This window comes from Diadema setosum, chromosome 13 (assembly GCF_964275005.1).
Source record: "Diadema setosum chromosome 13, eeDiaSeto1, whole genome shotgun sequence".
Lineage (NCBI taxonomy): Eukaryota > Metazoa > Echinodermata > Echinoidea > Diadematoida > Diadematidae > Diadema > Diadema setosum.
Window position 1 is genome coordinate 21,350,602 of NC_092697.1, and position 69,926 is coordinate 21,420,527.

General features: G+C 37.7%; 2 protein-coding genes across 2 annotated transcripts in view; both read right to left on the bottom strand.

Moving 5' to 3' along the window:
- The window catches only part of LOC140236401 (uncharacterized), a 22,168-nt gene extending 10,539 nt beyond the window's left edge, over positions 1–11,629 (bottom strand). The window contains exon 1 of the mRNA XM_072316332.1: positions 11,491–11,629. The gene's annotated coding sequence lies outside the window, so the exon portion shown is untranslated. The remainder of the gene's footprint in view (positions 1–11,490) is intronic.
- A 15,783-nt stretch (positions 11,630–27,412) lies between these two features.
- LOC140237263 (kinesin-like protein KIF2A) lies at positions 27,413–60,586 on the bottom strand. The gene is made up of 17 exons (XM_072317207.1): positions 60,496–60,586; positions 47,724–47,818; positions 46,584–46,764; positions 40,258–40,368; positions 39,065–39,165; positions 38,479–38,574; positions 36,457–36,511; positions 35,705–35,867; positions 35,023–35,113; positions 33,173–33,328; positions 32,203–32,467; positions 31,221–31,420; positions 30,606–30,673; positions 29,717–29,849; positions 29,196–29,297; positions 28,485–28,557; positions 27,413–27,859 (listed from the first exon to the last, which is right to left on the bottom strand). Exons 1-17 carry the CDS (start codon positions 60,572–60,574, stop codon positions 27,729–27,731), a joined length of 2,100 nt encoding a protein of 699 aa, XP_072173308.1. The 5' UTR covers positions 60,575–60,586; the 3' UTR covers positions 27,413–27,728.
- Between the last annotated feature and the right edge of the window lie 9,340 nt (positions 60,587–69,926).

A 69,926-nucleotide genomic window follows, 5' to 3' on the forward strand; every position in this document is an offset into this window, starting at 1 on the left:
AAGACATGTGCCTTATCTGTTTTATAGAACAGGGGACAATTTTCTTCCCAGAAATCAATTCTTTTTTATCATGTAACCTGATGGGCAAATTCACTGGAGGCAGTTCTTTTGGGCTTGCCATAAACAAAAATTGTGCATCCAGTAATTACTGGATGCACTCTTTACAAGCCAATTATTGAATAGGCGTCTCTTACTGAGTGTGCAAACTTGCTTAGTGTGTGATAACATGTTTACAGTGGCTGTCCATGTGAGGCAGAGTGCGGCCAGTAAAAACCAACACACAGCTCTTGACCAATGAGATCACAACGTTTTCGTTACCCATTCTATAATACAATTTTAGACTCTAGATCACTGTAATACCGTACATGTATCAGGGAATCATTTTTTAACTCAAATTTGATTAGCAATTTCAGCTAATGAACAATATTTCACATGGTATCCTGTACACTTCTATGGAAGAAAACTGCTATACAAAAGTTAGTTCGAGTAGCAGTGGTGTAAAAATGCATAGCAAATTGCGAGCGATACCAGGAAAATTATTCCCTGTGTACTGTGTTTGTTTGAACCATACAAACATATTTAATGACTTTTAATTCACTGATACATCACGGAATATGAGTGACAAAACTTGAGTCTTATGAATTGCTCCTATGAAGGGTAATCCATGATACAACTTAATATTTCCCTAACTTTATTGTACAAGTAGCTTTTGTGCAAATCACTTGAAAAGTATCAAAATTCTGTTCCATCGCACAAAAAGGGAACTTTTCCTGTTTTACTTGTATTTTATGGAAAAGTCTGATGTGGAATACATATTAAAGACATACATGTACTTTTCTAAAAACTGCAGATTCTCAGCTTTCATATACAGTTAAACTCGCATAAGTCGATCTTCTCGGGACTGAGCAAAACACATCGACTTAGGCGAGTTTCGACTTGTGCGTAAGTCGAAAAAATCAACTTAACAACAGTCACACGTACATTATGTATAATGTACATGTATGTTGTCTACTCTGGAGCCGAGAGCTGGAGAGGTGTGCCGCAGCACGGGTCGCCCCCGGCAGGACCGCGGCTAACTTTGCATGGACAGTGCATTAGCATTGGCACAGGTCGGATTACTTTACACCCTCGTTAAACCTTGGGGAAGTGAATAACGATATTTGAGCAGTGATTGATTCCAGTTTACCATACCGTGGCTTGAAATGCGTGTAGAGGTGTACTTCTGATTTACCTGTGCCCGTAACTTTTCCCCTACTTTCCGCTTTGAAAACTCAGTGCTAGCTTCATCCATCCACTGCACAGAGCAGACTGCAAAGCCCAGTCGCGCTGTACGTACGTACGTAGCGCTAGCGCGACAGGGCTGTACCAGCGGACCTCCAAACACGAAGAGAGTTCAACAATCGCATGCGATCGCTTTGAATTTTGATACTTTAGATCATTTTTTTGTCACCTGTCTGGTCGGGCTAGTTCTTATGTAAACAAAAACTGGCGTCTCGTGATTTTGACAGTGATTTATTGCACAATAAAATCTTATTCGACTTAGGCACAGTGAATTTAATGGTTTTTCCGTGAAAGTGTTCTTGGAATTTCATCGACTTAGGCGAGTATTCGACTTACAAAATTCGACTTGTGAGTGAATTATTACACGTAAGTCAATGGGGAAAAATCGGGACTTTTTAAAATCATCGACTTGCGCGATTATTCGACATATGCGATGTCGACTTAGGCGAGTTTAACTGTAACATGAAATACAAGTGTCAATTTGAAAATTTGGCCCAAGTGCACAAGTGCTATTTTTTGGATCAGCCCCATATGTACCCCCACTATAAAAACCTTAGACTTTGGGGTCCACGTCACCCTAGGACACTGACCCTAACCCAAACCCTAACCTATGGTACAGTTTCAGTTCAGATGGGGCTTCATGTTTTCAACATTTTTTGATGATAATTTTTTTGAGATAATGAGAAACCTCTCATGAAATACATTGTATGAGAGAGCATATGATTCTAAGAGAAATTCGAAGTTTATATGATGAAAATTGGTTTTGAAATGGCCGAGATATATCCAAAATTAAACTATCCTAATAAAAGGTGAGACCAAACTTTTGTTATGATCGCTTTGTTTTTGATATCTCAGCCATTTCAAAATAGTTGGGGGCCTAAGGGCTCAAAATGGGTCGTTTGGTTCAGATTCTTCCAAAAGCACCAAATTTGGCTCATAGGTCCCTTGTACCATACTCTTTCGATTTTTGATGGGCGCCAAGACTAAAAACCCTTGGGGCCGCCATATTGGTGAAATCCAATATGGCCGCCATCCGGGTTAAAGGTCAACTGCAGAACAATTGAAAAGGTTGATTAATGTTATGAATCCCATTTGGAAGATTTTACGGGGTTAGAGAATGTGATTCTAGATATCATTTCTGCAATTCAAGGTCACTATTACCTCTCAAGGTCACTTTCAGGGTCAAGGGTCAAATCAGGCATTTTATGCATTTTTCGAAATGGCGTCTGTGAGCATTGAACTGCAATTCACTGGTACCCCTATTTTGTCCCACTTGTCATCTCTTCCATACTGCTTCAATGGTCAATTAGGGCCAAGAGCGGTTCCACCCCCCCCCCTTACACATCAATAATGATTATGACAAATGAAAAAAAATATATATCTAAGATAAATATATATATATACATACATAAATTGAAATCTTTGAGCACAGAAAACGGGCTTTCATCGGTTTCGTTGTTTTTTTTTTTCTCATTTTCTTTGCTCAACGTTTTCACTATTTATCAATTGTTTCTGGTCAGTTTTTCCTTTCTTTGTTTCAATATATATAGATTATATATGCTTAAATACGGCCGCCATCCTATTCCAAGGTGCCGAGTCAGGGTGCAATGGCAAAGAGGGTAATAAACACGCCTAATCTTATTTTGTCTTCGTTTTTCCTTTTGACGAGATAGCTGGATAGCCCGTATGCAACTAGCTGGTCAGTTTTGTCTCACCTCCCTGGTTGTATGTACTTGGGGTGGACCACTTTACCGGTTTATGCACCTTGAGTTTTCCGATAACGGAATGCCGATTCGGGATCTTTTCATGTGTCTGGGTTTGTGATTTTTTCACAAAAGGGACTTCCACTTTTTATATCCAAGTGATGAGGTTCAAAGCGTTGTGCCTCTATACTAGAGGGGACGGTATGACAACACACACCATTGCTCAGCTAGACTTGAGATAAGTGGGATTCGAACCCGCGCCGGAACACAAGTCTTTAGACCGCAAGCCATACGCTACCGACTGAGCCTCCTCGTCACCTTTCATGGTCAATTATATAACTTTCCAGCTGGCAAGCGATATGATTCTCCTCCTGCTGATATTGGTGTATGCCTGCTCTCCCTTGACAAGGCAGCGTCTGCTTCTTCAGTGAAGGAAGCAATGGCCGAAGCTTTCAGGGAATCGAGCTCCTCAATCCAGGCCAGACCAGTATTCTAGGGCAGTTAACTAAATTCGATCATTAAAGTCCTTTAATGGCAGTATCTTACCAGAGTAGGTGAAGACAATTCAGCTGAAGGATTTTTCTTATCTTTTTTATTCTCTTTTTATCAAACGAAACCGTTTCTTTACTGAAAGCGCAAATGACTAGGGAAACTGAACACCTATTGATGTTGTATGGGATACTGATCCTGAAGAAAATAATCTTAACATTTTTGCGCAGCAACACTACCAGTCCTCTGACAAGAGATGGTGATGGCAAGTACCACTCAAATCTCAAATTATGATTGGAAGAGAGTAGCGGCTTCCTGAAAATTAAGATTGAAAAATAAAGAACTGCCCTCATTTATCAGCGCACAGATATGCAAGAATAAATGGGACGGACAACTCATCCTGAGCACCTGATTCGAGACGGAAATATCCAACAGGAATTGTGATCTCACAACCCTTCAGCTTTCCAACAACTTAGATGCGATCTACGCAAAGATATCCTTACAAAGAATGGCATAATGTTTCCTGAAAGTATTTTCTGAAAACAGTATACAATTGCACGGATGAGCACAACATCACATTTTCGGTATAAATAGTGTGCTTTTTTTTAATCCCTTCGATCTGAGGGAGTTACGGGTGGGTCGTGGTATTGAAAACATAAAGGCCTTTTCAGCTCTTTCCTGTACAGCATACCTCTCTTCCAGAGCCCAAAATCAGGCACTGACAGGGTGCGACATTACTTGAGACTTGCTTTGATGTGGCATACAAAATGCGTAAGTAGTATGGGTCAGCAAACCAGAGCTCACTGACACATTAACTACTTTAATAATCGTGCTCATGTCCAGCAAGGACTGATGAGCAACTAGGTTTATGGGGTAGCCAGCGTCAACAAGGGTAGGCATCATCTCGTCATAACGTGGGAGCAGATCATCAGAAACCACCCTATCTGCTCAAGCGGCGCTGTATCAACATTTCGAATATGTGTGCTGCTGCAAGTGAGTTTCTACTGGAATCATGACAGCATGGGTCATGATGAATTGTGATCCCTGACTTCAGGGAGTGGAGTTGGAGGAAAGATGGCACAGGTACATGGCAATTGCTAGTACTATCAGCCACTCTCCGCAATGCTTCAGTACCAAATTTCATTCTTCTGCACCACAGCTGTTTCAAGGCATGCATTGGGAGGTGGAAAACATGGAAATGGAAAAAAAGAATTAATGAAATGAATGAATGAATGTGAAAATGCACAATGTAGAGCAGGTCAGTAGTTCGATATTGCTGCAAACTTAAAGTGGGGGGGGGGGGGAGGATTGAGGGCCCATCTGACGGGATGAGACATTGTCGCAATGTCAGCTTCTCGAAGAAATTATTTTCGCTGTCACAACTAACGCGATTTCCAGGGCGACGTCCAAGACGTCTTCAAACAAAGAGACAACTTATTTGCGTGGAAGTCACGGGGATGTTGGCACGGCTTTTGCAGTCACAGGGACTTATCAGAGACGTCTGTCTTTTCTCAGCGACTTCTCCCTTTCGTCGCCATTACGTTATTACGGTCTCCACAAGATGCGGGGACATCGCGAAGACGTTGCAGACAAATTTAGTCCCCACGAGATGGCCACAGTGATGGAGACTTCGCAGAGACGTCTCGGAGACAATCTGGAAGACGGAAATAGTCTCTGCAAAAATCGAAATGTTCGATTCTCCTGCGAATCCTGGAGATTGGGCTCGTCTCCAGGAGACGTGCGTCGTAGAGATGTTGCAGAGAGTAGAGTTGCAACCTATAGTCTTCAGACCAACGAGATACCAACTTATAAAGTCTTGTAATATCATACAAATTTGCGTCCAAGCACTTTGGATAGAATCTTAATAGACCCTAGAAGGTGCCATGAAAGTTGTACTATAGCATATCTAATCTGTACCCTGTTAATGGTGTCACTGTGGCACCTGTGAAATATGCTTGTTCCCTACATGGCGTCACCAGGACCGTCATATTCTCCGAACGGCATATTTAGTTGTGGAGGCACATAAAATTTCCTATAGGGACTTTAGAATCGAACTTTCTTACACAAGTTCGAAAATAGCAAATTGATGCCAACCTGATGTACTAAAAACTCTCTTAAACACGACAGATTTTTTTTTCTTTTCATCCAGATTAGGAGTGATCTTAATAATTATTATTGCATTGAATTTAAATCTGAATTATGAATATCTATTTTGATTGAGGATCCCTGAACTGCAACAGAGAAATAAAAACACTTCTCTTTTTAGTGGCAACGTCAAGGACTCTGGTAATATGGAGAGTAGCCCCCCCCCCCCCCCCCCTTATTGCTAAACTATCAATATATTAGATAGCAATAGGATTCTATTTCTCATATATGTATGTTTTTATTGCATTCCTTGTAGATGAAGACGAAAATAATAATCCAATAATCAAATCTTGAAAACTCTTTGAAAGGGCATTACCCATAATTCTAACTAGCTCTTTTGGCTGTCATTAAAGCAAATGCAAATATATTGAATTCCACAAATATGACCAGTCGGTGAGGACATTTCCTCTTAGGGCCTGTAATGTAAAAATAATTAATGGAATGATTGTGACATGAACTATGATATTCCATAGCTTTGGACAGAACCTCACTTAAAAGCTTGTGTAGCCATATTATAACAGACCATAATTGAAATGATGCAGAAAAAATACCGTAAGTAATCATGAAAAATGAAAGTGAAGGGTTACCAAGTCTTCAAATTTAATTGTGAAATAAGGATCTGAGTAAAATCCCTTTAACCTCATTACTCTCAGAAAGGGGTTCATAATTCATGAGTGTATACCTAGTGTTTGAAATCTTAACACGAAAGCAGATTTTATTGATGTTACTCGTGAGAAAGCCCACTTCTCCCTCTCCCACAGCCCTCAACAACTGCAATTATATTAGCAGGGCTGGCATTCCTCCTATATTGACTACTAGTATAGGCAAGCCAAATTACCTATTGTGAATATAATGGTTTGACCCCAAATGACCCTTAGGGAGACTTTATAAGGAAAAGTTGACATCAGACCATAAAAACAACTTCAGAATCGAATTCCTTGACCCATAAAACCTCTAAAGCTGACTTTTCAAATTATTGTAACATTTTAAAGGTTTTTAATTGTTATACTGGCCTTTAAACGTAGGTGGCAGCCATATCGGATTTTGCAAATATGCCGCCCCGGAGGGCGCCATTCACAAGAAATACGCTTTTTTTTTTCAGCCGTCGACACCTGCAATTCTATTACTAAGGCTGGCATTCCTGGAATATTGACCATGGGCAAGCCATTTTTTTTTTCAATAAACTGTTATGAATACAATGGCTTGACCCCTAAATGACCTTAAGGTGACCTTATAAGGAAAAATTGACTTCAGACCATAAAAACAACTTCAGATTCGAATTCCTTGACCCAGAAAACCTCTTGACCTGACGTTTTAAATGATTGTAACCCTTTTATGTTCTCAAATGCAAGTGACCTTTAAACCTATATGGCGGCCATATTGGATTTTACCAATATGGCCGCCCCAGAGGGCGCCCTTCTTGGCGCCCATCAAAAATCGAAATAGTATGGTTTGGGCTACATTTGTGCCGAATTTTGGTGCTTTTGGAAAAATTTGAACCAAAAATCCCTTGCGCCCCCCACTAAAACTGATTTTCATCGAATAAACTTTGATATCCTCAGAGAATTATCTGCTGTTTAACATTAGATAAAGTAGTTTCTAAGTATCTCACAAAAAGGTTAAAAGCTGAACCCTCACCTAAACCAATACAATACCATCCCTTTAACCCTAAAGCCACCTAAATGTACATCATAGGCATATCATATTACTATTGAATACTAACCGTAATTCAAAATCATTTTTCTTTTCTAATCTTACTGTGGGGTACATGTAGGTAATTCTTGCCCAGCCTTACCCTGTGGCAGTAGTACTCAACTAATAGCACGATGTACAATTTCTATGCGATACGTGTGTGCTCTGCAATCTTCTGCTGAATGCTTCCGTATGGCTCATGAATTGCAAAAGCACATGAAAATAGCTGGTGCATATGCACCGACCACGAACAGGAATTGCAGTCCTGACAGTGTTATTGTCATCTTTCTCATGTTTCGTCTTTTTTTTTTTTCCGATCGTAACATCCACTTCCGGTAAAAAATGGCAGCCCACATTGGCTTGCAAAAGTTCTATTCTATGTGAGGACATATTTTCAAAATCCTTGAACATCAGGAAAACAACCAAAAAATCCAGTTTCTTCGACCATTGTTCCTTAACTGTGATGTTAAGAAGTACCAAAACTGAAATTTTGGATGCGAGATGTCTTCATTTAGGAGAGAAAATTTCACTTTTGTTGGAGAATGTAGTCCCCTCAAATTCCATCAGAAAAGCTTTCATCTTCCAACCAAAATGCAATTTGTAGAGGAATTCATACTCAATATCTACAGCTATTCAGTTTTTTGCCAAACTGCGTCATTTATCTTTAATTTATTTTTTTCTTCATTTATTTTGGTATCTTTGGTACGAATTTGTGAAGGGGTCTGGGACATTCCATTGTATTTACGGGTGTGAGCCCTGTATATTAATCATGAATTACCTCTGCCTCGCAACTCATCTTGCAGCACGATTGTGAGCATACTGGGCTCAGATACTCATGATAGTGAGGTCGAATCCCAGACCCGTCAGTAAATTTCGACAAAATGTTCTCTCCATTTAAAGTGAATACATACATGTAGTTCCGGTAAGGGTCAGAGAACCCGTCTTGCACCATTTCATACTTGCTTGCAGTATATCGATAGAGTGTACCAAGAAACTTACTTAGCTGACGCGATTTGCTGGGATGATGAGTTGTTTCGTAGTATTTTGAGATAAAAAATAAAAGTTGGTATACCGACTTTTATTCTGGAAGGATCCAGGTTAAAGGACAAGTTCACCTTCATAGACATGTGGGTTGAGTGAATGCAATAATTTTAGTAGAACACATCAGTGAGAGTTTGAGGAAAATTGGACAATCCGTTCAAAATTTATGAATTTTTGAAGTTTTAATAAATGATGTCAGACTTCACTGTCTGCAGCTTCATGGGCCTGATTCCTGCGTGGACAGGTGAGAGCCACAGAAAAAAAGCACCAAAAAATTTTGAGTCGGATCAGGCCGACAGGTGCGGCAGCCCTACTACACTGAGCGAACCCACTGGTGCCTGTGTTTCGATTGGGTCGCTGCACATCACCCATAGGTTGATTAAAACCAGATTTCTGTCAAAACGCATCTGTGACATCATCACGGAGAGTGGACATGTGATGTGTGTGTAACAAAAAAATCAAAGTGCGAAGTTGCGACAATTTATGAGATGGATGAGAAGTGACACGGCCCGGGGGCCACATGAGCATGGCTGCAGTGCTCATGTGCAGTGCTCATGATGAGGCGAGGCGGGAGGACCCTGGAGCGCTGAGCAGGAGCAACCCCTCATCATGAGCGGGTGTCCCAGACTGACATAAATTTACTTCCACATCGTAGCAATGTTAGACCTCCTAGTCTGACTAGACCCTTTCTAACCTGTTTTTAGTGTTAGCCTGTAAACATAATACAGGACCAAAACAAACTGTAACGTCAATTACGGTATGGTCGCCACTGCGGTAAGGTCGCCAGACATTCACATCGCATGTAACGCGCGCCGCGATCGGAGACCAGGTTGGGCGACGGATTTTCATCACTCTCAAAATACATTCGTAATTCACCTTTTTCCTCCGTAAAAACACAAATAATTTTAATAAAAATATATTTTACCATATGTAACAGGTGATAAAACTATTTTTAATGCGAGGATGTTTTTGATTTAGAATGGATTTCAGGTGGCAGATTAAGGGAGATTTTCAAACGCGGTGACCGACAATGCCTCCTTCATTGAAGCATATGTATAACACACACGCCAGTATGTGGCCGGCTAGGGGCGGCGAACTAATTCAGTGCCGATATTAGTTCGCCAGCCCGGACGTGCACAAGAATTACACACAAGTGGCGACCATACGGTAATTGACGTTAGTCTGTAGAATCTAACGTTAACTGAAGTTTGCTCCAGTGTTCGCTGCACTGCTGGTTAGGCAGGGCCTAGGACTACTTAGGAGATTATCATTCAACATAACAACCTTACAATGTCGTAGAGTCGTGCACTGCTCCCTGGTTAGGGCCTACAACTAGTATACAATTAACTATACACAGCCCAGTCGCCGCTGTACATACGTAGCGCGACAGGGCTGTACCAACGAAGCTCCAAACACGAAGAGGGTCCAACGATCGCATGCGATCGGATTGAATTTTGATACTTTAGATCATTTTTTTGTCACTTCAAACTCATCTGACGAACAAAATGATAATGAGACTTCATATCTATGCTATGAATATTGAAATTTAGATCTAATGACTTACCTAAAATGATGGTTATATGCAGCATGTGTGAACGGTACACGAACGGTACATCGTCTTTCACGCCAAGCCATTTCCAATATCCGGGAGGTCACATGATCTGAATGCCCTTTCAAAAGGTCGCGCTGTCGACCGTGCTGCTACACCAACACTCAAGCAGCGCATCGCACGCACGCAAAAGATTTCCGCAGAGATCAAGGCGCCATTTTGAATTCTGCAACGATGAACCCTGACGGTGTTAGGGAATCCGCCAGAAAGTATCATTTTTTGGTTCCACGGACTTATCACGAGGGCTATCAATGGACTTACGAACCTTCTGTAATACAAGCATGCACTTAAGGTGAGTAACGTTTGGTAACGTGTAGGCTCCTACATTGTTTATAAAGAACGTATGAATTTTCATAAGTTTTGTAGTTGTGTTGTGGTTCCCCACTTTGTAGGTGCCCGCTCGTTGGTCAGACGCTGTATTCGCATAGCGTATTAACAGCGTCTGGTCGGGCTAGTATACAATGTACAATGTAGGTAGGAGTAGGACAGTGTTGTAGTATGTAGTAGGCCCTACTAGGAGATCATCATTCAACATAACGTGTCACACGTACAAACTCAACTCTAGGCCTACCTATCCTGCGAAGAGCGAGAGCTGAGGCCCGAGGGTCAGTATACTATCAGTAAAATTTATCACCAGTAAAGGCGGTATCAGTTACTTACAAGTTACTGTAAAAGTGGATATTTTCGCGCAACTAATTTTTCGCGCTCAGCGGGGTAAGAAGAGTTTCGCATGTTTTTAATTCCATGGAATCAAGACATCGACTACGTGTACTAGACCTCTAACTGGTTGTTAGTAATTTACTGGAACATAGAACCATGACATGATACTGTAAGCAAAAATATTCGCCTGCTTTTATTTTCACGCTAGAATGTAACAGTTAGTTTCGGGTTGCGCGAAATGCGCGAAAATTTCAACACCGCGAAAATTTCCACTCTTGTCTTAGTGTCTTACAGTAGAATCGTTTACACTAGATCTATACTGCCCTACTTTGGCAAAAGGAAGCAAGTGACACAATTAAAAGTGCTATTTCTCGTAAAAGAGCAAAATGTGTCTGTCATTTACACTGTCGTCAATGTGACAGTCAACATGGTCAATGGACTATCATCATCCATCATTCCATGATCATGATGATGTCTTAATTATCTAACGTTAATGGGTTACACATCGATCTCTAAATGTTAGTGTTTCTGCATTAAATTTAAATTTGGCCTGGAAGAAGAGCTCATTATGTGAATTATGAAAACATCAAGAACTCAAATTCGGATGGTATGTCACTTGCTTCCTTTCGCCAAAGTAGGGCAGTATCTATTACAGTAAACACGCGGTAAACACTCACACTCCACAGTTGACTACTAGGCCTAACGTTAGATAGGGTTCTACTTATCTAAACTACCGAGTACCATGATTGAAAGTCAGTTAGAAGTACAAGCATAGACAGTCATACCATCATGACCATAGTCTAGTGCACAATCAGACAATTGCCAAACATTGTTGTGAATCAAAAAATGAAACGGGGGACTCTACATTACCTCCTACGCTCTTTCCTCAAAGGGTACGTAACCATGAAAGAGAAATGGGTCCCAAATCTGTGCAATATACTTCTACCAGCAGGTGAAATTTGTAGCGCATTATGTTTCACGCATGTTCCATTTCCTCAGCAGTGCAGGCGCAGCAGACAGGGCCGAGGCATGGGGTGTACTGCGCTAATAAAGTGTAGAAAGAAATGAAGGGCCTACCTTCACGGTGCACGGTACGGTGCTAGCATGCTATCTACGGGAGGATCACAGTCACCGTACCACACAGCATTTCAGTGCGATTCACATGACCCCCGCCGAGCGCCGCCACTGACCTTTGCTCAGGTCCAGCGCAGCCATGGTAAATGCTGTGACAGGTACTGAACGATAGAATGTGTGTAATGTGGCGTGTGTGTGTTTTAGTGTGTACGCGCGGAGACGAAGTGAACAAAGAGGTCATGTCAACTGATGAACGACTAAAATCACAAAACAAAACAACAACACGACGCAAAAATGATTAATTTCAGGTTCTGTCACATTTCTAAGGCATAGTGAAAAATCAAATCTTCGGATCTCGGGATCCTGTTTCCATCAAGTTTGATATTGGTACTAGCATTCACCATTTGAATGTTTCTAATGTTTGTTCCACATAATTTTGAGAGAGCTACTTCAAATCTACACACTATCTCAAGAGAGGGACCCTGATCGGTCAAAAAGCAAGACTTTAATACATGTGTATTCCGAAGTTTTTGGAGGTAATACTTATGAACACGTAAGAATATATTGTGTTAATATATAGGTAGTTCAATTCCTGCACATGCACTGTGTTTATAGGCCTAAGCACTGTTAATTATTATCACTGTTATGCTGTATAAAGTGAATTATTAGCCTCCGGCTGCAGTTCAAGTTATGAACAATGATTGTACGTAAAACAACATACAGATTTATACAAAAAGGCATTAGAAAACCACGGAGGCAATATAACAACATTTACAGGCTTGATTGTGCATCGCCGGCTATAATTCAGCCAAAGAAAGGGAAACACTCTGAGACTAATCTGATTAGGAGGTAATCAAGTACCATATTCCATTAGATAGTGTGGCGGATCGGGGGGGGGGGGGGCTTATTTTTTGTTAAAACGAAAGAAGTGAAAAGAAAACTTAATTTTTGGAGCTCAGCAAGCCTTTTTACCCCCTTGTCAGCCGATGAAACCCGGAAGTGGCACGAGAAAAGGAAAAATTCCGCGCTTAAGCGTTTGTTTTTTGGTTTATTTTTTTATTTTTTTGTTTTTATCACTCAATATCAGCCAATGAAACCCGGAAGTGGCCCCTCGCGCCCCGCCTCCCCCTCCTTCATACGGAATTTCTGAATCCGCCTCTGCATTCAGTGTCTAAATACTGGCGGAAGACATGCCTCAAATGGATAAAAGAATCAAAGAAAGTCAGAATGAAGGAGGGGGACACAGATTTAATGACATTATGTGCAACTTAAGAGCAGGCAACGAGGAAAAAGGAGTGAGGAGAAAAAGAAACAGCCTAAAGATGAAATATACAGGAGAGGCCCGGAAACAGACATAGGGAGGCCTATATAAAATTCAGCGGAAGAAGAAAAAGACAGAATGGGTGAGGGGATCGAATGGATGAGAAAAGGGAATAGATGATAAATGAAGAATAAAGAATGAAACTATAAAATGGAAGTGATATTGACATATACGGAGACTAATTTGAGTGTATGATAAACTATATAGTACTATATCAAGAGCGCGAAAGACTTTTTAATTCACAAGTGTATTATTTGACAGGATTTGTCTGATTTTTCAGACATTATCTCCCATATGTAAAGGTATACGCTATACACTTTAACCCGTGCAGGTTCACGCTGCATGTATACCAATGTTAAACATAGCTTTATTTGATAGACAAACACTGAGCAAAGGTTTAATCAAAACTATATTATAGCCCTAGAATGCAAAGTGCCGCATCTTTGTTCAAAACGGAGTAGCAACAAAAATATTATTTATATGAGGTGATTGTGCCCATGATGCTGATCACTATGATTATTTCACTGGTTTTCTTTTTACCATCCAAAATTCTCAAATCGACTGATTTTCGCAAAATCAACAAATCATGGAAGAGAAATGTGCCAGGTTTCAGCTCCTGAAAAGATAAATCTTTTGATTCACCATTCTGTCAGATGTGGTTCTCGATTGCAAAAACAACCCCTCTCAAAATTGCTCTTCAAGTCCCCTATTCGCGAAATATATGTGCCTATCCTCGTGAAATCTTGGCGTCTAACAATTTTTTTGATGTATAACTCCTATTCTGCTCGTCTGATTTTACTCAAAATGAGTTTTGAAATAGCGGACACGTGAATCTGGAAAAGGAAAAGAGGGTTTTTCTATTTTTTTTTATTGGTAGAAAATAAAACGAAAAATTAATGTCGTCTATACATACATGAATGTTCTAACAAACTGTTGAAAAACCTCGTTCATTAGCTGACAATATAAAAACAAATGAAAAGTTGTGCATGAAATCTGACTGTAAAATTTCCTCTGATTGTGATGGTGGGTAATATGCCTTGTATACAAGGCATATTACATACAATATCCCGACTCCTTAGGCAAGCAAATTGTTGCTTCCTGAGAAGAGGCAAAATCTATTGTGTAGCATCAACGAACTATATACACTCAGCAAAAAAACACTTTTAAACACTTTTTTCGAGGTCATATTTTTCATAGAAGACTTTTATAAAAAATCAATGTATTATATACCATATTAAAGGTAATTTAATTGGCTATTAAGCTCATAGATTAATTAGAAAGAAAAATTTACGCATGAGTGAGCACATTTGTTTTTGTCCTCCTAGGCACAAAATTGAAAATTGCAAAAATTGACAAGTTCTTTTTCAATTACAAATGAACCTCACGATAACATTGACAACAAAAGACCAGTTCAACACAATGAGAGACATGAATGAAATAGTAAAAATACGTTTTTGTTCTCTTTATCTCTTTATTACCTCTAAGAAAAACAAAATGGAAAACTAAAAGGGAAAAATAAGAATTTTCTGTGAACTCAAACTTCAAATGAAATAGGGAATAAAAAGCATAAAGACGGTTAAATGAGCAGAATTTCTTTATCTATTTCTTTTAAACTAGTGATTTAAACTCCTTGTGACAATTTCAAGGACCAAACATTATTTACAATTTCCTAATTTGAAAAAAAAACAACACTCAAATTTGTATCATTTTTGTTGATTATTACTTCTTCTGTTATTTCACTTGAATTTAAATTTTACATAAGATGCTTTATTTTCCTCAGTTATTTTTAGCCTTCATTGGTCTTTTAGGCTTTAAAGATAGAGATCAAAGGTTTTGTTTTTGCAACTTAATTCATGTTTCTTTTTGTGTGAAATTTGATCTTTGTTCTTAATAATCAATGGAAGAGCACATACGCATGAATGACAACTTGTTCAGTTTTGCCATTTTTACTTTTGTGCCCTTGAAGAGAAAAACAATAGTGTTCACTCATGCGTTAAGTTTCCCTTTTTGTTGACCTACCAGGTTGATAGCAAATTAAGTTACCTTCAATATGATGTATGATACATTGCCTCTCAGCCAAATATTCTATGAGAAATCTAAACTTGAAAAAGCGTTTACTCTCTTTTTTTTTTTTTTTTTTGCTGAGTGTAGAAACTTTCTCTCTTCTTTTTTTTTTTTTTTTTTTTTTGGGGGGGGGGGGTTAATGTTATAAATTGATCAATGCACCCGTTTTGAATAACTCTGTTCTTTGACTTTGACTCATACGCAATAAATAATATGAATCGCTTGACAATGATAGGGCAAACTTATTTGTAGTATCGTTGTACAGGACTATGTAAACGGAAAACGAAGTTATTACACGTGTATTGATGCAAGTAGCCACTATACATTTGAACACGATAAGAAGGGATATAATCATGAACATTACACAAAGTATACAGTGCGCATCAACGACAAAAAAGTAATCCAACTTTGGAGGACTATTATTGTCAGGTGTGGAGAGCACAATGTTGCTTGTGATCCGAGGAAAGAAGAACTCTTCCTCTTTCCATTGATACCTGATTATGTCGACAATAATGTCATGCATGACTGTGCATATTATGAACTTTAAAAACAGCAATGACAAAGTGCACTTTTCCAAGTTTGCATGTTATTGTGAAGGAACAATGCATGTCTCACTGCATGGACACTGTCAATGAAAGTGGTCAAATAGGCCAGCTAGTACGAATGCAGGTTTGTAAATAGGGTTTGTGGCCAGGGTTTCTCCTAACGTTTTATGTTCATAATCTTTAACATGGCTACATGTCCGATAACCTGGTCATTCCCACAGAGATCTACCCACGCAGTCCATTTTTCTCTGTTCATATGTAACACATAGCTTGCAGTGACAAAGAATTGCCTTGAATATGAAGAGAGAAAAATGGATAATGGTTTAGCTGTTATGGGAAGGACCAAGTTATCAACAACATGACCATGTTGAAGGTTATGAACCATAAATGGTTAGAAGAATTAACCCTAAACACGAACTTGCAGTCGTGTAGGCTAGCGTGATGATTCGACCACTTTCATTGACAGATCTCATCCATGCAGTGAGACATGATGCATTGTTCCCTCACAATAACAAGCAGACTTGGAAAACGTGCACTTTGTCGTTGCTGTCTTTAAAGTTCATGTGCTCAGTCATGCATGACGTTTGTTTTGATTGAATCATTTCTTTATTCAAGAAAATGTTTATACATAACCAGGTCAATTATCCCTTTAGATAATTGCAGGTATACATCGAAAGTTACAAATCACAATTTAAGAACATAATATTACAACATCCGTGAGATTAATGCGCCAGTACACTACTAGTATATAGCAATCATTATAACATTTATATCAATTCTATAATATATATATATATATATATATATATATATATATATATATATATATATACATATATCCTCGCCAGGATAAAGCGTTTTAGTCTAATGCCATTTTAGGTTTTTATCACATATATAATATATATATAATATACACACACAAATATACATATCGGACATTTATGGAAACTTCATACTCCGGACGGACCAATAATCGGTCGATGTTCAACATTTTTTTTTTTCTGATTTCGTTTTATACAAAATCAAAAACATCACTAACTTTCCCATTGAGAGAATATTTGTGGTCCTAAAAACTGTAGTGGGCCTTCTTTCAGTGTAATCTATTATATACCAATATAAAATATCACATTTATACACTACTAATTAACAAACTTTAACTTTTTGCATGCTGTAGGGAAAGACCCATGAACTGAGAGTGAGAGTTGAATTCTGATAGATGTGTTTCTATATATACTTTTTTTTTGGTTTTATTTTGGTGATGACGTTTAATCGTTTGCATAAAGGGTATTGATGACATTGTGTCCGTTGAGGTCATAACCATGCTTACATTAAAAAAAATCAAATATTCCAGGAGAGGGTTAAAACAAGGAAGAAATATAACTGGGGATGGAGGGTCGCCTTGAAAGGTACGTTCCCACAAAGGGCCTGAAACATAATCTCTGAAGCCTGCTGTACAATCAATTGATGTAATCTACCAGGAGGGTGCCCTGAATCTACTAAACAACTGGGTACATTGTGACGAGAATGGACAATGAGATCAAGCTATCTACCGCCAAATACATAAATAGAATTTTAAAAAGATATATATTATATAAACCGTTTTCATTTTTTTTTTATTTTTACATTTCACATACAGAATGATTACATCTGCCAAAATGAAATATCTCACTGATACAGAATGTGAGGGAAATCATTCGGAAATTTTCAGACAAATTCGGGTCACCATATTTGTGTATCAACACGACTTTTGAATTTGACCATGTGTTGGACAGATTTTGACTTTCCAAGATCATTCGTTTAGGTGGTGTGTGCAAATACATTGTACTAGTAATATTGCTAAAAGTGATATTAATTATCACACAGTCGGAAGACGTTTCAATATACCATACATACAATTCAATTTCAAATGATTTACCTGTATATACAATATATTATCACATAACATTTTCAACAAGTAAATAACTTAATATCTACAATATGTTGATCTTTGATAACATATTGAATTGGAATTTGGTACCATATACAAAAGCTGATTATACCGACACGGTGCATCAGACCATGTTTGTTCGTGTCTGCTCTAAAATATGACAAAAGGAGCTAGAAGTGCAGCCTTGCTGAGGTCATTGTACAGCTCCTTTAGTTTCTTGTTACAATTACACTTGGCGAGGATATGCTTTATTCGAGTTTTGTTTTCAGCATCAGTGAATCCCGTTTGTCCGACCTCAATCGCTTCAAATGAGGTGTCGTAGTCGGTTTCATTCAGATCTCGAACCAAAGCTTTGTACCTCTCTATCTTCCTTTTGTGAGCGTATTTTATGTTGCTCTCAAAAGGAACTGTTAACTCAACTAACATAATCTGTTTTAATAAGATCGTGCCATACGACAACAAGATCTGGGCGTTGGTCTGAATAACCTTAAGAACATTATTGTGTCGCCAAGTGGCCTTTCCAACATCGATGTACAGTGTGACAGGATGTAGTGTAGGGTCCCTGTTGTATTTGGACAGAAGGGGCACTTATTGCTTTATAGTCTCTTTCCCCGACGGGATAGATTTGAATAAGAAGGAAGGGAATCAATACACGCGTTAACTGCAAACATTTTGAGGGAGAGTAAACATAATGGATCTCCATGTGAGGTTTTCTCTCTCGAGCAGTAATAATTCTGCAAATGTTCCTTGGCAAAGTAGTGGATCTATCTTTTTCTTCCAATATTTTGCAACATCGTCCTCTAGTATTTTATGTTGTCTTCTTCACTGTAGTCCATGAGCTACTGATCTGTACTCAGAACTCACTTCCGGCTTTCTCATGGACACTGTGACAGACGGTTACAGTGGACTGCTTTATTGTCCACTTCGACTCACGTTCCAACGTGGAGTCAAGGGCGTGGTTATAACTAAGTCGTCACCAGCTAGTCTTGATCTGGTATAAGCTGAGCAATTGGCTTTCCAATAAATATCGGAAAACGCGGGATGGCCATCCATTGCGGGAGATGTACGGTTGCAATGTTTGCCCCTCGACTTGGGATTCCTAATCACTGTTTTTAGGTAGCCGTCTGTCATAGTGTCTAATACATCGAGATGTAATTTATTCAGTGTATGGGCACTCATCATGAATCTCAAGGCATTTAACAGATACCGGACATTATGGAAACTTTGTACTCCGGACGGACCAGTAATCGGTCGATGTTCTGCATTTATCTCTAACTTTGTTTTATACATAATCAAAAACTTCATTAGATTTTCCACTGAAAAAATATCCGTGATCCTAAAAACTGATGTGGGCTTTCTTTCAGTGAGTCTATTTCTGTATTACCAATACGGAATGAGATATCACCACTACAAATTGACAGACTTCGGCATTTTGAGGGCTTTAGGGAAAGACCCATGGACTGGCAGTGGGAGTTGAGTTCTGATATGATATCTTTTTTTTTTAATATGATTAGGTATCAGTGGAAAGAGGGAGAGTTCTCCTTTCCTGAGAACCAACATTGCGCTCTCCATAGCCGACAATTATAGAATACTAGCCCTCCGAACTTTGGATTACTTTTTTTTTTTTTGTACGCACTGTATAGTCAATATGCTACGTTTTGTGTCCATATGAGCAGGTGATAAAAATGGGAGAATATCGGTTCCATTGCTAAGGGAGAACATGCACTTGAAGAGTGTTATCGCAAAACGAATTTCTTGTCATAATTTTCTTTATCTTTGGCTGTGAACATACTTTGAAATGTTTAATAATATAGCGCAATCAAACTCTTCACATTTTGATTCACATCATCTTTTTATATCATCTGTGGAATACAGAGTTCATAATATAGTGAAATTATTTGCAAGATGCCATTCCCTATATTAAATTGAATGGGGAATGAAATTGCCCCAATTATCAACGATAGTACACGTACTTTTATATCGTTGATATTAATATGGGGTAATTTCATTCCCCACCCTTGGTTTAACAATGGAAGGGTCCATAATCCTTTTTTTTTTTTTTTTTTTTTTTTTTTTTTTTTTTAATGAGCTACAGACTTCAGGCTACATTACTGAGTATTATGTCAATAGTAAAATGTCAGAGGTATTACTGTCAGTGCACTATACTATGATAAATATGACAGATGAGGATTACCAATGCTGTGGAGTAAATATCGTTGTAGGACCAATATCAATATTGAATGTGACTTTTGACCAGCATGTATGTTACCTTTGCCACGGTCGAGAACAAACTATTTTGTGCCTTATTAATCTTATGCAGGGACAACTGGAAATGCGTGCCCAGATGTAAGTCAAATATAGGTGAAAAACAAAAACCACCAAACAAACAAAAGAAGGAGAAGTCGAAGAAGAAGAAGAAGAAGAAGAAGAAGAATATGAAGAAACAAAAACAAACAACGACCGACATAGGATATTGCGGTCAACTGAGTTCATCAATGGCGTCCAGTGATTCATGACAAGTCACCAAACGGGATGAAACTTCAAAATAAAATGGCTGCATATAGCCATAAAAACCCCTGAATTTTTGAGTGCATTATTATCATAAATACACTCAGCAAAAAAAAAAAAGAAGAAAAAAAAAAGAAAACACTTTTACAAGTTTATCTTTCTCATAGACTATCTGGCTAAAAATGGTGTTTTATATATCATGTTAAAGGTAATTTAATCGGCTATCAACCTAGTAGGTGAATGAAAATGTTAACTTTACGCATGAGTAAACACATTCCGTTTTTCTCTTCCAAGGCACAAAAGTAAAAAAATTGCAAAATGGACAAGTTGTTATTCAAGCGTATTTGCTCTACCATATAATAATGAGAACAAAAGACAAATTCAACACAATGGAAATGCAAACTGATTTGCAAAAATCAACAAATGATCTCAATAATGTCTCTGTAAACCTCCAAAGATAAAGAAAGGCAAAAAATAATGGAGGAAAATGAAGAATCTTCTGTCAAATCCGCAGTCAAAAGACATAAGAGAAAAATTATGGTAACAAAGAAAGTTAAATTAAAACGTTATTCCAAATTAAGAAAATTTGAAAAAAATATTTGGTTCTTGAATTTGTCTCGTGCATTCTTAAATTCCTTAATTTAAGGGTAGATTGAAGAAATTCTGTCGATTTTATCACCTTTACGGCTTACTCCCTATGTCATTTCAAGTTTGAATTGATGGAAAATGCTTATGTTCCACCTTCGGTTTCCCCACTATGTTTTTGTTTTGAATATAAAGGGAAACAAGGGAACGGAAACTTATTTCTGCTGTTTCATTCATGTCTCTCACTGCGTTAAATTGGTCTTTGGTTATCATTTGCTATCTTGGAGGTCATTTGCAAATGAATTTCAAAATGTCCAATTCTGCAATTTTTACTTTTGTGCCTTGGAGGACAAAAACGAATGTGTTCACTCATGCGTAAAATATTTCCCTTTGTATAAACCTACCAGGTTGATAGCCACTTAAATGATCTTTGATATGGTATATGACACATTGATATTTATCAAAATCTTCAATGAAAAATATTAACTGGAAAAAGTGTTTACTTTTTTTTTTTTTTTTTTTTGGCTGAGTGTAGATGTCAGGCAGACCATAACTGTGAAAGCCTTCATCAAACAAAATAAAACAATCCGACTTGGAACAAGCAACCAAGCTCGGGCGGGATAAGAGTGGGCGTCTTCAGGCCCGTCCCACTGTAAAGAGCTTAAGCATTTTAAAGCTGTTAGTCGTGTGATGTTTATGGGTCCCATTTCGTAAAAGATGTTAGGATAGCAACTCTTGCTGGAATGACAACTTCCAGTAGCAACAGCCAATCAAGAAGCTGGATTCTTGTCGTTGCCATGACAATTGCCATACCAGCAAGAGTTGCTATCGTATCAAATTTTTAAAATAAATCATGTCTTATTCTGATAACAAAACATTATCAAAATATGGCTTTTTGGTCTTTGGAAATTCATGTTGATGTTTTTTTTTTTCTCAGATAGCTCTGCCATTTCTGTGAGAATAAATAAAAGCTTATCAGGTGTGTGAGAATGAGAAAGACACGTGAGGCTTGAGTCTCACGCCTTAGGCATAAAACTCAGTAGATCTGTAAGAGTCACCATAAAAGTGGTAGATGTACTGAGATTGTTAACCAATATGATCTGATTTATTTATTTTTTTTTCATCTTCAATGCATGTAACAGATAAGTATTGACAGATTTGCCACAAATACATTGGCCATGCTTTGAGAGCAATCATTGGTTAGGAATATGAATTAAAGTTACCTATTTATAATTACAATGTACCACATTGTGACACTTAATCCTATCAGATAACCAATGATCCTACAATCATTCATACACAGGACTACATACCCCACTAGAGAAGGAAATAAATGCCCAAATCCCAATAACCAAGAATGACTGCAATCTTGTAAAGCTTCAATATGATACATAAAAATATCACAACAAAATCATATTTTTGCTTGATCTTAGTATGAAGTATGTACACATTAATCCCCCCCCCCCCCCACACACACACACACCATTATCAAAGTGAGTATGTTTGATGTAAAGCATTGTTAGGTTAATAACAGTTATTTAATGCAAAAGATATACAATGTATGCATGTCCATTTGTTTTACATTTTAAGAGGGAAAAAGAAAGATTTATTGTATGCACAGGTAAAAAGGACAGATTAGTGTCTTCACAAGATCATGCATTCATCTAATTTACGAATGTGGCTGTGACTAATATTACTGTTTTATGACAAGATGTGAAGCATAAGTCTTTCTGTTTGATTTCTCTCTGTTCATTAGGCCAACTTGAATATGGGGCGGAATTGTGTAGCCTCACATACACCATACATAATTATACACATACAGGTGTACATTATCCACATACTTTTACACCCTACACACCCACATACGTATATATGAGCACATACCACAGTGAGTACATGTAATAGAGGGTACATGCCACCTGGCCACCAAACACTGCAGCAAGAACCAAGCTGTAATATCATTTCATTGCTTTTTGCACTTGGGATCTAAATGACCCATGTTTTTTTAATCACATCATTGACAGCAAATAGATGAAATAACAGGTACAGTAAATATGACCTTTTTTTTTTTCCTTTCATAGAATAGCTATTTATAAAGACAGGGAGAAATTTCTTTTCATTGTTGCACACGCTCTACATGTATAAGCTTTACAATGTACACTTAAAGTGACACTATTTACAGGGGCAATGTCTGGTTATGATGTACAAACACAATGCATATCGGCCAACATTTCCAAAGCTACGGCAGTCCAAGCAAGCACATGGCCTGACATATGTAAACTGTGTACCTAGATGACTCTGGGTGCTGGGTCTCCTTCATGAACCTTACAATTATATACTACATGTATTTACAGCTTAAGAATCATGTATTATACATTCACAGGACCGTGAAATATAGAGGAAAATGGAAACATTCATCCTACACCACATGAAGGGTGTTGCCGATAATAAGGCTGTGTCATCATTACGTGCATTAGTATTACAGTTGTCGGGGAACTGGGGTTGTTTCTAATTTAAATACTACAAATATGGAAAGATATTTATTACATTTTCTGATCATGCAACTTTTACTTTGATACTAGACATACACTGTACTTACCTACAGGACAAAAATGATACAAAAGTACGACTCCACCAAGTATCTTTATAGTGGATTCTTACATATCAAATCATCATATTGAGCACATTGTTCTTCCTTTTTTTTTCCAGCTCACACTTGACTTTATTAATGTCAGCATTACTTCTTGTGTTGTAATTTTGAGTCATATGCAAAAAAGAAGCAGCAGAATATGTTATTGAATAACAAGATTATCACATCAAAGCATTTACATAAGCAAAGCTGGCTAAGTTGTGATGCTGTTTGCTTATATCACTGTGATTTCTTTCCCCGCTTTATGAGCATAGGATGATATACCTTTATCAGTTCACAAAATTCACTTATTGGCATAGGTATAAGCATTTATACAAGAATACAGTCAGGTGTTCTATTTCTTTCCACATATCTTGTAACAAATAATCCCTTAAGTAAAAGCATATCTCTTGCAGCTTAATATTCAAACACTCATTCTAGAGTCATAACAATTGTTCTATGTGTTCACTGCAAGAATAATGATGATAATAATAATAATAATAATAATAACAATAATAAAAAAATAATAACAATAACAATATCATGATAATGATAACAACAAAATCACTTTGAGAATGAAGAGACAGCCAGCGGGCTATGATTCATATATCTCCTTATCTTAGAAATGGGAAGCATTATTGCTTAAGATCATAACAATGTACAATAAAAAAAAAAAAATCTACATATGGTTGATTTTTTTTTTTTTTTTTTTTGGTGTGTGTGTGTGTGTGCTATCGAATTACATTTTTAGCAACAGGCAACTGAGAAAGAGCTATTCTACATTTTCACAGGCACGTCCTCATCAATAACAGGAAATGGTGGATACCACTGTTTTTCATCTCTTTTTCCAGGACTAATTAGACTAATATGGCACCAGTTCAGGAGAGAATGCTTCTGGCTACAGACTTTGCCTCCTGTTATACACCATTTATCTCAAAGCACTGAATAAGAGAAGGAAACTTCCGTGTTGTTTTAAGCCACAGATAAGTATTGAAGAGGCTTACAAATTAGCCAACACACACTGTGTGTGAGAAACCCTACAGCTTGGCATATTAGACATCCTATGCAATATCAAAGTGTGGTAAGCTTTGTGTGTGCCTGCTATCTTAATTAAAGTGTCAAGCTATCAAATGAAGAATCTTCCTATATTTTTTTACATGTCAGCTTCTGACGTATAAAAAATCCAGCGCATGCAAACTTGACATCACAGAGTCAGTCATAAGAAGATTGTATATCTTTGTGCTAAAAATCAAGACAACAAAATAATTGAAAAATGTAAGGATTGCCAAACACCCATGATGGTCCGCGGAGGATAATCACACACCATTGGCAGCACATTGACAGATCAGCACTTACTGTGGTACTGAAGTTTTGTAAGATGATTCTGATTGCATTGTATGCTATTATTGAATAAATATAGACCAATGCAAGATCTCGGTTTTTTAACGATGAAACATCTCATATCTCTTCCAAAATAAGAGGTATTTCATAACAGAGCAAAACATTTCTAAGCACTCAAGTGATCTGCTCCCACTTTGTGAGAGCAACCATAACTGCATGATAATATCATCTGGAAGGATCACTTTACAAATCAATTTGTGGGGGATAAATGATAATTTTCTGAAGGTGATAACACTTGTGAATAAGACATATTTTCTCTGCAATCATGACCTTTTCAGAAAGCTTTCCGTGTCAAGGCTACAACTTCCCAATCAATATCGACACTAACTGATTAATTACTGCACATGGGGCTGATGAAAGCCACTTGTAATTGGGGGAAAACCCAACTGTAGTGTTGTTGATGGGACAGTTGATTTCTTCCTCACATGTGGTGCCATTTTATGTTTCACCATACAATTAATAATGGTAACCCATGAATACATCAAACACTGAAGCTCAAACAAAATGACATGCAAAACATTTTGAACATGTAACACATAATGGTATATTTACACACTTGTTGCTCGTCAACTGCCATGGAATAAATCCATGACATTAAATGGCACTGACACTTACTTGTTTTAACGTCACTTAAACTGTATTGTGAAGTATGATAAAAGCACTGAAATAAGGCTGAACTCGCTTGCTAGAAACCAATATCAACTTTATAACCAGTGGAGTACAGTAAAGGCTTATCATGTTGTGTTGTTGTATACTTTATCTGCTTCAAAGAAGTTCATCTCACTCTGAGCTACCATGTGAACACACAAAACATCATGTTTGGATATATGCATATTGGCCGGTTGGTATAGAAACAAAATGGTTTTTGGTATGGAAGCAAAAAAAAAAAAAAAAAAAAAAAAACCACAAACGAGTCATAATTGATAAGTTAGAGACTTATCCAACTTGAAAATTACACATACTTGCACACATACAAACGTCAGATTTGTGATGGATTTATAGACATTTTGTTGATATATGTACTACCAATTATAATTTCATTTCATTTCTCCAGAGTCCACATCAAACAGTGTGCACTTGGCACATCTTCATTCTATTTTTTTCCTTTTTTTTAACACACGTTTCAAACTATTCAATTCAAACAACTTTGTTCAAATTCTCATTTCTGCCCATTATCACTATCACCCAGTTAATGTGATATATAAAGCAGCATTTCCTTCAGAACTCTCAAATCTAACCACTGCATGCTCTTGCAATTCAATCACTGCAAATCAGAAATTTCACTTCTGTTTTTAGGCAATATTGGATGACAAACAATGGGCATCAAACTGTGAAATGACTTATGGAGAAAGAAATTATCGACCCATTGAGGATGGGCTGATTTTACTATAACATACATTTCCCATAGACACCTGCCTGAGTATACTTGGGACTAGTCTTCAACAGGTTAAAGCATGAGAACTAGTGCACTTGGTCCCTCCCCTTTTGCTGTAACTTAATATTCTTCATGGAACACTGAAACAGATGCTTTTAATGGTAATAAGGAGCTGAAGCAAGAACGAGACAATGAATGGAACAAGTACATGCAAATCAAAAAAAAAAAAAAAAAAAAAGGAGAAAGACTATGCATATCACAAATCTCCTCAATTAATTACACAGGATTCCCATTGCTAAATGCATCTACTACAAGGTTAATGGAATGACACACAAGTGCATTTATAAACAGGCACCAAGTTACATATCCAATATCTTCTTTTTTTTTTTCATACCACTTATCAAAAAACATTGGCTTCTCATCCTTCCCCCTCCCATTCTAGAATTGTCTCCCCTCATCAATTATTGCCTGCAAAGACAACTGACAGTTTGCACAAACTTTACTGCACCGTCTGTCTAAGTAGCTTACTTCTGATAATTTTTTTTCTTTTATTTCAAGTCTGCCTACTCTGTGTGTTGTTGTTTTTTGTCACAAATGTACAATTGTTGTATTTGAAGGACTCTGCAACTTATGATGAAAATTATTACATAAATGTTAATCTTGTATTATGCTTTACGATCACCAATTTAATGTGCTCTTGGACATTTTTATGACGGCATGCTTTGAGCATTAAAAAAAAAAAAAAAAATGTTGAGGGGAACAGATTCAAACATGCACTTCTACAAGGATTCTTCATTCAAATCTATCTCATCATATTATGATCTTGGCTTGAATAGTTGAAGATATAAAGAAAAGTTGTGGCCAGAATCTGGCAATTCCCTTTTCAGAAACATTCTAGCAAAGCATATGTTACCAAAGACGTAATATCATTTCTTCTTGTGAATATATTACTTGCAGTATTAAAAAGGCAAGAAGAGACAGAAAGAAAAGATGCAACTTGTTTGATTTACAAGTCCAGAGTACCTAAATTACCATAAAAGGTGTGACACCGTAATTCACAGAGCTTCTTGCACAACCATGCATATAAGTATAGTTCAGAGGACTTGTCATATGGTTTCTAAGAATCCCATCCCTAAAAGATATCAAATAATTTCTCAAGAGTGTTATCATCTCCAGACTTAACTCTAAGAGTCAAAGTCTCATATCAAAGTGATAATTGCTTTAGAATCTGGTTCAAAACTTTGCAATTACTTTTTCCACTGACAAACCTGCGTGATATGGTACTGGCACATGGCTTTAAGCAGATGATCTAAATACAAATTCACTATGTGATGGAAATGGAACAGCAGATTAGACACATCTATTCACCATTACATATCTACAGGTTTTGGAATCTACAAAATCTAACTGACAAGGATTGTGCTTTGCAGAGTACCCATTAAGAGTGTTCAGAATTTACTCTGTCCTTTGAGCTAGCTGGCCGGTGGAAATACGAATAAAACAAACAACACCAACAAAAAGCACCTACCAAAGAACTTCAAACCAAAACCCACATGAAGATGTTGAGCCCAGTTACTGTGTGATAAAACATGCTGTACCAACTCTCATGAGGCTGATAATGGTAAAACATACATTTCAACCCTCTCAGGGTTGCCTAGGCTACAGCTGCAGGCTATGCATCATTTTTTGATGTTGCGGCTTGCTTTTTCCTCCTCAGTGAGCTGGCCGCGGAAGGTGGAGACACGCTCTCTCAGATCTGTCAAAATTTCAATCTTCCTAGACAAGATGGCCTCAAGTCCAGAGACATATTCTGTGTGCAAGAAGGAATCATTTTATCCTCATATTACAGGATCACAGCAGGAGTCATTTCTGATCTCAACTCCCCCCTCTCCCGATTCCATTACATTGACGAATCCAATGTACAATGAGATCATTTTTCTCTCTCAATTAGATTTCCCCCCCCCCCCTATATTTGTATGGCAACCAGGTAAAAAACTCTTGAAGGTAAATTGGATATCTGAGTGTGTACATTACATCTGGAACACAGTTCTACCACTGTTGGTCATCATTTGGTGTTATTTTCTAACTTGGGAGGCTACAATTTCAACAAGAAAACCCATAAAACAAATCACATTTGTAGTCTGCTACATGTACCTATGGCATATATGCTTACTGATGGCTTTGACCAACACTTCAAAATCATGGTTCAGCTACAAGCTATTTGCCAACATAATCACGTCATGATTAATATGATGATTACTGTCAAAGTGTACATACTAAAAATAATAGTGCAATGGTGACAATTTTTGTTAATAAACAAAGCTACATTCATGGAGATATCTACATGCAGCATTTCGTCTACTGATAACGTTCCTCATAGAAAACTTAGACCAACAAGAAAACACTAGAAATGATAAGATTGCTCAACATCATACCTTCAACATCATAGTCAACTTCATCTGTCATTGTCAAGAGCTGCTCCTCCTCAGCAATTAACTGCTTGGATTCCTGGCAGGTGAATCAAGAGAAAAGCATCATATTTATTGTCTGTATGCTCTCTCTTGCCAATCATTCTACATATTTGTTAAAAAAAGCATTAAGTTTAATAAATTTGACTACAACATTCACAACCATTATCCACATCACTATACTGTATTATTGGCTAATAAGTCCTTTTTCAATTACTGGTACAAATACCTACTGTAAAACCCAGAAGTGCTTGCAAGCATTACGATCTCACTTATTTTGCGAGAGCCAAGATTCATCAAATTCAAAATGCACACAAAAGTTCTTCTACACTGTATGCATTGAATGCCAGAGGATTTTGGTGAAAATTTCATGCCACAAAAAGATTGCAGGCTCAACTTTGCGAAAATTTCATGTAAAGTTCTTAATGTGTAAACAAGAATCTTTAATGAGCTGTTGCTTTTACAATACGATGTGTTTACATTCAAAACAGACCATGTTACACACAAACTAATCCTTGTTCAGCAGAATATGAATTTCAGAGCATACATATTTCATGAATGAAGACATTGCCTTCTAATGCCACAGTCTTGTGCAGTATTCAGTAATATCCAGCACGTAGTATTAACTGATTCTGAGACTCCTCTGAATTGGTTGTTTACAAATATTGTCACACCCACCTCCAGACATGTGCGATGGCTGTCCACCACTTGTTCTTCCATCTCCTGAAGCTGGTTCATCACCTCATGGAATGTGAACATCTCCACAGACACCTCCTCCTCCTGACAATGACCACAAAAACAAAATAATGAAGAACAAAACATACCATGGCAACATTTCTCACCAACATCTAATCGGAAGACAACACATCTTGAGATTTTCCATCATAGTGCATATCGGGTCCATTCCACCATATATCAGGCCATGCTATCTAAATGAAGTTTCTCAAAATTCTTTAGCACTTTGTACAACCATTGTATGCTACTCTTGTTGTAGTACATTCTGGAATTAAGAAAGATGGCTCTTGTTGGTCTGTGTAGCTACAGGCACAAAATGAAAAGAAATTATTTCAGTTCACTCAAAACTTTTTATCTGCACAACAAATAAGAAACTTTTTTTTTTTGTCAGAATATACATAAAAATATTGCAGGTTTATATATAATTGATTTGATGTAACTGTTTGGTTTATGGTTTGACTTACATTTTGGGTGCAAAGCATAGCTAGATCACTGTTGCTAGGCGACAAACTCCTCTCTGGACTGCCTCCATTTTTGGCTGGTGTGGGCGGTGCCCTGTGGTCATCTGCTCCTCCTCCTGGCCCAAGCTCCTTCACTCTGAGATGTAAATGAGAGTATTCACAAGGAGAATATTATGTTTTAAACATATCTAGGCAGGTGTTCATGTCTAATTCTTTATGCATCAATTGATATAAGTGTAGAACCATGAACTCTGCAGTTTCACCAAGCACGCTTTATCACTATCCAAAACAAAATATAATCCAATAGCTCGCTGAACAGAAATATTTACAAGCAGATAAGCTTGAATAAAAGTTCCAATATCTAGACAATGTAGACAATATTTCAATAAATTGCAATATTGGAAAACACATGACAGATTCCAGGCATTTAAGTGAATGTGGCAAGACACTTGCTTTGGAAACTTCTTTCTTGGATGACATTTACAGCTAGTTCAATTCCTAGATGAAGAAATCTACACTGAATGGAATCTGGAGTTTCATGCTAGTGCAGAGCCCATTCCACACAAAGAAATGAATACTCCGTTCTTTCCTGCCTTACTGTACAAATTCACTAACAGTTTAACATGCACATATTGAGGAAAGCTGATATAGATTTTGCAAAAAAACAACAAAAAAAAAAAAGAAAAAGAAAAACAAACACACAAACAAACACACTCAGCAAACAAACAAGCAAAACAACAACAAACAAACAAAATAACATAATACCAGCAGTTGCACTGTTATCGAGCTTCAGGAAAGCAACTTGTCAAATTATTTCTATGTATGCATGTTTGTTTTCAAATTTTCAAACAAAGACAGGTCCAACTGAAAAAAAAGAAGACATATAGCATACCTGTCTGCATATCTCAAAGTGTTGAGTGTGTGTTCACATGAACTCATGCCTGGTGATACCATGGCAATCTGTAGGATGCAGAAAATGAAAAGGATGAGTGATGTTGGGGAGATATGGCAACTATGGTTCTTACTGATCTAGTGAATGTGATGCTGTTACCACATCCAGCATTAACTATCATCACCTTATATCATTCAATTTACATACTGCCAATACAAATAAATTCATCATTGACAGGAGGCATCATCTCCATCTTCATTATTATCATTACCATTTTCACATCTCTATCATCTCTCTATCATCATCATTTCTCTATCTTCAAATGCTTTTCTCAGAAATGCCAATATCTGCTGTCTTTACACTTCACCTCATACTTGGGAAGTGGGGAACTGAAAGAAAAATGTTTCTGCATAATGTCTCATTAAGTCTGCAAGTGCATTTATGTTTAAAATATGAATAAAACATTATTTAACACAGTGTTTAGTGAAGTCTGTACATAGTATGCATAGTGTAATGCCAAATTGCCACATGAAACTTTGCAGACTGACATAAGGATTTATGCATATGGAAAAATTCAAGCAAAATACAGTAGTGAGAATTTCACTGTGGACTGACCATGCAGGTACGGGAATTGTTGCCGATGAAGGAGTCCCTAAGGACCTGTGTGAGCTTGCTGGCCCTGAAGGGGACATGTGCTGCATCACGGCCTAGAGATCGGATACATTCCTTGAGAGCCAGGAGGGATTTGTTTATCTCTGCTCCTTCCATACGTGTCTGGCGATTGGAGCTCTGCGTGTCCTTACCCCTTTCATTGCCTTTGTGAAGAGAGAGTGAAAAATAAAAAGACTTCAGTAATAATGGAAACTGATCAAGTTGTCAGATTGTTATATTGTCATCTGAACTGTTCTAAATCCTTAAAAAGTTACAAGATCATATTGGCATACAGTTGTACTAATTTCCTGACGTCTTCATCCTTGTCCCATCCCCCCTGCCCCCAACATTGGATGAGGTATACAGGCCCAGTCTCTTCATAGAATAACATATGACATTGCACAGAATTGTTTGAGCAGACAGCTTGGAGTGTGTTTGTCTTAATGTGTATTAAAGGGGATGGATAGTAACTGATCAGTGGGAATCAGTCGGAATGCTAGAGGATGATTGTTCCAATTCTTGTGGGATTCATTTAAGAGTACATTATATATCTATTGTTGTGTGAAAATTATTTGCTTCAGAACGGTCTCATATTCAAGTAATGTGCAGTTTAATGCCCCGTCACTGTACAGGCATGCTAACCTGGAAACATTAAACTGCACTTTACTTGAATATGAGACCATTCTGAAGCAAACAATTTTCACACAACAGAAATATAATGTACTCTTAAATGAATCCCACAAGGATTGGAACAATCATCCCCCAGCATTCCCACTGATTCCCACTGATCAGTTACTAGCCATCCCCTTTAAGCGCTATATAAATATTTCATTATCATTATTATTATCATTATTATCATCATCATCATCATCATCATCATCATCATCATCATCATCATCATCATCATCATCATCATCATCATTATTATAATACATATTATTATTACCAGCAAGGTCAATGAGGGAGAATTTCCCATGAAGTCTGCCTGAGGTCTTCTTTCTCAGGATGATTTGGAAGACGGCGTGAGATCTTGAAGAATGCTGATTGGCCGAGGTCTGTCCTGAAGTCCGTACATTGTTCCCACTGGCAATGAGCTTTAGAACATCATCAGTATTCTTCACAGCCCTTTCCTGGAGCCCAACCACCTGGACTTGCTGTTTCCCATCTTCCAGGACCCGCAACTTTGCTTTGCCATTCAGCAGGTCAAAGACCTGTACACATAAGAAGACAGAACACAGAAATATTTAGCACTTCTCACATGTTTCAGGACTGGTCTGTTTGACAATTTTGCGAGAAATGGACTGAAATAAAGTCATAACTGAGTCACAGCTCCAAAAAGGTACAGGTGATGTTTGTAGAACCTCTTAATCTTAAATCTACTTTCCCCCATGGCAAGTCAAACATCAGAAGTCATTAAATAGCAATGAAATAATACCAACAGAACAAAAGTTAAAAAAATAAATAAATAATAAAATTACTAGACTAACAAGTAAATTCTCACTCTCATACCTCGCTCTCACACCTCATGAATTAGTTGAAGTTGATGTAAGGTGGATTTGTATTCTCTAAAGAGTCACAATGGGTTTAAGGCTTTCAGTGATATCTAATTGTCACAGCCACTCTGTTCCAATTGGGTGGTATGCATGCTTGCCTTCATGGCACAAGGTATTCTTGTTTTTAAAATTGCAAGTAATACTGTCAATTTCTTTGCAAACAGTTAAAACACTGGCAAAGCAGGTATGATGAAAGGAAGTCAGATAATATAAAATCTATTTGCGTCATATGCCTCTGTCTAGGCTCTAGGTCTCTCTTACTACATAAATCCAGATATCGCAAAGAAATCTTGAGAATTTGGAGAACTTGCAAGCATGAATGTGTTACTCCCTGAGTCAAGAGGTGAAGTGCAAACTACTTACCTTGCCACTGTAGATTTCAAAGAAACTGCAGTGAACTGCAAGCTCTTTGGACTTATGCTCTGGTCTGTTGAGGGACCTGAAGACATCAGCTGCTGCCAGGGCATAGATGCCTTTGGTGACATCCTGGTTCTTACCCTGAAAGTTTCCTCCCATGGTCTGCACAATGTGAGCAAATTTTTAGATTATGACCATGATTATGTTAGGAGTCCATACTCTTCTTAAATGATCGCATGCATCGTTAGATTTTGTCTCCTTAGTCAGAGGAAAGCAATGGTGATAAGAAAGAACTAAGAGGCAATATTCCTTTTTTTTTCTTTCTTTATTCCATCCTTTTCCTTTTAGTGAAGAAACAAGCAATCCAATAGATATGGAGAGAGCAATATTAGCAGTGTTGCCTAGGTAAAAATGGTACCAGGCATGTGCCTGCAATATACATCACCTGTCAATCATTGCTAAAGTACTAATACGGTGCACTCCCGTTATAACGAACACAGTTATAACAAAATTCCAGTTACAACGAAGTAAAAATTCAGGCTGCAACATTATCAGCCCTTTGTTTGCTCTTGTTTATTTGTCTGGTTATAACGAAATTTCAATATAACGAAAGAAAACTGCCGGTCCCAAGGACTTCGTTATAACAGGAATCCACTGTATGATGAATGAAATAAACTGGAATGCATTTTCCCCTAGACTAAGCATAAGTTGCCTGTTTTCCTTCAATGTGCTTTGTGAAAGGGCTTTACCTCCCTCATCCCCAGCGCATTGTGCCTTTGGGGACCCCAAGTGGGAAATGGTGCCTATTTCTACAGGCACATACTATTTCACCCTAGCAAAACACCTGCTAAGTTTAGTGAAAATCTGACCATGGATGCACTTTCAAGATGAAGATGAAAATGTGAAATATGGGCCCCAAGTTGGGTCCCCCCCCCCAATGGCTCATCCATGGATCTCCCATGAACAAACTTACATACAGTTGCCAATCTACATGAGCTTCACTCATAGGACTAAATTAGCCTATCACTTTTGGTTCTAGATTTAAAGATTCCTTAATTTGAAGAGCTGTGGGCCTGAATTTGCTCTGAATCGTTAAGAAACATGAGAAAATGTTCAACCTTCTTTTTCTGATTTGGGGATCACAATGTACAGTTACCTCGGCAACACACTGTCCTCTACTCTTATTAATTTTGATCAACAAGTATACTTAATTTAAACTGAATGGCAAATAATTGGAGAAGACTTTTTTCTGACTTTGAGGCAGCAATGCACTATTTCCATGGCAACACACTTTTGCAACTCTTGAAGATTTGTCTCACACATCTTTATATGATTGTCACTATGTGTGCTATTTTTTTTTTTTTTTTTAATAAAAACTGGGGAAGAATTTCCATCTGCAAGGCTTTTTCATGATTTGGGGTCCCTATTGCACTTTCACCACGGGACTTACATTTGACTACTTTTTAAAGATTGTCCTGCAAATCTTAACATCAAGCTTTTCAAGTGTGCCAATTTTCTTGCAAAGTGCAGAAAAGATGGAAATATAATTTAATCTGCAAGCCTTTTACCTGAATTTGGGGACATGATGTAATATTGCCATAGCAACACTCTTTCCACTCTTGTTGAAAACTAAGTGTTGCACAACTTTACATTGAGTTCAACATGGTGTAAAAATATTTTTTGAGCTGCTTGAGAACTGTGGAGTAGTTTGATCCACAAAAATTGCATTAGACTGCAGGCCCGCCTGACCGACAATATGCTGATTCCTACATAATACCCCCTTCAAACTATGTTTGGTGAGGTATAAAAACAAAGCAAAAACAAAACAAAATAAAACAGGTGATTTGTCAACTCACATGAGTCTTGCCACTTCCTGTCTGCCCATATGCAAAGCATGTGGCCATTCCCCGGTTGAAGATAGTCTCCACTAAAGGCTTTGCTGTAAATCTGTGATAATTAATTTAGGAACACTTTTGTACACAATTGTACATAACATTTGGTGTGCATATTGCAGACTAATGAGATTACAATTTCTAGTCCCTCATCAATCACCATTTCCTCTGGACACTGTATCCTCACCCCCCCCCCCCCATCTTCATTCTACAAAATGAAGGATAATCATCTTTTTGTTTTCCTTTTTTTGTTGCAGTTTCTTCTTTATTGGTTCTATAATTGGTAATCTTAAAAGAAACAAGAAATCTTTGTGGGGATAAACTCATCAAATTTTGCATTGGGTGGTTAATAACTAGCATTGCAAATTCCTATTTATTCTTGATCAAGTGGTTCAGCAAATTCAAAAACAACTATAGAAACTATTAAGAACACACACACTTTATAATAATATCCTGGCAAAGATATGGGGATGCAAGATTATAATATCGCTCCTATCTGACATCATAAATTTTTGTTTAAATGTTTGTTTATGCGTAGAAACAATGCTGCATGAATTATCATATATGAATGTTATCTGACCTAATTACTCTGTCTAACTGAAAGACTAGGATGTCTTCTTGATCATGATTTTGTTAGTTTACTTACTTGTAGACCATCTCATTGGTAGCATTCTCATTGAATGCGTAGTCAAACCTAAACAGCTGGTTCTCCAAATACTTGGTCAGGTCCACCTTCAGCTTGGGTTCATGGACAAGAACCTTGTCTTTGCTAGGTATGGTGAGGACATCAAGATCCTTTTTGTTCATTTCTGCAAACACAAGAAGGATTAGTGTTCAGAGAAATAAGGACACGAGAAAAGAAATGGGGAGACCTTGGAAAACAGCCAAATAACAGAAGAAATTAAAATTCTACTAGAGGTAGGAGTCAAAATGACAGTGCACTAAAAAAAAAAGTGGGGGGGGGGGGGGCATGGCAACTGAGAAAAACAAACACATAAACAGTAAATACCTGCAAAACTATGCCCTATGATTTGAATACAATTTTCATTCTAACAGTATATGGGGAGTTCAACTGAATCTGATGCACTTCACAAAAGTGGTAACTTGTCATTATAATCATACTGCCACTATACATTGTAAATATGTTATTGTTGAAGGAAAAAAGAAACACAATTATATCAAAAGTCCCTCAGCAAAATAATGAACAAGGAAAATGTTAACAGAGGAATACCATGGCTCGAACAGAATTAAGAAGTGCAGTTATAGAACCATGCTCTTCATTGTTCTGTTTTTCTTTTCTTTTTTTTCCATATCTCTTGCACACACACCAAAACTTTCCACATCCAGCTGAAGAATTTGTCAAAGCAGTCATCAAAATCAAACTAACAGTTGTCTCACCTTTCTTGTTCAGAGGTCTCTTCCGAACACACACACATATTTGATGGTCTTCAACCTAGATATGCAATATAACACAAAAAGTTACTGAATTTCCAAGCTGTTATATTTGCAAGAGTTCAATTTTTGTGAATTTGCAAATCACAGTACCACAAATTTAACAACACACAAAAATGTTGCCATGCAAATTCACAATAGCTTTGCTGTCAATTCGCGAAGATACATGTATCTGTATGTGAAAATAACAGCTTTAACAGTAAGTTACTGTTAAAAATACCAGTTACTCAGTAACTGGTATGTCTTAACATGCCCTAAACAGCATGAATCTTGGGAGGAAAATTTTTGAGCAACTAAACTTGACATGTACCATGTGAGATGTGCAGGCAAACAGCGCTATATCAAGGTGGACACATACCAAGCCTCTTTTAATGCCACTGTCAGCTGAATCACATTTTCATCTCTTTTTCAGAAGATGAATTTCATGCATTTTGACATACAAGTCCTGCCAAGCATATGTAAATATCTTGCTTTTAAAATCATAAAGTGAAAAGAGGCTGTCTTATTTCTCTCCCCAATCTTGATAAGACATTTGAGAAAACTTCACTGTAAAGTGAACATGCAATGTTCTGACAAGTCTAAATTGCAGAGTCCCTCTCATGTTGATTAATTGGAGAAGTAGTGATCTTGCAGATGATCTGTCCTAACAGAAACATGACAACAACAAAGCCCACATGGCTAACTCATCCACCTGGATGATACATGATCCCTCCTTACTTCAGGTATTTAAATCTACACTATTGGAAGTGGAAGATTAAATCTTGATACCCCAAGCCATTTTATTAAAATAAATAAAATAAAACCTTCACCATGCAGTAATCATGCATGTAACCCATGTTGTTTTATGTTTAGGGTCTTATGCATGTTACATCTAGGATGCTTTAATATACAAACAAGACAAATCAATTTCAAGATACACTGTGCCAGCTTAACCACCCTAATCCCACCGTTTTTTTTTTTGAGTTTTGCCCCCCCCCCCCCCCTTCAGATCTCAGTCGTGGATCTGCACCAAGGTAGAGGCCAATGTAATCTACACGACTGTATTGTTAGATTTTTCAAATTTTAATTTATGTATTTTACATTAATTACTTTATGCTAATTTATGCAAATTTTTTTTGCCTATAAATAAAAAAAGAAAGCTCCAAGACTTCTAATTTTTGGTGAACATATTCTTTTCAATATCCTCAACACTAATATTGAAGCAAAAATTCAGCTTCATAATCATTTCTTATGTATTTTATTGTTTATTGAATTTCTCATTGTATTTCTCTGTTTTTTAACTTTTTGTTTATGTTGTTTTTATCAAAATTTGTCGCAGAAACTTTTTAAAGCATAATCAGGCTAAAATAAATCATTATCAGCCATTGAAAGTGAAAAATATTTATTTTATATAAATCAATTGCAAAAACACAATTTACATTGGATTTGCACACAAATTTTGGGTCAACAAATTTTTCAAAAGGGCGTGGCTTCAAAACGGTATGCCCGGGAGCGACAAATTTGGTCTCAAAAGTTGCGCGATACTTGACAGAAAAAAGTCACAAAATGTCGCGGCGAGAGCATCACGCGTTGCGGAATAATCACGCAAAACGTCGAGAGGGCGGGGGGCAAAATGCCCACCCGTGGGAATAGGGTTTAAGTACAAACTTGCTACAGAAACAATCACAGTATTAAAACAAGTGGCATAGGTGTCCTAACAAAATCACCCAAGAAAAAAAAGAATCAAAATAATTCTTCCCAATCACTAATGGGTCACACTGGTGTATTGTAGAGACTTTGACACAGTATACATCTGAGCGGGGTTGCCATTCTTATTAGGAGGAAAATTTACAGATGCCAACTAACATTGTAGCTGGGTGGCAAGGTACACTACAGCCACCTGCATGGGCACATATTTCATGGAACTTATGGAAGATCCTATTCTACACTATACGGATTATCAAGACTACCAATTGGAATCTATCGTACCTTGTCACTAGTTGATATGGGATTGAAATCTAGCTCTTCTTGAAAATCTTGAATCATTCGAAGAAACTCATAATGTGGGTGGGTTCCATCATCATCCTGTAGTACATGTACATGGAAAGAACAAGGACAAACAGTGTGAGATCAATAAATCAAATCAAATCAAATCAAATCAAATCAAATTTCAGGACTACCCCTCTTTCATTTCCACATATCACAAGCTCCGATAAGGCTTGTGCAGCCACATTGACTCAGATTATACTCTATTCTTCTGCATCTACACATGTCAGTATCATGCTTTAATTAACCCATTAGAACCTAAAGACACCTTGCGATGTCAAACTCTACTCACAATTCAGACAATCTGCTATCAGATTTTGACATCATTACTATAACAATTTCATTAATCGTAGTGGTCAGCTTTCAGAGATGAAATCCACAATCAATTTGGCAAAAAAAAAAATAAACAAACAAAAACAAACAACCACCAACTGGAAGGGATAGATATTAACTTGCCATTGATGTTGCCTAGCCCCCTACTGGACCATAATCAACAGTTTAATACTATTCAGCATGGTCGAACGGTCACCTTTGCCCTCTGTTCAAGTTGAATGGCCTGCTTGGCACGTCTCTCTTCCCGCTTCTGTTTGATCTTGTCCACTTCTTTCACCACATTTGATCTCCGCCGGGCTGCACATCAAAATCATGACACCTATCATTTAGGTATACTTCACATTTGAAAAATAAACATGGCAAAAAACTGAGGACACACAAATTGAAATTCTGACTAATGAGAATCAATGCTTCACATGTCAGTCCAGCTTTTATAAAAGAGTGACATTGTGACTGAAGGATAATCATCACTACTCTCAAAGTAGCAACAGGCACTATCAGTCAATGACCACACATTTGTTAGTCTACTGGTTGAGGAATATCATAAATCATGCAAGCTGACATTGCAAACACATCAAGAGTGCCTACTACATATGACATGGATTTTGGTATGCTCTCTAAATGACAATAGTTGTGACATTTAATAAAACTGATGTGCAGTACAGTTGAACCTCTCATATCCGGACAAGTCGGGACTGGGGCTCATCCGGATAAGGGATTTGGCCAGATACGGGAGACTCAATGCTTTATACATTTACATATACATACACATGTACTGATGTAGCCCATTGTAGTACCACATGTAGTAATGTGTATACTGCAACCTTTTCATTATTACACTCAGTAACAGACCCCAAAATAGAGGTGTATGTTAATGTTGGAAGTAATATGTAATTCATGTGTGTTTGTGTAGGAGTTCTCAAGGAGTTGGGAATCCCCCTTTCCTCCCGTAATTATTAAAAAAAAAAAAAAAAAAATTCACGGCGAGATTGCGTCCGTATAATAGAGAGATCCGGATAAAGGGAGGCTGGATAAGAGAGGTTCAACTGTATGTCAAACATATCATTGTGGTTTCAAACTATCAAAGTATTCTTTTTCCTTTTTATGTTCAACAATTCCATTACCAGTTGTAAAATCTGACCCCTTCCTTTATCTCCAAAAACTGCCTCGCCCTAATAATCTAAGTGACAACCTTGCCTGCCAACACCACACAAGATAAATGATTGGTTAATGTAATGATATGAGCCATCTCCCATGTGCAACTGCTGGAAGCAGACAACACAATAAAGTCCATGGCTTCAAGACTTGAATATAGTGCTTTATTTTAATTCATGACTACATCCTAATAGAGACATTGTTACAGGAAACAGGCTAGTGGAGGCTACTCACAGGCAGGGACAGACTGCTTCTGGACATTAGCCAGAGGCCCTGCTGGGGCAACATGATGGTCTCCATTCTGTGCAGATGAAATAGCACTAGGCCTGGATCTGGCAGATGTCGCTATAAAACAGGGGAAGAAATTATTCTCACTGAAATCATACATTTCGTTCGATTTCACTTCAATAATATCATTCAAATTGTATTGTACAATATAAAGTGTGCATGGAAAACCACAATTTACGCATGTGGTGAGTTGCTATGAACAGTCTTCAAATTTCACAGCAATATTTGAGCATATTGCATAGTCACTGTATGGTAGATGTACTAGTGAACATTAAAGCTACTGAAAGATTTTTTCATATCTAAGCTAGATGTCCAACTGAGACTAGCTTAAAGGGATGTTATAGCTAACAGCTGACATGAGGATTCAGGTTTTAACTTGATAATTAGAAAAAGAGGTCCCAATAAAAGGTGGGACCCACCTTTTATTGGGACCTCTTTGTTTCTTGATATCTCAGGCATTTCAAAATTGATTTTTGCCGGAAAAAAAAAAATGACTTTAATTCTTGTATTCTCTTCTATATTTCATATGAGATGTAATGTAATTTTCTTGTAAAAAGTTATAACCTGAATTCCCATTTCACCCAAAACTACACAATTTCTTTAAGAGGGGAATTCCAGACCAGTTTAAAGCTAGTCTGAAAAGGAAGAGTAATACTTTAGTAGCACAAGAGTAAAAATTTGATGGAAATCAGATGAAAATTATGGAAGTTATGAAATCAAGAAATTTTGCAACTTGTGAGGTGATGATTTGATCAAATCACTCAATTGACTATTCAAGAAGTGTTTTGCAAAAGTTATCAAAACTTCATGATTTCATAACTTCCTCAGCTTTATCAGATCTTGATCAAATTTTGACAAATTGTGCTTACAAAATTCTGCTTTAACAGGTCAAGAATACCCCTTTGTGTATAAACAGGAACAGCAAATTAATATGCAAGCACTATGCAGTTGACAAAATTCAGCATAATTCAAACTTTATATCACAAGTAAAAACAAACACCAAACACTAATACAATGTACATGTAATTAAGCCCACTCGAGAAGAATAATACACTGAGAAAGAAGAAAAGAAAACAAAAATATAAACAATTTCAGGAAGTAAATAAGTAAGCAAAGAGGTAAGCAAACGACTCCTTCATGATTTACATACACTACAGTATATAAATACACAAGACACACTATGTGAATTCATGAGCATATAAATGCTTTAAGAAAAAAGCACAAGAGTTCATCAAAGCACATTTCTGTCAATATCTGTCTCTTATAAATTAAACAGTTTCAAATGGTGATATTCCTGGTTTTCCATTTTGACCAAAGATCCTACACACTGCATAAGATGGTCAACTCTCAGTTTAAAAGTGAAACACTGCCGCTTGGAATTGTGGTATTTTTAAGGAGTGCACCAACTAGCATTGAGTGGGGAAAGTTTCCAGGTGAGCTGTACTTTCCCGATATGTTTGAGTAGGACCAAGACAGGCTAAGACAAGAAAGAAGGAATTTTCTGTAAAGAATCATGAGTAAACCTAAGAATTGGTGCAGTGCATCAAACTGCATCAATAACTAAACCAAACCATGAGCAGGTTTATTAGGTGATACGCTATCAGCGTATCACCTATTGTGTTTGTTAAAATCTTCCTTTATTTTTTTTTTTATTCTTCTTTCTTTCTGGACAATTTTGTGTCATCTATCTCAACAATGACACGACGGAATAACATGAAATTTTCAGTCAACATATCTCACGACAATATCTAGCCACAATAACATTTTCATGACAATAACATATCTCTGACGTCATCTAGGCGCCAATTTGTGATTTTTGGACAATGTCACATGATCGATCATAACTACATAACTAAATGTCATTTCTGTATCATTTTCGGTGGACATAAAGTTCAGGTCATGGCTGATCGTCCTGTTCTATGCTAATTACCCGGTTCATCATGACAAGCGCGTACACATGCGTCAAAATTTTGAAATGCTCAAAACGACTTCCCACAGGGAAATCTCAAAGTTTCAGACAATTTTGAGCGTTTCAAAAAATTCCGCGCGTACGCATCCATCAGCGCGTTTTTGAGCGCACAGCGCGTAAGCAACATGAAAATACAATTTTTTTTTACTGATTTGGATTCCTGATACATCCAGCGACAATATCCAATGATTTCCGATCAATTTTGGCCCATAACAAAGCGATGCATTGGCGTCAAAGTTAAAATTCCGCACGTGCGTCTATGTGCAAATATAGTGAAAAAACAAGTCTTTGTTTATTTCGCCATTAAAATGTCCAGCAACCCTATGTTTTTATTGCATAATACAAAAGCATATGAGTTGTAAATTCAAGTATCAATATTTCCAGGAAACTTGATGACGTCATCATATCGTCATCTGAAATCAAAAAAGTGATATTAAATTTTTTGAGGTACTGTTTCTGACCTGACATTCATTTGCTGGTATCTCTGTTGTTTTGGCTAAATATTATCCAAAATTCAGATATGATGCATTTTGAACATTTCCCTTTCAAGTCCATGTTCTTGTTTTGCAATTTGATGACGTCATCATACTGGAAATTGTGATTAAAGACAAAGACTCAAAATTAGCCAAATTTTTACGTGTTATGTCTATGGGAAGTGATCTTTTTCACAACCATGCATTGACCCGACAACTTTCTAGCACCTGTATCTCAGTTGAATTTGCTCTATGTCTTCTAAAACTTAAGTATATTGTGGATGACACAATAAGCTGTAGTAATCATGCACTTTGTTTCTTCAAATATCCACATCATATTGACAATTCTGTAGTTTAAAACTGGAAATGAGCATGGAATCTGGACGAAACGATTCAAGATTTATCTTTTCAACTTTATATTGATTGAATCCACGCGGCCAATTGTGGGAAGTTGAATAGCGCCATCACAGTCAATCACAGTCACATGAAGACGTGATTATTGTTCAGTGCAAGTTCACGTACGTGGGCATGTTTTAGTTTTGCACTATTTCATTTGAAAGTCAAATATGTTTTACCTGAGACGACAAATTTTCTTAATTTGGCATGGAAATATCGATCAGACACCTTTATCAGTGCAAATATTTCAAGATTAAAGTAAATTTGTGTGGTACATAAATGGTATCAAGACAAAGAATTTTCATATTTATTTGTCTTACATAGACTTAAGTTTCGCAACTGACGTTCGGGAGAACCGTGTGGCTCAGTCGCTTAGTGCGCTGTGTGTTCATAATGCCATACTTGAGGACGAGGAGTTCGAGTCCCGAAGGAGGCTATTTGATTCAATATTAATATGTTTATTTTCTCTTTTTCTTTATTTTTCTTTTTTTCGTAGGCAGTTCAGCTTCACTCGACGTCATTTATCTTACTGTTTCATCAAGTATACGCCCCCCCACGAACACAAACACGCAATTTCCCTTGTTTTGTATGTAAAGTTACAGTGCTTCTATTGCTCATGTGAATTTTTGGTTATCACCAAATTACAATTCATCTACCTGAACATGGATACTCAAGCAGCAGAGCACTTAAAAGGGTTCAGTAAGTAGTTACAAAGTAGCAGCATATTTTGTGCAGGTATAAATCGCATTGTCATGTAAAGGCACACACTCGCTCTATTTCCCTTTGTTTTGTATTGGACGCTTCATTGTTTTACTGCCGGAAAATTTTACAGGCTCCCAAATGATCATTTTATACAAAATGACAAGATTAGATATAGCAGTTTTGGTTATGCAAATAAGGGTCAAAGTTCATATTTGAAAAGATCAATATTAAAGTCAAGATGATCTTTGAAACACTTTATTGTCATGTTTCAATTTGTTCGTGTCAAGGACAATATGGTACAGATACACTGTACTAAGAAAACCTGTTAATCGACTTAGGCCTACTTGCACATGCAGACACACGCACGGGACTTTCCATGTGGTTTGCATGATAGAAAAAATTTGATCTGAATTATAAAGGTACAAAAAATTCGACTTCACTAACATATCATTGCAGCAATATAACTCAAAGTCGCTATATTGCAGTGTTTTCGTTGTTGATCACGGGTGACCGATATCTGATGACTCCCAGCGTATCACCTAACTCGTCTTCAGCGACGAGTTTCATGTCTTGTCATTATTTAGATTTTCAAAAGACTGTGCACGGCGAGTTTTTGTCTCACCTCCCTGGTCGCAGGGAGCTCGCTCAGCTCAGCTCACAGGTTGCTACACTCGCTGAGACTGTGCATGTCCACAAATTATTGCGAGCCAACGCTTATTCAATCTATACCCACTCCACGCTAGCGGGCGGCAGCCACATCTGTTTCCGGCGTGAGCAATGTAAAATTGCGAGAGTTTATCATCTTTCTAGTGTAGGATCTTTGGTTTGACATATACAATGTATATTAAAGTATAAAGCCACATGTTGTAAATTATGATTTCATTGCACCTCTTGCACATATAGCATCCTGTTTTGCTCTGAATGAAGGCCTCAATAATGTATGCTGCATCACAAGGGGTACATAAAGGCATTACAATTGACACTGCCTGCTGAAAAAAAAAGAGTAATGAACATTTCAATGTCTGTGTATGGGTAATCATGCAACTCTTTAAACATTAAAACTTGCAAGCTGAAAAACTAGTGACTAGAGCATAATGCAAATTACACTGGCTTCAACATGATAAACAGAATGAAGTCTGTCATTGCACTGAATAAGACAGAAGTGACTGAGATAGCTTCTCAAGAAGATTAACACATTAAATGCAATATGCCAATCACAAAAAATAATGGGAAACAAAACATACATTGCAGAAAAGAGAAAATCATCAAATTACCCTCTTCATCATCTTTTGAACACAATGGGCACATAAAAGAGTAGAATTTTAAAGGGAGAAAACAAGGAGAAACTTTAGTATCTCTCTCAAAAAGAATTAACATATCTAACCTTAAAACATTTTGTGCACATTTGTGCATAGTTGTTACCAGGTTTCAGTAATTGGCTAATGCTTGTTTCTGTATGTTTAACAGCATTTTATGGTTAAAGTGGAAATTCAAAAAAAAAAATTACAACTTGGCACAAATCATAATTATGTTGTATTTATGCTAGAATCCTGGAAATGACAAAATATTAGACTTTTGCTAATTCCACAATGGCAAGTGCAACAAGAGCAAAGAGAAAATTCATACAATGTCTCCTGTAATAAACACACTTCCGATGAATTCTGGGAAAACTGGTGCAGTTTTTACTAACATGATAAAATGGACCAATCTTAGACATCATAAAATCATTCATTACTATACTGAAGAAGAGGTTAAATTATTTTGAATGACTTCAAAATATTCTTCTCGCGTTTTTGCAGAAATCTTTTTGGTGAGGTCGGGAGTTGTAGTAACTGGGCCCTGTTTCATAAAGCTGTTCGTAAAGTTACGAACGACTTACGAGCGACTGGTGATCAGTTCTGTTGTGCTATACTTATCAGAATTTCCATAATTCAGCACAAGAACTGATCTCCAGTCGCTCGTAAGTTGTTCGTAACTTTACGAGCAGCTTTATGAAACACCCCCCTGGGGCTTGCTTAAACTCTATTTGCAATTTCAACAAATATCATTCATGTTTAATATATTTTGGATGTTCAGTTTAAAGAAGTACATTTTTGACTCATTTCTCTGTGTGTCTAACATTCTTTGCATACTGAACAATTGCTGCTGAAAATATTGAGGGACCGTGAACTGCTGCTGGCTAGTAGGTATGTTGTATTTCAGGAATAATGCACACCCATAAATATAGAAGTGCTGTCTTTTGTCGATATAGCTTGGTACAAAGGAGAGATTCTTACTTTGAACTTCTACTTCTCTAGCATCTCCCTGCTCAGACTGATAGGTACCCTCGCAGTTTAATTCTAAAACAACTGTTTTGGCTTCTATTAGTTGATGAGTAATACTTGCTTAGCACATGTATGCTTACATGCCTGCCCAGCAAAAGGGCCCTAGCAAGTTTTAGAGAATGCAAGTCTTAGTACTTGGTAGGGCACTTTTGCTGGGCAGGCAACTTTTGTATACAGTAAGTTACAGTCTATATATACCATGTGCTGTGATGAATAAAAACTCTCACTCATAGCTGCACACAGGTGACTTGTTTCCTCACACAATCATTTTAATTGAGATTTTATATCATTTTATGATTCTTGTCTATATTCACTTACAATGTATGACCCATAGTTTGAAAAAATGTCACATTTTGATTGAGATTTGTATCCATGACTGCGCAACTATGAATGCACAATTCAACCTACCTCTTGTTTCTCGTGGTGTTGGCTTTGGTGAGGGGCGGTTTACTTCAGCTTGTGCAATTTTGGCACTGCTAATCCTGTTTTTAGGGGCAGGAATATGAGAAGCAGGAGGGGGAACTGCAGGGGCAGGGGCAGGGGGCTGGGCTAGGTTGGGATTCAGGGAATAGATGGCAGACAGCTCAATCTGAAACAAAAACAACCACATAGAAAATACGAAAATAACTCCAGTGCCCTTCAAGATGGCAAATATATCAACAGCTCTCTATTAAACATCTGTTGTGGAGGAAAAATCCTCAAGTAAAAATATGAATTGAAACATTGCAGTTATAATGCACACCTTCTACAACAACATCAACTTTTTTTTTTTTTCAAATGAATCAAGGAGTATATCAACATGTCAAGATTCATCTGCATCTGCTGCTAACATGATGAATATATTATTTTATTTCTCAATCAAATATCTCTATTTTGCGTCATCAGTCTATTATGCTTGGACTAGTTTGGGGCCTGCAATGTACTCTCTTTTTCTCTATCTGTTTTACATATCATTTCACAGTGCAAATCTACATAATGTAGCAAACAAACAAATAAACAAACAAACAAACTAACAAGACATTTCCGCAAGTACCACAACTAGAAATGGGATGGTACAGGATTGGTGGAGATAAGAATTGGGCTTTTAACTTTTTGCGAGATACCCAGAAAACACATATATGATATACATGTACTACAGAACATACCATTTTAAGAGGAATTCAAAGTTTATTTGATAAAAATCGGGTTTTGAATGACTGAAACATCCAAAAACAAAGTGAAACAAAGCGATCGTATTAAAGTGTGGGTCCCACACTTTATTAGATTCGCTCTTTTTTGATATCTCAGCCATTTCAAAACCAGTTTTCATCAAATAAACGTTCAGTTCCTCATAGAATTACATGCTCTTTCATATTTCATAAGAAGTTTCTCATTATTTCACCAAAAACTGTTAGAAACCTGAAATTAGGTCTCAACCAAAACTGTACGATCCCTTAAATACTACTCGGTGTTGGTTTTACCACCTAAAATGTACAGTTGGTGTCTTGTCTTCCCATCTTATTTTTCTACAGGAATGCTAAGATTACTTCAGTGCCACAGAGATTTTACCTCTTTTCCCTTGGTGTCGCCTCTCTCATACCACTCCACAGTGACACTATCAGTCCCAGGATTGATCCCACTTATACAAGCTGAGTGAACTCTCCCTGTGAAAAGATAATATACATGAAAGCATCAAACTTTTACAAATTTGCTTTTAGACAGTAGAAGTAATAACAACCATTTAATTATTTTGACATATTTTTCTTTACCACCATTAACTAAAATGTAATTAATTCCAAGATGCCTGTTGACATACATACATTGCTACAACTGTATTGGTTACTGTTGAAATGCTACATATTTACATGTTTCTTATCATGCTTTACAATGTCATGCATCACAATCTAGCTTACAGTGTACCTTGTAGGATGCCACTATCATTGTGTGAGAAACTTTGCTATTGAGTGTTGAATTTTCTTATTTTTCTAGAAATACATGTAGCTCCATAGCACAATCTTATGGTCACAGACATAATACGTTCAGACGACAAGCCCCAACCTCGAGGTTAAGCTCTTGCGCCCTAACTTCGACATGTGTCCACACGACGAATCTTAACCTCGAGGTTACGAAACCTCAAGGTTAAAGTCCTGCCCCTTTGAGTGCGTTGATTTTTGTGTCCACACGGTGCTTAACTACGAGTGGGGACCCCCCGCGGCTCGTGGTTAGAGCGCTAACCATAAGATTTCTCGTGGCTCTTAACATCGAGCAAACCTCGAGGTTAGCTAACTACAAGTGCGTCTTCACGGTCTCTAACTACAAGCTTAACCTCGAGGTTTCATAACCTCGAGGTTTCATAACCTCGAGGTTAAGGCTTGTCATCTGAACCTAACTATATATACTAAGAGTGAACGGTCCATATTTGGTTTGGCAAACAAAGGAAGTCAAGTTTTCCTGAAAGATAATCAGCAAGAAGGAATACAAGACCATGGGAAAGCAGGGTCACATATCTACACAACTCAAGTTATGTACATGTACACACTAGCTTCATGACGTATGTTTTAATCATAATACTTTTGTCTTGTTCTTGTAGTTCCAGACTGTCCAAGAATGAATTTTAAAACTCAGAGAACAAATGCCTCATTGACCATACCATAAGACAAAACAAATGATTGTATACACAGTATATTTCACTGTATTTTCATTTTTGTGAAGTTCACAAGTCCACTGATATTTGCCACATCAACTTCCAAAAGTTTTGCATAGTATAGTACGGTATCTCAATGAGAATGCTGTCCCCACTGTCCAGAGCAATATAAGGTAGCTCTCTTTCCATGGGCAATTTATCCCAAAGAAAGAGTTTTCGTATCTCAAAGGAAATATGTGATAACAAAACAGTTCATGATTACCAAAAAGTTTCAGTGACATTGGACAAAGTGTAAATATTGCAATATTTTGAGCATGAGTGACTTATCAAACATGGAGCCATCCTGGGATCACACAAAAAAAAATCAATCTTACCAATCCAGTTCTTTCATAATCATAAGAACCTGGTAGTTGTTTCGAAATCGAAATGGATAATTCATCTGATATCTATCAAACTTCATCTATGTACATTCAAGATGAGTGAAATTAATGTTCATATATTATTAGTCAAAAAAAAAAAAAAAAGATTGACCAAAGTTACAGTTGTGCATAATTCTTAATGTCAAGAAATTAGCTGCATGTAGACAAGTGCACTGTTTGCAACCTCAAACTGGCATTCTAATCATGAGTTGTTACCTGGAAAACCTTTTCTTCTGAATTTGTGCATGAAATGATTAGAAGTACTAACAAGAGAAACCTTTCCCCTTTTTACTATTTCCATTTCTATCAAATCAACAAAAAAAAACCCCTTTTTTATCATTATGTTCACATAAATATGCCTGTACTGAACCAGACAAGGGAAGAGTGTCCCAAATGACACAAAATACATTACAAATTGCCACAGGATCAAAAAGCTCTATTTCATCTCCAATTAAGGTTTATCAAATGAGCACGCAAGCACAACAAAATATGTGCATAATAAGCATGGTGAATGTTGTGTCACATAAGGTACCATTGAGGACAAATTGAGTTTTCTCTCTTGGCCTCCCTATCTGGCATTTTGACTCTAATACATGACATATGGTCAGAGGCATCCATCTCCTTCTGCACACCCCCCCCCCCCCCACACACACACACACAAACACACAGCTGCCCCTGTTGTCTCCAGCAACCCTTTTGAATCAGAAGGGCAGGCCTTTGTCAACTGGCACCCATCCTCAAACTGTGGTGACAGGGGTCTCATTTAAATTCTTCATTGCAGCAAGTTACAAAAGACATGGTGCTTATCAACAAAACAGGAAAAGTAGTAAGTTTATTGATAGATGAATAAATGGTAAATAAAAAAACATAGTAAATATTTAGTCATGAAAATAAATGAAACATAAAACTGAAATAATTAATGCATGCACTCCTACAAGGATGCACATTTGCTGTCTTGCTGTTTTACTATCCCAGAAAAATTTTTAGCATAGTTTTTTGAGAATGTCACTGTAAAGGTATAATGCATAATATTCCTTTTCATTTGACAGGTACACATACAGGTAGACAAAGGCCACACAGATGTTCCATGAGTTTTTATTCAGGAATGACCATAAAACACACGACAAGATAAGGTGAAAACTGGCAATACAGGCGTATACTGTAGTTTATGTCCTTCATACACTGGTGCATTCATAAAGCTATCAGAGTGGCCTTGAACATAAAAGAGCTCCCACACAAATGCAAAAAAAAACAAACAAACAAACAAACAAACACACACACACAAAATGTTGGAAAATGAAATAGATGTGATGATGCATTAATCACAGAATGTTTTAGAATTGTGCACCCCATCATTTTGCAAGATCTCAGGATAAATGAACTGCATGAATTCTATATTTCACTGGCCTTGATATTATCATGCAGCATTAATAGTAACTAGCAATCCTTGCTTGTAAAAGATATTAAGTTTTTAAAACAAATTCTTACTTGTTGATATGGACTTTCATACAACTTAGATAATTTATTCACAATCTATTAAGCTAGATATGCACAAATTCCTGTATTTTCCTTTTGTGCTATGAAGTGAAATTAAAATTAAACATGCTTAATAATCACTGCACTGGCGGAAGGGGGGGGGATGCTGGGATGCTCCCCTCCCTATTATGGTGGCTGAATCATGACCGCTGGGAATTTCAGATTCTCACTTTGGCACTTTTTTGTCATGAAGTCTTGCTCATGTTTGTTTCTATTGGACATACATATGTGATATCATAATATGTCAATTGGTACATGTGCATGTAATTAAAATTGCTTGTTACTGCATATGTGTAAAATCAACAAACTATCAACACACAGTGATAGGCATTTCTTCATAAATCTTGCACTTTCTTCATGCTTCTCATTCTGTTAGAAACTGCACAAAGTTTTGAAACAATAATGTATGTCAAGTACAGGCATGTATCACAATACAAAATATAAAAACACAACAAAACTCAGACATCTCATAAAAGTGACAAGTTTTTTTTGTGAGGGGAAATTCAAGTTTTTCTAGGCAAAGATGACTCAACTGTTTTGTGCTTGACATGGATATGACAATGAACATTTTCTGGGCAAACTTAAAGAACAACAAGACACAGGTACTCTCTAAACTTTTAAAATTCATAACTACATAATGTACTTTCTAATCTATGTGTCCAATTCTACCCCCAAATTCTCACTTATCTACTTTTCTGATTTTAATTGTTTTAAAGCAACACAGTATTAGAATGAAATTACCCTTTATGTTTTAGTGCATATCATAGCTAACAGGTCTCCATAGTACCCATACCATCACAGCATTACAAAATATATTTCTTCCATTTGTCTGAATGGGCATTTACATGTAGGAAGCAGCCCAATATCTGTCATATTATGCAAGTGCTCTGATCATTTTACTTGGCCAGTAGTAAGTTCTAGTTGTCCTGGGCAAGAGGGCAAGTGCATGCAGTACATGCACCCTGAACACTACCTGTCATATTACCCACAATGCCATAGTGACAGGATAGTGGATGCCTGTCACATGACCTTCTTTTAATAGCCTCTACACCATCAAATACAAACCTTTGTGTATACCCTTCAACACTGCTAGCAGCCAATGTGTCCACAGGAATGTTTTAATTATTGCAATCTCTGAGTTTTCAACAAATTTCAAGGCAAATCACACCTCAGAGAGCAAGATGTGTGAAGAATAATTGTAATGAAGAAAAAAAAAAAGCCAGCTGTTGGTTTCCCAGCCTTATATTACAGCAGGAAGACAGATAAAAAAAAAAACAACAAAACATAACATAACAATTTCTTTGATCTGAAGTTTCCCTTCATGGCACAAGCTTATCTGAATTAATTTTAATGTTGGACCAAAGATAAATTTTGTATGCTGTTACTGGCTTTGGATACCAACCTTCCGTAGCCTGTGCCATTTGGTCTTTGTGCCATATAAACACATTCTATTGGACCCCCCCCCCCCTTCTTCTTCTTTGTAATCTCAAGTCATGAAATTATCTTGGTCAGTCTACAATGTTGTTGTACATCTGACTGCTCAAAAAAGACAAAGCCATGTAGCAAAAGCCATGTCCACACACAATATTTATTACATGCACTTTTCTACCCTCCAGACAGCAATTTGGACATCCATTTAACAGGGTGTAGCTGAAATAGAATAAATTAAGCAACAAATGAATAATGCAGCCATTAAAAATTGCAAAAGAGCTTTTTCTCATAGTAGTCATTTTCCAATATATATCAAAACTGGAATATATTTTCTGTACAGTTTCACATATAATGAAAAAAAATGTAATGTCTAAGAACAGCTATCATACAAAAACATTGAGCAACTACTTTTACATCACTGTTGTACTGATTTATCCTAAATATACATTATCAACATTGCTGTTGTGAAATTGTTTATTTCAGCCAGTATAAGGCTGCAAAGGTGGTTAAATATACTACAATGTATGAATCAAACTGAATGTTTATTTACTGGTGAAAGATGTTCATAAAGTGGGGACACTATGCTGAAAAGTGCTTATTTTCTGAAATCTACAAAAATGTTCCAATTTACGAGGAATTGTCAGGTTGGCATGACAGCATGATAATTTCTATGCAAGGGTTTTTTCAATTTGCTATCAGTTCCACCTTCATTCACTGAGACAGATGCTAGATATCTTGAGCAAAGAGAACCTTAGGATGAGGAGGATGAATAATTGCTAACGACAGTAATTACAGCACATTCACTATATCATGTATGTTCAGTATTCTATGCTATCAGGTAAAATTTGGCCTGAGTGTCCTTCGTCAATTCACATCATGATTTATTTACTGTTTGACTGCACTATGCTCAAAATATTGGTATGAAAGTTTCTATGAAAGTCAGGTAATATCCAGCATCATTTCAAGTGATAACAGTTTGATTCGGTACATATATGTACATTTTATCATAAATTTTGAAATGACTGATGACAAACTGGACAGACATGAGAAAATACTGAAGAATTGGCAGAGAATCTGTATTCAACGTCCCATCAATATGTCACTGCTGTGACCAAGGCTACTAACACTGCATTAAAAGCACACACAAGCAATCCTTCAATATCAGCAGTCGGTCGGAGAGGGGAACTCCACTCAGGCTGACTCATCCCACTATTAACACACAGGCAGGTCTGACTCCTCTATGACACATAGCAGTGTGTGTGCTACCGAGACAGCCAAGGTTTATTAGCATGTCCCACTATTCACTCACAGCAGGCTGGGGAACAGGAGCACAGGGAGTGCACGTGTGAGCTACATCCATAACAGAGATGGAAGACTCTGTACCAGAGGTACCGTACCAGTGACACTGCATAAAAAAAGATTACGGCTATGCTGCAGACTGATCCAATTTTACAGGAAGGGTCTACACTCATATGTCATACCAGAAAGGGAAATGGAGATGACAAAGACAATCATAACAGATTTAATGTTGGCTTGTTAATACTATAAAATATATCACCGTCAAATTCACGACAGCCCTACACAGTCCAACTATAGTTATGCTTCTGCAAATATTTTATAAACTGTATGATTTGTTTCTTGCTACTAAATTACATACACTGTATATGGTGTACAATGTAGCACTACACATGTGGAGGAGACTGTTATACTCAAGTACGTACAGTGTACTCTGTATGTGGTTGCATGGGCTCCAGTTATCCAGAATGCTGAAATGGCTGCACCTACGTAGGAGGCCTACCACACATACAGTGGAGACTGCTACTTCTTCATGGTATATTTGTGTACAGCTGACAATTGAAAGGCTGGGACATTGTCTCTAAGAAGGGAAATACCTAGTATGAAATTTCTCTTAAAAAGGGACAGATGATGCTTCTTTCGAATTCTGTCAATGTGGTTCTCATATTTGCAAATTTTGAGTCAGTATGAAACTCTATTTTTCTTTGAAAATACAAATCAGCAAAAATTATCAATTATCATACTTCAGTCATCAATATATGTGCATAACTTGCGTATCTTACATTTGATTGTTGAAATGAAAACATGAAACATGAATGTGTTTCTAATACCTCAGTGTACCTCCAGGCAAAATTTTGCATAATTTATTAAATCAGATAATCAGTGTTTGAGATGTGTGTGCGTGCATGTGTGTGTGTGTGTGTGTGGGGGGGGGGGGGGGGGGTGGGGGGTCAAACTGACCCCATGGCCCACCAGTAAAAACTTGGTCTGAAACAGCCAAGTTGAAATAGGGTTTAGGTAACTAATTAGGTGATCCGAGTATCCTCTCGGATCACCTTCTGTTTTTGTACGGATTCTTTCTTCTTCTTCTTCTTCTTTTTCTTATTTCTCCCCAAAAGTTGTGCATCGATTTGCTCAGAAAGTCCTCTTCCTATCAATTTCAAACTTATACCATATATGTATCGTCTCCCAAAGACGGCAATCGAACTAAAATCAAAGTGATCAGTCGACCGTGACGTCATATGACGTCATTATATGAAAACACATTCTCAATCATATCTCATTAATGGAATGGAATTTTTCAATGAAATTTACGTCACATATATTTCAAGTCAAGGGCATTCTACTCATATTCTCAAAATTCATCTATACCTTAAAACGTACGCGCGCGTTAAAATATTTGTATGCTCAAATCGAGCTCAAATTTTTTTTGCACACGTTTCAGACCATTTAGAGCATTTTTTGAAAAATTGAAACAAAATTGCGGACGCGTACGCGCGCGCACATATACGCACGCACAGCTCATATGCAATAGAAATTTCCCGTTTTTTCACACTTATCGGCTGCCTGAAATGTCAAGGAATATGTCTACCAAGTTTCAAGTCAATCCGACTCAATATGACGTCATACGGGCCCGTCAAAGTTGATATTCCGCGCGCGCGTCAATGGTGATATACAGTGCAACAATGCCAAAAAACTGCCAATTTTAAATCCGATTTTACTCGTCAGAATGGACGGTGACCCCCAATTTTCTTTACATATTCTGAAAGCTGATGAGTTGTACATGTCATTTCATGGGTTGGCGATGCTGGAAAAATGATTAAAAGATATCAAATTTCTTAATAAAATAAAAAGAGTAAATTTTCAAAATGACGTCATCAAATTACAAGTTCACTCGAGCGTATCTCACTTATCCTTTGCCCATTTTCACCCAGATTTTGATATGTTGTAGCTTATTAAATGTTCTTTCATTAATGTAAAAACAACATTTTGATTGGATGACGTTATCGCCTCGTAAAAATGGATTGAAAGTATCCTTGTAAGATTTGACCAGTTTACGTGTTATCTCTATGGGAGAGCAGTTTTTCTGGCAGTGAAAATTGACATGACTCTCTTTTTCGAGCACTTGCTCACTTATGCTTCGGTGAATTTCTCCCAGATTTTAGTATGTTGTAGCTGAGACTTTGGGCTATCGTAAGTATGCCCTCCATTTTTTCATACAATGTCGGCATCACATCGAAAAACTTGGTTGAAAATGGCACGAGGCTTCGATGCAGCGTCATTTTGCTTAATACACAGGGCCTATGGAGAATGAAATAGGTCATTGCGTAGCGCATTCGACTCGTAATCCTAAGGTCCCTGGTTCGAGGCTCACCCCTGCCAATATTTTTTTTAATCTTTTTTAACACTTTTTTCTTCTTTTTCTTTAGTTAATCTTAATCTCCCTTTCCTTACTTTATCTTTTTCTGATTTTTTTCTGCTTCTCCTTCAAATTTCTATAAAATAATATAATTTTTGCTTTATTTTTCTTTCTTTCTACTACTTTCTGTGCAATAGATGAACAACAACAATGGCTATCAATCCCATATTTTGCACATGTTTAGTACATGTCACGTACATTATTTCATGAAATAACAACTACTTGATCGGACACCATCTTGGGTATGTAAATTAGGGTCAAAGGTCATAAATGTTTCATCCTGTATCTTGGTGAATACATGTATTATCTTTCCCATATTTTGCACACGCAAAGACCATGTTACAAGAATCATTTCATAAAATAATTACTTTTTGCTTAGACGCCATCTTGGGTGTGCAAAGTGAGGTCAAAGGTCAAATATACTTCATTCTGTATTTCCGTTAGTGTAGATACGGAATTCAGTACCAAAGATGGCAGGTCTCACTCCCTTTTCTAAATGAGAATCCAAACATCACACGGCCAATGTCCCGTCAACACAGATGAAACCTGTATGGTCATGAATATTGATGGCAGACCTGACTCCCTTTTCAAAATCAGTATCCAAACATCACACAGCCAATATCCCTAAACACAGATGAAACCTGTATAGTCATGCCTATATTGGGATCAAAACTCAAATCATTGATTTTCAAAAGATCGGATCACCTAATTTGTCAGTCTTGACAAATTCCGGGTCTAGTTTATCATTCATTTCTAATTTTCCCACAAGACAATACTTGTTACTGGACATTCCTGGAAAATGACACTTCAAATAAAGTACAGTGACCTCTGACCTCCTATCACCATCACATTAAACATCAAAAGAATTTTTACCCATTTCACCGCATTACTGTATGGTACAGTGCATGACCACCAGATATTCCTGGCCGGTGTACACGTAATGGCTGGAATTACCAATTAGTATCCAAAAGTACAGCAGGGATGCGAGCCTTGTACCATAAAGAGCAGTGCAGTATTCTGAGGACTGAAAAAGATGGAAAACTGTTCTTTTTTTTTTATGAAACCGGCAGAACTTTTTTTTTTTTCATTTTTTTGGCAAAAAACAAAAAACAAAAACAAACTAGAAATGTCGCTTTGGCGACTGGTATGCCTCCGCCATAATGCATGATTTTCCCAATAGGTCTAGATAGTACATGTGGACAATGTGTAATTACATTTTCACAAAATTGGCAAAATATTGAAATGACAAGTTTGTCACAAATGTGTTGAATGTTCACCTTCCTTGACCTAGGTTTAATTGGATGAATAGGAGAGCATGTATCTAGGGATATAAGGACTTTAACTTGACTTTGACCCATTCATACATTTAGGCATTGAGTAATTTTCAAGGTACAGGTGTGGAGAAAAAGTGCAATTTCTGAATTGAATAGTAAATTGTTACCATTTTCATCTGGCCCTTGACCCTAAAATTCATAAGATAATCACTTTCAGGTAGAACATGCATAATATGTACTAAGTTTCAAGATAACTTGAGCCACTTCGAGATATGGAGGAAAAAGTTAGTTCAGCACTTTCACTTGATCTTTGACCTTTTGACCTTTGAGGCAAAAAAAGAAGAAAAAAAAAAAAAACTTTCCAGAGAATTTCTATTAGGTTACACATGCATACACCAAGTGTAAAAAAATAATAACCCTGCTGGCATTGCATAAATATGAGGGAAATAGTAAAATTTTGAAGTGTTGCACTTGACCTTTGACCCCTGACCTTTGACCCCATGAACCCTACATTCTCTAGATAATCACTTCCAGTCAGTACATGTATATACTATGTTCCATGAAGATACCTTGAACAATTTTCCAAGGCACGGAGAAAAAAAAGAAGTTTTGATATTTTTACTTGACCTTTTGACCTTTGACCTTTGACCTCACGACCCAAACTTTCACCAGAGAATCTTTATTGGGTAATACATGTATACACTAAGTTTCAAGAAAATATCTTCAGGCATTCAATAGATATGGCGAAAATAGTGAAATTTCATGTATTTGACCCTGACCTTTTGACCTTTGACCTTTGACCTCATGACGCAAACTTTCACCAGAGAATCCTAATTGGGTAATACATGTATACACTAAGTTTCAAGAAAATATCTTCAGGCATTCAATAGATATGGTGGAAATAGTGACATTTTATGTATTTGACCTTGACCTTTTGACCTTTGACCTTGAGCATGTGCACCCAAAAGTTGATAGGCACAACTTCACCCCCTAATACACATACATGCCAAGTTTCATTAGGATACCTCAACAGGTTTTGATAGTTACCTTGTCCACAAAATTCATTACGGACGGACGGAAGGACGGACGGACGGACGGATGGACGGAAGGACGGACGGACGGACGGACGGACAACCCGAAAACATAATGCCTCCGGCACCACTTCGTGGCGGAGGCATAAAAACAGCACAAAACCCCCTGCAAAAAAGGAACAGTTGGCATCTCTCCAACAGTAACCATTGACTGTGAGCTACATGTACAATGTATTTAACCTTTCACAAAAGTTTCACCACTATAATGCTCATGAATTAACTTCAATTTATTTGTACCCTACCCAGCAAAGTCGCCTAATGTAAAGCAAGAAATGTTTGCGAATTGGAGGCGACAGCCTTTTTCGTGGCGTGAAAATGTTGCGAATTGCCACTGGCATTCAATGCACGTAGTGTGGACAAGAACTTAAGCGTGCATCTTAATTATTGCAAATCTTGGCTCTTGCGAAATTCACAAAATTAAAATGCATGCAAAAATTCCTGGTTTTACAGTACATGATATTCCCATCTGAAGTAATGTCTAGACATGACAGGAGACATTGCAAATCGCCAGTACAGAAACCACTAAGTACTGTTGATCTATGACCTTTTACTCTGATCATTTCACAAAAATTATTTTCTGTTTTAAAATTCATTCATTTCCTGCAGAATTACATGTACAGAACTGTATGTTGCCAACTGACATTTATTAGATTGAGCTATACAGCAGAAAAAAATGCTAATTTTAGCCAAAGTTCAGAGACCTTTAACTATTGGCCATTTGGGATTCTCCTCACTATCCAATCAGCACATCTTAAGAAAATTCTGAAAATCCATTGACTGAGAATAAGCTCTAGGACAGATAGAAGGCCAGTCTGAAGACATTGATGACTCCTTTGAGGTGGAGACATAGAAAATGTATATTTGGGGGGTCCTGGGTGTGATAGAGTTCAATTAGTGAGATCCACAGTCTTACCTCAAAAATCTGCTGTTTCGGGACAAAGTTAAAACAGGTCTACAATTGTACAAAACATATTTTGGGCTTGTGGACACTAGTAAGTTGTTCGTTAAATTTAGCGCTCAAACAACTTAGACCTCTACTAGTGCTTTTAGTCAATAAACATAAGTGTACCGATATAGTGATTGTATGGAGCATTTGGCTTGCGGTAGACGTTCGTGTGGTCACTTTTCAAATGAAGGCGGCGATGCATTGGGGAGCGCTGCAAAGAAGTGGAGGAAACAACCAGTAACAGGAGGAAACAGTGGAAGAGGTGAGTCAAAATGTTGACTGATTAATCCTGTATATATTTTTTTTTTCCAGATTGGTCTGAAAACCAAGCTGGATAAAAATAATAATAACCATTTTTATGCGGGGGAAACTGGGTCGAAGTTGCGTTCAACCAGAACGGTTGAAACCGTCGCAATAGCGTAAATTTATCAATGGTGTCTGTCTAAAGAAGCGAAAAACAGACCCAGCAAATGTCATTAATATAAATGAGAAGTTTTTCGCAGAATTAGACATACTTGTCAATCAAGGGGGACCCCCCCCCCCCCTCACTTGGGTGCATGCGCGCGTCAAGACACCAAGTCATGAAAATCTCACTCATAAAAATTTCTTGAACTTGGCATCTCTGACTCTGAGAATCACTCTATCGCAACTCAGTCTCTCAGGCCTTTCATCTTAATTGTGTGACACCCTTCGTTCATCTTTTTTACATTGAAGGCACCCCTAGTAGGGCCCCTACAACATGGTGACCGAAAGATCGGTCTGTAGACTATCTGGTCGTCGGGGATATGTTCTGCGTAGACTGCGTCTGACTTCCAGAGGAAGGCTGATAAAGTCAAGGAAAGAAGACTCAGACGGATTTCTCTAAGTCACATGGTCTACCATAACCAAGTTACATGTAACTGAATCAGTGAATGGTTTAGACTCTGCCTCTACATAAATGCTAACCAAAGTTACAGACTAAACCAGATCTATAGAGGTCTAGATCTACTAGGCCTGTGAGTCAAGAAATGAAACCCATGGCATGCATGCCCATTGGCATATGGCCATATTACTGTTGTTGACTATCACGAGATTAATATCCTCACATCAGGCCAGTTACAAAGTGGAACTGTTTTATGGATTACATTTAGACTTTTAGTCGTGTCTATCAAATGTCAAAACCATTGCCTTGGTAAGAAATTATGCGTTTGACAGTTGAACTAGCGGACTAGCTAGATAGGAGGGTCTAACGTTACTACCAAAATCCAAGTGGTAGGCCTACGTAAATTAGTGTGTGTGTGGTTACCATCACTCCGTTGAATATCGACGTTCATTCCAACTCGCAGATTAAATCCCTCGCTCATCTTGCCGGAATTTATCACCATGCGACGACGAAAAACAAAACTCAGGTGTGCCCGGTTGATTCACTGTGAACAACGTCTTATGTGTTGACTATTAAGACCCTTTTAGTCGACTTATGATAGGGACTATCTGACTAACGTTAGCTCACTAGTGCGGTAACGAGTCCATCCGGCATTGGTTTCAGTTGGAACCAGTTGCTAGCTAGCTAGCAGATCACATCGCTCGCCAGGCAGGGCGGCGGGCGGCAGGCAGGCTAGGTACGTACACACGCAGCCAGGATCGAGAGGCTCACCGACTGTTCCACGGTACTGTACGTATACGTACCCGTACGTTCGAACAGTCGTACATTACTATTCAAACCAAAGATAAAGTACCGGTAAGCGCACGTTGATTCAAATCCACATAACACAGGTCACCTTCTTCGATCGTAACGATTCAAACGGGTGTTTGGTGCACGCGTGCGCAGACATTCCATAGACACAATACTGAGTACTCTGAGCTCGATCTCCATGGCGCGCGTCGATACAATCGACGACGGAGTGTTCGACCTCGTTGGAGACAAGCGCTGGCAACTCTGAGTGCTACATTATTTTTTTTTTTCTTTTGTTTTCAACTACTTGCAAAACACTCGCGGAAACATGGATTTTACTTGTCAGAAAAGAAAGTCTATAGAATAAAAGAAAATGATACGTCTTGTCTCTCTCGGGCAATCATTCTTTTGCATAAACAGCAGGCCCGTAGCCAGGATTTTTCAAGGGGGGGTGCGGTCACTAAAAAAACGGACCTTCGGTACCAACACCAATGATGACACACACACACGCACACACACACACACACACGCAATTATATATATATATATATTCTTTGGACGACCGAACCACAAAAGTTGTATAAGAATTTGCGCGCGAAGCGCGCCGCAAATTTTGAATTTTGACTGTTTTAATGACGTTTTAAAGTCTCGAGGAAATGTTTATTTTTGTTTGTTGCATGCAATCGCGTTACGGTATTTCATCTAGGAAATAGTAAAAACTCATTTTGCCAGGAAGTTGCAAAGTTTAATTGTGTTCGAGACTCTGCGCGCGTAGCGCGCCGCAAAATTGAGAATAGTGATTTTCCTGGTGTTGTTTTAACTTTAATTTTTATTTTTTCTATTGTATACCCGCGTTAGCAGGCCTGAAGCCAGGATTTTTAAAGGAAGGGGGGATTGCGTTAATTACAAAACGGTCCTTTGATACTGTCCCGGGAGGGGTAATAGAGACAATTAAAAGGTGGACACCATGCTCATACATGAACTTTCAAAATGGCCCCTAAACGAGTAAATCAAATGTCAAATGTCATATTAACCATCTGGCTAAGAAGGTTTTCTTTGTGAAATTTGGAGGTCAGTGAAATTCAAAAATTAAACATCCGTTAGCCATTGGAAGAAGTTGAGTGCAAATTCAGACCTAAGGTTTAGTGCTCAGATGTTTTCCTATTTGATTTGATCTGTCTTACTGTGCACACTAAGATACATACTGGAATGGTTATTTCTTATTCATTAAATTAAAGTAGCATATTTGGTTACTAGCTGTCTCTACGCATTTTCGAATTTGGGCTGCAAAGAGATCCACTACCTTTAGAAGTTAGAAGAGAGATAAGTAAATAATGATAAAATAAACAAACAAAAAAGAATGAGTTTCTTTTGTATATCTGACAAACTTTTTACTTTACCATTTTACTTCATAGCTCAGCACTTTCCATTCTCTCTCATACCCTCTTACCCATTACATTTAAATGAAATACAACTAAAATGAGTTTGCGTGCCTGCATAATACTCTTTGGAAATTATAAGTGAAAATGTTCTTAGGTTTTGGCTCACTTTAAAATGAGAACCAATAGAACTGTCACAACATGAGAAAATGTATAAGTAATAATAAACACTACATTTCCGAATTTGGCCTGCAAAGAAATCCGCTACCTGTAAGTTAGAAAAGAGATTAGTAAATAATGATAAAATAAACAACAAAAAAGAATGAGTTTCTACCGCCGTATCCAGAACAAAGAGCCTGAAACGGTGCAGGCTCAAGAAATCGTTTGTACTGTAATACGTCTTGAAGTACTGTGTGATACTGTTGACTCAGACTTCTACAAAGCTGTAAGTGAGAATTGTAATCCAATCCGACTCATTACCTGAGATATTTATGAAAATATATCAATAAAGAATGTAAATCAAATAACAATGCGTCACAATGCAGTCTAACGCTCTCACAATGCTATCATACATAGGGTTTTTCACTGACTGTTTTTACTCCGGAGCTCTTGCAATATTCAGGCTTTTGTAATACTATCTGACAAACTTTTTACTTTACCATTTTACTTCATAGCTCAGCACCTTCCATTCTCTCTCATACCCTCTTACCATTACATTTAAATGAAATACAACTAAAATGAGTTTGCGTGCCTGCATAATACTCTTTGGAAATTATAAGTGAGAATGTTCTTAGGTTTTGGCTCACTTTAAAATGAGAACCAATAGAACTGTCACAACATGAGAAAATGTATAAGTAATAATCAACAGTACATTTCCAAATTCGGCCTGCAAAGAAATCCGCTACCTGTAAGTTAGAAAAGAGATTATTAAATAATGATGAAATAAACAACAAAAAAAAAAGAATGAGTTTCTACCGCCGTATCCAGAACAGAGCCTGAAACGGTGCAGGCTCAAGAAATCGTTTGTACTAATTAAATATGCTCAAATTCGTCAAATTTGGACTGTTCGCCATGTATAGACAATTCTACTCATAAGGTACTTTTCTGATCTAATTTACGTCACTGCTACAAATGTTACAATAAAGATATATACACATAAATAATCCCTAAAGTGTCCACTTTCAGAATCCGGGCGCCCCAAGTTTGCTTCTTAAACAGCTTAAAAGTTATGGCAGATTTTGTGGAAAATGCGTCGATTTTTGACCCGTTTTACGTGTTGTAGCGTTCGCGCGGAAGCGCGGCTTCGCAGATGACCGAAAGTTTTCAATATGTAATAGCTCGCACAAATTGATACATAACATTTGTGTTTGTGTGCATGGGGACGATCCGATGGTTCATACAACAAAAGGGTTTCGTACAATTATTTTTAACATTGTTAAACGTACTCTTCCACATTTACGTAGCATATAATGTGTCTTTATATTTATTTGGTTGTTATCTTGAGAATTGCTAAAAACCGTTATTATGAAAAAGTGGACCTTTCAGAATTTGGGGGGGGGGGGGGGTGCGTACGCACCCGACGCACCCCCCCCCCCCCCTGGCTACGGGCCTGAACAGGACACTCTAGAGAAACATACTTGGTTCAATCAAGGCAGTGTTGGTGTTACGTATATTGCATTGGAGTTTCTCCGCACAGTACTGGTTGAAGTATAAGGATTCATGTTTTGAACATTCCTAAGTGAGATAATGAAAAGCCTCTTCTGAAATATGAAAGAGCATGTAATTTTAAGAAGGATTCAACGTTTATTTGATGAAAATTGGTTTTCAAATGGCTGAGATATCCAAAAAAGTGCTAATAATAAAAGGCGACATGCCCCAACTGTATTAGTATCTCTTTGTTTCACCTTGTTTTTGGATATCTCAGCCATTTCAAAATCGATTTTCATCGAATAAACTTTTGATACCCCTTAGAACTGCACGCTCTTTCACATCTCATAGAGTGGTTTCTGAATATCTCACAAAACGTTAAAAGCTAAATCTTCACCTCGACCAGAACTGTACACACCCTTTAAATTACTAGTGTTGATGTTGCTGAAATGAAATTGAAGTGCGTTACATCACGATCATTATCTTTGTGCTTCTAGTATCTGTATGGCTGATTTCGTGGGTTTGTACGTATATAGGGGAAAGCGAAAAAAAGGTGGCTTTAAAACTTTTTGTTTGTCCAATTCAGGCAAGCATTTTTCTCACTGTTCCACTAAACAACACTTGCCCAACTTTCATTTTCACTTGCCCCGGGCAATTGGGCAAGCGTTTATGTAGCATCCTGGAAATCAAAAAGATTTTGCGTCATCTCTTTGCATGTAACAAAACTTTCTGGCCGTTTTGACGTCCACCGAACCCTACCAAGTTTCATTCCCCAGAAACCCACCTCACGAAATGTCAAAACTGAAGTATGAGAGGATGTTTTTAAGAAAAAAAAAAGACAACGTAAACTGTGTTGCGTTATCTCTCATGTGCTAATCAACAGTTAGGTCCTAACCTGGGGCGCAGCAAACAAGCGGGAGGGGGTGACAGCTTTTGCATTTATTTTTCAACGATCTGTTACACACTTTGGGTGGTCAATTTTCCGTATGATACAAAACCCAAGTTGGTTAATTAAAGTTGCGATAAAAAATCCAACCAAATACTGCAGTTGTTGCATGGTTTCTCATTTACTAATCACATTACTTGAAAATTTGATATCTGTATTATAAGTGCAGCATTATAGGCCTATGCAACCTGGAAGCGAAGGAGGGTGTGGGGGTGGGCATCTCCCCTCCCTTTACACGAATAAAGGAGCTATACTGCGTTTGTACAAAGGTTAAGTTCAGTGATGTGGTATGTAGGCCCTACGCACATTTGTTGCCATTATTTTACAATTTCAAGTAATTTTACAATTTTAAAGTAAGACAAATTGATATTCGGGGAAAATGCGAGTTGGCTGATTGTGGCAGCCAATATACTTAGTAATTATGTTGACTTACGCCCTACTCGCAGCAGTTCCGCACGCACGTCTTCACTGTACAGTGGAGATGGACCGCGGGCGGGAGGGAGGGCGGGTACGTGGCAGGAGGCGTATATACCTTTTTCCCGGTTCCATGACTTTGCTATTGCAAATTTGATGTAAATGCTGGAAAAAAAAGGAATTGTAAATGACGTGCCATTTTGCCACAATTTGGAGTAGTTGTAACTTTTGCTGACTGGGTTGTATCATCAGGGGGTCCTGTGTCATCAATTTAGTCAGCGCTTACAAGTTGTCAATCGCTCTGACAATTTCAGTAAAATCCTTGGTTTTGATTGGCTGAGAAGCTTTGGTCACTGACTTTTGCTATGGTAATTGTCATAGAGACTGACAACTTGTCATGGCTGACAACTTTGATGAAACGGTGCCCAGATCAATCGCTATACTGTGAGAAGAGTTTATTCCATAGAGCTCTATTATTTCAGCTCTATATGGTTTATTCCCACTCTCTTATAGCCGACGTAGCTGGCGCAAATCGATCTGGGAGAATGGGCTCGTATTTTGAGGAAAGTGAGTATTGCCCCATGTCTCAGTTGAAAGTTTTTCCTTGTAATTGCAAGGGGCTTCAAACAGCTTCTTGGTAATTGTTTGCGAATGTGGATGGCTTCCCTTATCCATTGTGAGGTTTTAACTGTCTCTGGCTAGGATGGAACACTTCCTCCAGACGTGTGGTGATTTTCATTGGCCACATTGTCACTGATTGCCAACTTGTGCATATTGGAGGTGGATTCCTTCCTTTTCCCTCTTGTAAAGTGGGATGAGCTATAACTGCATCAACCTCTTGTTGTATTCATTTTTTACTGGTCCAAAATTTCCTAGCTGTTTCTCCAGGTATAGGTGTTCTCACAGTTACCACAATAACTGACATGGAATCTGGTAGCATACACCTGCTTGATCATCGATGGATCGTTTATCTGTGTACCAAAATGTTCCTGAGTTTTATGTGTGGCTTGAACGCTGTGGAAATATGATATTTTTGATAGATCCTTTGCAAAGCTTCAGAAATTCCCTTCACATTTGAGATGGTCACCAATTCCTTCGTTTGACTGGTTAGCCATGTCTGTGGATTCTCCTTGACCTGTTTTCCACCATCATTCCCCTTGAGTAGGCGAAAGTCTCAAATTGCAACTGATTTGGGCAACACGAGCTATAGTTGACATTCCAATGAGATGAATCTTTTCAGTGATATGTCATACAGAGAATAATGAAGTCGATCAAATCAGAAAGCAAGTTTTGGGGACTTGCGCATTTCCATACACATTTGACCCTTGCCCTCTGAACTTCATGACCCACAATGTTCAAGACTTGCTGGTAATATGAACAATTATACGGCTCCGTGTTCTGTTTAATGTTCAGCAGTAAATAGTCGTAAAAAAATGAAAAAGTCGTAAATGATGCTTTACATGAAAACAGAATACACGCATGCTGATACTGCATGGTGTGATGTTTATTTCCTGTGTGGTGCGTGTAACTGTTACAGTACACATTCAGGAACAACTTTCTTGTTATATACCAAATCATGGTCCAGTCTGCATCGAAATGAAATCAAATACACCTGTGGATTGAGTGAATATAGGAAATAATTATTAGAACACATCAGTAAAAGTTTACAGAAAATCGGTCAATCCGTAGAAAGTTATAATTGATTATAAATTCAAAATAAGTGAGAATTCCACAATGTTTTATTAAACATAAAAAGTATAGGGTCTATAGGCCTATATACACATTCCCTCGACTATATTAATGGCATCACGTTTTGGGAAATGCTCTGCTCTGTAAAAGATGTATATCAAGATATAACAGACTACAGCACCGGCTTTTCTAAAGACAACTGCATGGATTAAAATGTGTGAACATAGGCCTACAGAAGAGATGCATTTTACATTAATGCATTTATAGCAATTCGTACAATAGCAGCAACCCAGGAGCAGCAAACTGTTCCTGTAATGTTGTCGTATAATAGGTATAGGCCCTAAAGTGATAAATGACCTTCAACACAATAATCATACGATTGAATTAGCAAGAATGCACTTAAAAAAAGAAGAAGATAATTTTGACAATGCAGTGAAACTAAAGATTAATACATGAACCTGCAAGCAAAATGAATGCCGGTGAAAAGAAACGTATTCAGGCAACATAAAAGAGAATTTATAATGATGATAGCCAAAAGAGATTTTGTACAATATCATATTTTGGAAACTATATGGGCTCCGAACACCAAAGTACTGAATACCACAACGAGTCGAATATACAGACCCATTCACCATTAATATCATGATGAAAGTATAATTCTTCGGATCACTACATCATAAGCGAATCATTAGTGAAACATACGAGCTATAAATTCCTTGTGTATACAGGGTTAATACGCATTCAGGAGGAGCGGGCCGATGGCAAGGCATGGTCTTATAGTTCGTCCAATCAAATCTATTTTCAGTAGACCATCTTTATATCAAATACGGTATCATGAGGGCAATTACCCCCAGAAGACAATTACCCCCCCCCCCCCCCAAACCCGGCTAAATAGTGGTCAGTGATAACATAAAGTAAAGATTGGGGTTAGGTTTAGGGTTAGAATTTGGTATATTATATAGGGTTAGGATAAGGTCACGGATTACGATTAGGGTTAGGGTCACGGGAAGGGTCTGGGGTAATTGTTCATGGGTGATTTCCCTAGTTATTATGAAATACACCGTTCCCCATCCCAAAGTAGTCTGATCATGATTGTCACGTATGACTTCCAAAGTATAGTGAACCTATCTAAGCGCAGTCATAGGGCCTACAGTTTAGAAGTTAGACTGCTGACGACAAAAGCGAAAAATCGACCACCTCCACGATTTTTACACAATAATCTTACTCCTCTTTCAGCACAGGACTATATTATCAAACAGGCTACTCAGTTGACGAGAGCCTCGCAACCACACTCCTATCAGGTGCCATATTCGAGAACTGAATCGCATCGCCATTCGTTCTTCCCAAGAACTGTAAGGAACTGGAATTCCCTGTCGTCAGAAATTGTTTCAGCGCCATCTGTGGGTTCATTTCGAAACCGTCTCACGGTTGATCACAGTGGCTAGTTATTTTCGTCAAATTTTCTATGTGCTTGTAAATATCTGTAAGTGGTTGTGTTATGATGTAATTATAGCACCAGTCTGCAAGAATCTTCAGTCTATTGAAGGAGGCAGACTTAATCAGAAGAAGAAGAAGAAGAAGAAGAAGAAGAAGAAGAATTCCAAATATTGATAAACATTCACCACCAATAATCTAACACGGTGTACCAGGGCGAGGTTCCGCGAAAGTCCACTGAATGGCGTGCTCACTTCGCGAGGACGGCGTCGTTGAAGATGAGGGCGAAGGACGAGATCGGGGCGAAAAACGAGAGCACGACGGGTCCAGAGCAAGATGAAACGGGAACGGGATGACGGTCGACCGGATGCTCGATGTGGATGAGGCAAGGAACAAAGAGTCAGAGTTGATTAAAACGATGTGTATAGATGCCGCATTGTGGCAGTCATCGGAAGATATTGAGCGGACATTATCCTCTTATACACGTGTATTATGTAGAGTCAACAGTTTCTAATTGCCGGTTGTAATAAACTGATTTTGGGCTGCGGTGCTGTTCTCCTCTCAGAAAAACTGCTTATTCCAGGCTGTCGAGGCATGGGCAGAAAAGCGAGGACTGCCAGGCGAAACAAAGTCCTCAAAGTTTTCAGCCAAAAGTTGTGGAGAAGCAAGGACTGCATGACGGAACAAAGTCCTCTCAAAGTTTTCAGCCAAAAGTTATGAAGTGTGGAGAAAAATCAGCTAGACGAGCTGATCTCGGGCAGCATAATCAGTGGTCAATGGCAATTTTAATGTCTTGCTATTTTCAAGTTTTCAGGTTTTTTTTTTTTTTATATGGCTCGGTCATGACAGTGGAGTGGAGGTCGTGGTCAAACTCACTTCCTATTGAGGGGTCAAAGATGCACACGAAGTCTCCGTCCAGTCTGGGGTCAGATATTGTTTTTAGCTGCCTGGAATTAGGACGCGTCAGTCAGACAGCAACTGGTATATTTCCCTGTCATCTTCAAGTATTCCTATTTTCTTTCATGCATCTATTTGCCCTGAACTCACTGGCGTATAGCCGGGGGGGGGGGGGGGCGATGGGGGCGGTCGCCCCCCCCCCCCTAAGATTTGGACCGGGGATTTGGGAGGCGGAAAAAAAAAATGCGTGTATACTGTATGCATGCACATGAAGCGGGTCTCCTTTGCAACCTTTCATCAAATGAGATATTTTTTTTTTTGAATATTTCACTCAAAGTATGCACCAGATCGTTGAATTTCAATTCAAAAAATGGAAAATCTCTCGTGCTTGGGAGGGGGTATCCCCCTCCCAAACCCTCCCCTTCTGTGCCTCTCCTAGCTTAGTACACTTTTTAGATTTACACAAAAAAAAAATGAATAATTCTGAGTGCACAAGACTTATCACTTATATTCCGAAAACTCAAGGTTCCCTCATGTATAAGGGGAATTTCCCCTTTTAATCGACCCTTTCCTCCCTCAGCCCCCCCCCCCATCAGTTTTGTTTTGTTTTTTGTTTTGTTTTTTGTGATTTCCCAAATGTTGATTCCATCAAATATGCG

What these genes read in the sequence shown, in the direction of transcription:
- LOC140237263 (XM_072317207.1), bottom strand. Translation starts at nt 60,574, where the DNA reads ATGGTGATAAATTCCGGCAAGATGAGCGAGGGATTTAATCTGCGAGTT. An exon ending in AACTTGAACAGAGGGCAAAG is followed by an intron (nt 38,575 to 39,064) that starts GTGACCGTTCGA and finishes CATGTACTACAG; the next exon opens with GATGATGATGGAACCCACCC. An exon ending in ACAATTCCCGTACCTGCATG is followed by an intron (nt 30,674 to 31,220) that starts GTCAGTCCACAG and finishes TGCATCCTACAG; the next exon opens with ATTGCCATGGTATCACCAGG.